Below are 72,089 nucleotides of genomic sequence, written 5' to 3' on the forward strand. Positions count from 1 at the left end.
CCACATGGGCAGTACTTGACTCGTCGCAAACTTGTGACGGATATGTCCGTCACAAAAAAGACTTGCTGAAGCCTTACTTAGTTACTTCTTGTTACTCATCAACTTTAATACTCAAATCAACAACTAAACATTGTTAACTATAGTGTTCAAACTCTCATTAGGCATGCAATAATCACACGGCAACAAGTATATTATTCAACTACTCCCTCCGATCCAGACAGATGGTAACACTTACCTAAAATGGATGAACCACACTAATGGTAACATACCCTATTTGGCATGAAGAAGGACTAAATTACCCTTATATCTACTACCTATTTACAACTTTATCATCCACTCACCCACTCACCAACTACTTATTTAATCCACCTAAAATCATGTGGCCCCAATCAAACTTTCCCACTTTATCCCTCATTTTTCCACCTTTTCTTAAATAACCACTTTTTCCATATGTTACCATTTGTTTGGATCGGAGGGAGTACTATTTTCATCGCTCGCTCATTTATTTATCTTTTTTATTTTTTATGAGATTTTTTTTATTTTTTTGTTATTAGTAAATCAATCGTTCTCACCAGTCCCATTATATCATTACTATCGTAAAACAAGTAAAATTATTTTGAATGTCTGTTTATGAATTAAACTACACTGCACTCTTTAATTTTTCGTATTTTGAAAAGTATTTTTTAGACAAGAATATATGGTTAAATTTCTCCCCTACACTACCACGTGTCATCATGCTATATACTAGTAATCATTAATTGCACTTATTATAAAAAAAGAGGCCCAATTATGTCAAGATTCAACTGTTGACTACTCTGTGTCTTAATTGGCTAATGATTTGCTTACTTTAACACTCTTCCCATCGCAAAACAAAAGGACAGTCTTACCCTCAAACTCCCATGTAAACTGCAAGAGACAGCCTATATAACATTGAGGTTAATGAGGTGGGCAGTTTTGTCATATACATCAAACCAAATTATTTAATTTTTGGCTCCATCCATTTGATGTAACAGGAAGCCTCAACTTGTACATACTATACTACTCCATTATAAGGGGCTTCACAACTTCTTACAATTCAAAACCAATCTCCACATACAAATCTAATGGAACTTCAAACAAGTATAAGGATACAAATACTCATCTTTTTCCTCTTCCTTACTATTCATGTTTCGACTTGTCGGCTCATCCCCAGGAAACTCGGTGCAGAAGTGCACCCAAATTCTCAAGTTTCATGGCAACTCCTAACAAATGCTCCCAAGAAAAACAGTAGGGATGAACGAGAAAGCCGGGTTTCAAATCATGTTGTCCCTGGAGGTCCAAATCCACTCCATAACTGATGATCTTTGGATTTAGCAGTATATTAAGCTAGAAATTCTACTACTCTTATCCTAGAAATGTATAGTCACATTCTTATTTTAGACAAGATATACTGCTTGTATAAACAAGCTTGTTAAGTCATGCCCTTTTTGAAATTGAACTCCTCCACACCTCTCAGAAAGAAGTTTGAATAGAAAAACATTTTGTTTTACGGTGTTCCAAGATGCTCTTTACTCGTTCATCTGTTTACCTTTTTTTATCCTTTGTAAGAGGTATTTTAATCAAAGGTAAACAAATGATTGAGACGAAGAGAGTACCATTTACTAACATATGGATCTGCCAATGTATGCCAGGAGCAAGTGCTTGCCGGATAGTCAGGCACGGCTATCTTGAGAAATACTTCACAACCTTTTCCATATAATAAAGTGTTGAGATGATGTGTTGTGTCAGTGTTGACTTGTCGAAGTGATATAGTACAAGATTTGCCATCACAAATCAGCTCGTTTTCCTTAAGACAAAGGCATTCGTCTTAATATTAAAACGGGTCAAATATCATCCCACATGGGCATATAGGACAAATCTTTTGGTTTTCCCTATGCATTCTGCTTTTGTCTTATTCATCCCACATGTACATATTTGACCCATCTTAAACTTATGAAGGATATCCCCGTCTTAAATGAAGTTTGAAGCACACCAACATTATTATATATTGATTTCAGCTATTGTTGAATAATAATCATAAAGCCACTATAAAGGGACTGAGCTCTTCAATTGAACAATCTTTATTACTGTATTATCTTTGGATTTATAGGTAAGTTCTAAAAAGGCATGACTTTTACCTTCTGATTGCAGAGTCTCAACTCTCAAGATTGGCATGCTTCAGATTTACATATCTAAGCATTAAGATGTCACCTTTATAAAGAAGCTACATTGTTTAAACCAATTTAAAAGGCTTTGGAATATGACTCTAACCTACACATTTTTCTTCCATGTACACCAGATCAGCATGTACAGGTTATTATTCCTCGAGATGCATTCGGTCAAGGTCGTCTATGTTGAGATAGATCAACTACCTTTCCTGATTTGGGATTGAAGTAGGCTATATATTGTTTGCTCGAACAAGGAGAACCAACCTACAATCAGACATCAGACCCTTCCATCAGAATGGTCAAAGCTGACTAATAAGAAGATCATAAGAATTACGTGTGAATATTTAATAACTAAGACAAGTCAGTTATTAAACAATAAGGTTTGAAACTGACCTAAAGTACAGAGGAACTGAAATGTGTTGCGCTATTTTATTTTGCCGTGTTGAAAGTCTTGTACTACAAATACACAAAAAAAAAAAAAAAAAAAAAAAAAAAAAACTTTGCAGCTCAAAGACATGATTTCGAAGACAGATTAATATTAAGCATAAATAATCTGATAAGGCATAGTATAAATATTATGCAAAAATAGAAGTTAAATATTACCAGAAAAAGTATGTATCAACTTTGATTGAACGCACATATGTAGTTGCTTTGTGTTCTACATCAGTTCAGTGCCCACCGGGTTGATCAGAAAATGGAAACAAAGACTTTTCTGGCTGAGTGGCTGCAACTTTGATTCCCATATCTGTTTTTCACATTTGGTTGCAAAAATTTGATAGGAGAAAAAGTTTCATTAAGAAAATGCAATAGCTTGAGACGATAAGAAATTTTCTTGACTAAAATATTGCAAGTGTTCTCAAAAATTTCTGTGAGAATGAGAAATCAGTACAGAGATTAAGAATATATCCTCACATGTTTGTACTCTGAGCTCCCCAAGAATATCTGCTGAGCTTCAACTGCAATATAGAAGACAGCCATCAGCTGTGTTATTGTCAGATTGTACTTCTCAGAAAAATGGAGAAAGCTAACCAGAACGGAATCGTATTAGTACTCCGTGAGTGTACTCTTCATTTCTGGGATTAAAATTGCGACCTGAGAAAAACACTTCAACGTGATCAAGAAGTATTAAGCGCTTTGCGAATTTGTTATTGAGTCGAGCAGTGTACTATGTCCTTTACACTCATCATTTTGTCTGAAGTAAAATTTTGGGCAATGGTCTTACTCTACCGACAGACAGTGACTGCTCAATTTAACAATCTGCACTGTTTTGATCCATAGTTCCCTTAGCCACTTACCACGACCTACAAGCGACAGCAAAAGATGGCCTAATACTCCACTTTATTGTTTGATATGTGACTAGTTAATAGCAACACAACCAACATGCACCCACAGGATGCTCCACGACAATTTTCAACTGATTCCCCGCAGTGACTCGGGAAAGTGTTAAATTCTACCTTTAGAGCATATGAGAGCCAAGGTGCGACTTTGTCAGAAACTCAGCATATGGTGAGGTTATGACTAGTTGACTACAATACAACAGGTACCATAAGACTACTTTTGTGCCTCATAGGTGCCCGAGTAAAGCGTCCTGTTCTGATGCAAATTGCTATTGCCACATGAACGACGAAAAATGGCTAAGTAAACCAAATTATTGTTTTGACATATCTAGACCAATCATAGACCTCACAACAAACATGCATGCCTATCACGATAACTTTCAAGTGATTTTGCCAAGGTGATTTAAGAAGTTATATCAGTGTGAATTTAAGCGTTCCTTCACCACCTTGGATGACCATCTTAAATTGAATTGGGGCTATCACCAGCAATTCATAAATGAGCTTAAGACTACTTTTATGCTACATGTGTACCCCTTTTAATCGTACAACCGTATTTTGATCTACAGTGCCCCTATTCCCTACCATGTGGAATGTCGAAGTTGGCTTCTAGCATTACTTATATGACAAAATGATGGCTTAATCAATCATTCATCCTTAGGATTCTCCATGACATTTTCCGAGTTGTTCTGCCTTGGTGACTCGATAACTTGTCTAAAGCGTGAACTATGTTAAAAACTTCAATTAAAGTAGACCATTCTGGGAGGGTACACTTTTAGAACTTTACGCATTGGGACAGGTATAATCTTGGAAACATGCATCTGCAGTGGTTAGCGCGCAAGTATGGATAGAGATCTAGCTTGGAGGGATCAGATGTGATGGATTCTGTATCCACTCATTCTTCCATAATGAATTAATGACAACCTACAGATGATGATTCAAGATTCCTAACTGCATTTTCAAGGTTTCTAGTTCAAAGTCGCCACTAAACCTTACAAACTTTATCCCAATGGTTAGAGGGTTAGAGCCTAGAGGGAGGTATTGTGGATGCAGGTTCAAATCTCCCTCCTCTTTGTATTGTACTGCTTTTGTGGCTCTTTTGACACAAAAAATAAATATAAAAATACCTTACAAACTTACATGACCCCGCCATACAATAGTTCCCAATTTTTTGTTTTTCTAATTAGTCATTCACTCATTCCAGAGAAAGCATCCTAGGGCTTGGGTGCCAATATTTAAGAGACTGAAACATACCTTGGGTCGACTGGACAATTAAGGACGGAAACTGAAGGACCAAGTCTGCCAGAGAAGCCAAAACATCCTCAGCAGGTCCCTCTACTGCGCTCTCGAGAAATTTAATCAGGAGCACAAACTCAACCCCATAATTAAATTCCTGTTACCATGGTCAAGAAGTTATTTTTCTTTAGCCTCAAAAGCTGTATGCTAACACGCAATTTGACAATTTAATTCTTCAATTCACGCAAGTAAATCGGAAAACCAGCAAGAAAAACAATAAAGTTAATGTCAAGCTCAAATACATTGAGCCTCTGAGCTTATCTACTTCTACAGTTAATTCATTGTAAGGAGACATTAAATCAAACCTCCCCTTTCCGAAATATGGCAAGGATATCATCTTGTACTTCATCTTCAAAATCAACATACAGTAAGTCCTGCACAGTTGTAACAATCCCCAATCCCATGAATGTTACAAAATGTTATTGCTTCTTTTGAGTACAAACAAATCAGAAGATACAGAACACTGAAGCACTTATGATAGAGAAAATGGAGCTTTGAATTTTTACATTGCAGGGCATACATGACAATGAGGCGTAACATGCTCTTTGAGAATATTCAAATAGAAAGGACTCTCATAGAACTTTGCAAGATCTTCCTTCCTGTGAAAACGCATGCACATGGCGTGTGTGTAATTTTCAGGATTTTCTTCTGTTGTTCGTCCTACAAGAATAATACCATATAAGATATTGATTTGCAAATCAGAAGGTTTGTATACAGACTAATTTAAAAACAGTGTATAACCATATACTAAGATGGTTAAACATCTTCAAGTATTGCTGCCAAATATCAAACATCAACAGAAAGCTACTAACTATGACAAATTGACAACAAGGAGAACACTGAGACAACAACAACATTACCCCAGTGCCTCAATGGCTCCCGCAAATTGCGGGGTAAGGGGGGGTCGGATGTACGCAGCCTTACCCTTGTGTTAGCAACACAAAGAGGCTGTTTCCGAATGATCCAAGATGAAAATTGCGTCGAGAACTGCATTGAAGGACCGCTACTTCACAAAAGAAAGAAGAGAAGCCACTTTAGTGAGCCATTTTGATTTATTCCATTATAATCCATAACCAAAGAGTAATGAGTCTTTGGCTCCATTGGAAATATGAAAATAAGAACAGTGATAACGTCATAAAAACGAAAGTACTTGTCATAAGATGTTTATTTATTTACCTACGGATATTGCAACAATGCCACGCATATGATATTGAGATGTATAAAGGTAATCCAACATATCTTTCTCTTCCTGCTCAGATAAATCCTTGTTTGCTTTCAATAGACATATATGTTCCACCACTTTCCTGCATTACAACCAAGGAGGCCGTAGCACGATATGAAACCTAATTTGTCACGAATTAGGATAGCAAGGTTTAGGCTCACAAAATTGGATATAATCATTCAACAAAAAAATACTCCCTTTGTTTTTAAACAGATATTATCGCATTTGGAGAAACTCATTTCTCTCTTTAAAATATGAGCAAATATAGGAACTTTCTCTACAGATTTAGTGACCAAAGAAATTGGTATAGCGCATCAAAGACTCTTGCCTAAAACGAGGCCAAATAAAGAGATAATGTTGCCTTATATCCAACTAATTTCAGAAATGAGGGTTTTGAGGACATTTGAAACAAAGAAAGAACCTTTTATTGTCAAAAGTGTAGGTTGAGTTTTCAGATGCGGAAGCGAAGCGGATAACTCCACTATTACTTGTTCTTTTTCTTCTTCCCTTAGCATTAAACACCATTTCTTTGGCTGCAGTCAGTCTTCATAAATCAGCGCATAGGTATTATGCATTTTCAGCAATGCTAATAAAGCTGATATTTTGCATTTTGGAAGGGGAAAAAAAAGAAAAAGAAAAAAAAAAAAAAAAAAGGATAAAAAGAAACATACAGTTATCATGATTGGGGAAGATGACGCAGGGGATACCATGAATTCCTAGATGCATCACTGATACACTCATTCTCTCTATATCTCTCTATTCAACAATTCTTGTGTTTGTTCTTTATTGTATGTGTGGCGCCTTTTAACCCGTAATCTTCTCCTCACTTTCTCTTGGAGACTCCAGTCAGACGGTATTTGACTGTGTAGGAGGCGCAGCAAATACAACAATCGCAAATACTCCCTCCAATACACACCAAACTATCCAATTTTTTTTTTTTTTTTTTGGGGGAGAAATAGTAGTCTAGACTCTAGAGGTAACAATCGGATCACTCAGATCGGTTACGGGTCGGGTCAAAGCAGGTCGGGTTATATCAGGTTCGCGTTGTGCCTAGGGGTGTTCACTGGTCCAGAACTGGACTGGACTGGACCGCCACGATCTGCGGACCGGACAACCCTATTTCCCAAACTCGGAGATCGGACCGGTTAGGTGGGAACCCGAACCGAATCGGACCAGAACCCTTTAGGTCCGGTTTTTTTCGGGTTTAGACCGGACCGGTTCCATTTTTAAAGGTAATTTAAGGTGATTTTTTTTGCTTGGACCGGAACAGAGAGGGGTCACAATATTTATGTAGACCAGGAGACCGAACCAGATTGTATTCGGTCCTGATCGGACCGGCCGGTCCGGGTCGGTCTGGTTTATCGGTCTGGTCTACTTTATGTGCAGCCCTAGTTGTACCGGGTCAGTAACGGTCCAGGTCGGTTACGGTTCATGTCGGGTCATTTTCTTGTCAGGTCATCAGCGGGTGTCAAGTCAGGTCGAGTCATTAGCGGGTCAGTATCGGGTCAGCTTATCGGCATATATTTTCTCATATTTATTTAGTTTTAGATGAGTAATTTGATGTGTTAAACAACATGTGAGTGCACTAGTTGAAGTTTTAAATGAAAATGATTAGGATGAACACAAATTCTCGTTATAGACAGGAGATATTCATTTATAATTATGAACGGGTCAAATATTCACTCACTTTAAGTATAAAACAAGTTGCATGGTAGGGCCCAAAAATCTCACAAGTTTAAGCATATTTAACCCGTTTTCACTTTAGAGACTATAGTGAGACTGATGGTAGGATGAATGTCAATTTTGTACTCCCTCCTATTCACTATATTCTCCCCCTTTCATTTTTGCACAAGAAATAAGAAAGTGAATTTGGACCACACAAAACACACTACCCCACATACAATTTAATTTGGACCACACAAATCAACCCAAAAAAGGAAATAGGGAAGAAAACCCGAATAATCCGAATAAGGAAATAGAGAATAATATAGCGAATAGGAGGGGAGTATTATTTAGAGAAAATTGTTAATTACAGCCTTTTAAAAACCACTTTTTGAAAATTATAGCCTTATATAATTTTTTTTGTAAATTACAGCCATAATATCACTTCTGATCAGAAATTACATCCAAAACATTAACTCCGGCGGAAAATTGACGCAAATTTGAATTTTTGTGACTTAAGTTCATTTTTTAAGACCAAAATACCCTTACCTTGTGTCCATCCCCTTCACGAGATTACACAACTTCATCTTCTTTCTAATTCTCTATTTCTTCAACAATACCACTTAATTTAATTCACCCATTTTATTTAAATTCTACCCTAATCAATTTAATTTAATTGAATTCTAATTCTATTATTTCCATTTTCTGGGTAGTGTTTGGATACTTCTAATCTAATAAATTCTGGAAAAAATTGATTTGTGCAACAATTTGCTAAAAATACCCAAAACAAGTAATCGAGAAGAGAGATTAGAAAAAGTTATCAAAGAGAGAAGATGATGGAGCTGCTCTAAACAAATGACGGAGGAGAACTAGGCTTATGTCTTTGATGAAGAATTTCAGAAAAACGAGGGGTTAGGTTGTCATTTCAGATTGTATGTTCTCATCTCCCAAACACTAGATTTGACCCAAATATGTATTTGCAAATAAAATGTCTATTCCCAAACATACCATAAATTAATGGGTATTCTTCATAATCAATTTTCCCCCAAAAAATGGTTCTTCATGTTTGGTAATAATGGTGAGGAAGACGAGAGGGTTTTGGGTTAAATGGGAGCTAAATGATAGGTAAAGTGAAAAGATTTGGGTAAGTAGGCAAACAAATATACAAGGGTATATCAGTCACTTTTTGACAAAATTCACCGGAAACGTCATCGTGGTGCAATTTTCAAAGAAAAGTGATATTATGGCTGTAATTTAAAAAAAAAATTATATAAGACTGTAATTTTCAAAAAGTGGTTTTTATAAGGCTGTAATCAACAATATCTCTATTATTTACACCATTATTAAGCTAATTTATTATCGGGTCATTTATCGGGTCAGATCCGGGTTGGAAAAAATAAGAATGTTATCGGTTATCGGGTCGGTTTTTGGACGGGTCTTTCATGTCAGGTCAACTTTTGCCAGCTCTAGTAAATACACTCCTAAATTACCCATTTTTTTTAATTTTTTTTGGTCATGAGGGAAGTCGCTACCTTCGGTGCGCACTAGTAAATACTACAAATACTAACAATATTTTATTATTATTATTCCTTTTTCATACTTTATTCCACTACAAACACTAACAATATTCAATAGGTTTTCTTAATATTTGTGCAAAATGTGAATGGGTATTTTGGTGTGAATTGGAGCCTTGGAGGTGGTACTACAATTTATCGTAAAACGTTTTTTTTAGATCTTAGAGATGGAATTAATTCACCTTATTAATATCGCCGATAACAAAATCAACAATATATCGAGGTAGATCAGTATCGACCCACAATTTCCGACCGACTTGCAACGAGCTTAGATGGATCAACTCATGTGCTACTCTATTTAAGTTTCTGCAAACAAAACACCATAAAACTAACTCAAAACCATCACAAATAGAATAAATATCGTCCAACAATGGATGAAAGTTACTCCGTCCATTCGCCCTTGTCTTCAAAGCTTCAATCAAGGTCTTGCAATCGCTCTCAACAACACCTTCGAGTGTTCGCGCCTCCTCGCTTCTTTAATATCTTCTAACACCACTTCAACCTCCGCTATTCTCACCTCCGTAATTCCCCGCCTATGCCCCCTCCCCCCCCCCACAAAGCCACAATACTACACCCTCACTGTTACGACAAACCACCCCAAAACCTACTCTTCGTCCCTCTTTCACCCCCAAGTCAACATTAAGCTTAGGAGCCCCCCACCTTTAGCTTATTCCACTTCCTTTTGTTCTCGACGGTCGCTTCTACTTCCCCTACGACACCGTCCCCCTCACATAACTCCATTCGTAGGTCTTCAACCCTCTTCTTCACCTTCTCCACATCGACCCTAACGCTCAATAACTATAAAAGAAGCCTGAATCATAGACATCTTGTGATCCTGTAAAAGCATCTTTGAAAAAACAAGAAGAATACTGGCCTGGTGTGACGATCCGCACACTTGAACCCTTGGATTTATTTTATGCTTATGTAATTTCATTTCCCTTATACATTTGTAGTAAGTATTTTCTTAGTAGTTTTAGAATAGGTTTCCATAAATAGGTATATCGCTATTCTGAACTAAACTTGTAAATTCAATGTCTCCTGCTACCAGGATGTAATAATCAAATTTCCCTCTTTAGGGAGTACTAGTAAATGAAAATCTACTTCCTACCTTGTGCCTTCGTATTGCTTGTTGTTGCTTTGTTGTGAATGACTCTTTGCCTTCACTTTACTAACAAGCCGTGTTTGTGGGATCGACACTAGGATCCCGACTCACACCCCCGAGACCGATTACGAGTGCCTAGTGTCTGACAAACACTAGAGCCTAACGCTCTCGTTGCATCCTGTCGAGTGTTGCCGAGACCCGAGTAATGTGTTAGTGAGCGATCCATCACTAGTTCAAAGATCCTTGTCGCTTGCATCTTGCCTTGAGACGGGCAAGGGTGCGCGCCACGGTCCGGCAAAAGTAGCGGACCGTGACACCTCGTACCATCAGGGGGCCGCGTCGATGTGCTGAATCGACGTCCTGGTTTGCGGGTCAGTCGACCCAAGAGAGAAGGCCTCATACCATCAGGGGGCCGCGTCGATGTGCTGAATCGACGTCCTGGTTTGCGGGTCAGTCGACCTAAGAGAGAAGGCCTCGTACCATCAGGGGGCCGCGCCGAAATGCTGATTCGGCGTCCTGGAGATCTCACATTCCCTTGAATGCAGGTGCCGAAGTGACGAGAGACAAGGTGAAGGTCCGTTGGGGCCAGTACTTGAAGGAATCCCGGGAGAGGTCTTTTCAAGCAACGGCAAAGTGGACTTTCCCGAGAGACAAGGAGCACGTGGTGGACTTGGAGAACATGATGTTCGGCAGCTTCTATGTCAAGGAACTCCAGCCTATCCTTGAGGGGACGAAGGGGCCAGTCATTGTTTGGGACGAAGCGCACATTCAAGCCGAGTTGTACAAGCCAATCCCCAACACTTTGCATGGGATGATCGAGCTCACCGAGGATGTCTCACCGAAGCACCATTCAAGATTTTTTGTGTTGCCGAGGGCGGCAACAGATTAGGTGGGGGAGAGTGTGACGATCCGCACACTTGAACCCTTAGATTTATTTTATGCTTATGTAATTTCATTTCCCTTATACATTTGTAGTAAGTATTTTCTTAGTAGTTTTAGAATAGGTTTCCATAAATAGGTATATCGCTATTCTGAACTAAACTTGTAAATTCAATGTCTCCTGCTACCAGGATGTAATAATCAAATTTCCCTCTTTAGGGAGTACTAGTGAATGAAAATCTACTTCCTACCTTGTGCCTTCGTATTGCTTGTTGTTGCTTTGTTGTGAATGACTCTTTGCCTTCACTTTACTAACAAGCCGTGTTTGTGGGATCGACACTAGGATCCCGACTCACACCCCGAGACCCGAGTATCGTGCTAGTGGGCGATCCCTCACTAGTACGAAGATCCTTGTCGCTTGCATCTTGCCTTGAGACGGGTAAGGGTGCGCGCCACGGTCCGGCAAAAGTAGCGGACCGTGACACCTGGGCAGGTGCCTTCTCATTTGGAATAGATTCTTTGCATTATCCAAATCCTTAAAAGTTTTAGAGGCAATTCTTCCTTCAGCCTGAAAAATTATATTTCTAGGATCATGATGTAGCTTGGTCAAGTTTGCTACACTAAACGTCTAAACTCATGAACTTTTCATCTCCCCCCACATATTAAAATATTTAAAGCTATTTTTCTTTTTATCACAGTCATCCCACAAACTGATAATATATGGAGTATGATCATGTAAGCCCTCGGGTAAGAAGTAACAGTACTAGTAGGACTAGAGAGGATCCAAGAGTCATTGGTCAGAACCCTATCAATTCTACTAAAAACCCTATCATCACCATCCTGCTTATTATTGTTCCAAGTATAATAGACACTAGTAAATAGTAACAAACAGATCATACAAGCCACAATGATCCACACAATCCTGAAACTATATAATTCCAGCCATTTTAAAATTACTCATTTTTGTCCAATTAGATCAGTTATGTTTTGTTAGGTCATTTTCAGACTGGATGGTTTCAGGTCCGGTAATTGCGGGTCGGGTCAGTTCCGGTTCAACATAGCTTGGGTCTTCTTCAAGTGAGTCGGGTCAATTCGGATCTCAGATCACAGTGAAGGGTTGTAATTAGGATCGGATTAATCGGATCACGTCTAGGCGTCTAGCTAAGGCCTTGTTCTTTTGGACTTCTATTTGCCCCTTTAAGTTCAGTTCAGTTCCTATAAGTTCAGTTTAGTTTAGCTCATATAAGTTCAGTTCCTATAATTCCAGTTCTGTTCCTATAAGTTCAGTTCAACTCCTAAGCTCAGTTTAGACAAGTCAATACAACTTATAATAACTACAAATTCATACCCGTTTTCTAATATTGACAAATTGGAAAAAAATAGTACACTTTTCATTTAAATCAATGAAAAAAAATCCAATATTAAAATTATCCAATACATATTATAAAAAAAAAAAAAATTACCCTTATAATTTGTTTATGCTAAACTGCCTACTCGTTACTTATTCATAAGTCCATCTATCTCATTAATATTTTTACCCTTATTTCACCTATACCTCGTTAATCTCAACAGATTGAGACATGTTTAAAACAAAGCGTAAGGAAGCTATGTACAAGGTATGAAATAACATAGTAAAAGACATTTGGCGAGACAATGGATTCGACGATGTCAGTGAAAATGAAGATGTGAAAGTGACGAGGAGGATGATAATATGGAAATAGATGATTAGAAAAAAAATATAATATGTAATTTATTTTTTATTGTAATGTATTGTAGTACTTGTATAAAAGAAATAACTTTATATAAAACGCAAAATTTTTATAAGTTTAGTCCGATCTCTATAAGTTCAACTTATATAAGTTCAGTTCAATTCTTATAAGTTCAGTTTAACTTTTATAAGTTCACTTCAGTTCAGTTAACTTAGATGGAAAAATAGAGTGAGGTGGAGGTAGGATTCAGGCCGCACGTGGTATACAGCAGTAAATAAATGTTGACTTAAGATGAGTCGGATTGTGTTGCACAATGCACACTTGCAGTCTTGCACTGTAATCAACTTATTAATTATTCAACCTCGTTTGGCATTTATGCTTCCTTTCTCCCTTTTTTATTTTTTCATCTTCATCTTCTTCTGAGAATGGTTTCCAAGAAGGATCAACCTCAACCTGAGTGGCTTCCAGCAGGCTGGAAGCTCCATGTCAAGCTCAAAAATCACCGCAAATACAAGGTAACTAACATACATACATGCTACCCCTCAACTTGATTTATTGACCTAATTAATACTATCTCATCTTCCCAAATTAAATTAGGGTTCATCAACTCAATTATAATTTCTTCCTTATTATTTTGCAATCTGCAATCTGAAATCTGATATCTTCAATCTGCATGTTGCATTTAAGTGTTTTCAAGAGGGGCATTGTAGCTAATTCTGCTTTTTTTTTTTGTGTGTTTGTAGTGGTATGTCCATCCAGATACACATCAGAAATTTTATTCCAAACCTGCTGTTCTTCGTTATCTAAAACACGGAACCGTCGATAATAATAATAATAATAATAATAATAATTCACAGGATCAACAAATGGAAGTAAGTGAGGACACCCTCAATCCTCATCTTAGCTCTTCTTTTTGCCCTTTTTCACTTACTAATGGCTTCTGTTCATCTGCATTTAGCCTGTCGTAGCTAACGAGTTACCTGGTGGCTGGACCGTACAACTGAGAACTCGTAATAAGGGTCGCAGGAAAGGAACCCCTTATAAGGTAGTAACAATCAAAACCTCTACTTCATACTTTATCTTACTCATCTTTTGTTTACATACAAGTATTTACGACACTGAAAACGTAATGCATGTGATGGAAGCCAGATACTGGGTTTGTTCATCTGTCGGATTCATACCACTTTAAAATTGTGTTTTAATTGCTGCATAGTTCTTCTCAGTTGGGACAGTTCAATATATATGTGCTTCCTCTTTCCTTGGGTGTTTGGTAGAATAAGAAATAAGACATGCAGTGAGGAAAACACAAAAATATGTAGGGACTTTGTTGTGCTATATGCATCATTAACTACTTTTAGCATTTTGGAGTTTGGGCTTGTCAACTGCTTCTGCTTGCCGGAGATTCCATTTTGGAACAAACCCTTTGGAAATATGTATTACTCGCTCTGTCCTGGTCATTTGTTGTCCTTTTCCATTTTTGGGTGTCTCAGTCAATTGTTGTCCTTTCTATTTTAAGAATGAATTTGATGAGTAACTTGGTCATTCACACTCAATTTATTCCACTTGTCATTTAGTAATTGGCTCCTTCCCCTTTCCTTGGTCTTTGTGCCAAAATCAAAGGACAACAAATGACCGGGACGGAGGGAGTATGTACTATTATCTTGTTATTACTTGTGTTGAAAGATGAGTAACAGATATGAGTTCTATATTTCTAACTAAATGTGCTTTGCGGAGTATGAACTTCAACCCCCCTTGCCTGACTATGTTGAATTCTCAAGTGATGTTTAGATTGATTTAGCATTTGGAACAGCGGTAGCAATATTAGAATCAGTTGACTTTTCTTCTGTAGTTTGTGAATCACAAGTCACATTTACCTTTGATGTTCCAAGAATTAGTATTACTGTGTCTCAACAGAAAGTTAAGGGGATATGCATTTTGTACCCGTGCTATTTTTTGGCTTCCTGAATTGTAGAGATCTAAGTTCCGGGTTTGTGTGAATTATGGTTTTTGCAGTGTTACATTGATCCATCAAGTGGAAGTAAATTCTTCTCCATGCCAGAGGTATTCCGGTATCTTCAAAGTACACAGAACAATACAGGATCATCTGGGCAAAATGAAAGACGGTTCACCAGGCATTCTTCCAGCAATGTTTGTTTCATATTGTTTTATTATCTTAAGTTATTGCAGATTTCTATTTAAGCAAAACAGTAATTTTTCAACTGTTTGTGATTCTGTGATTGAACACATTCTTGAAGACAACAAATGACCCTTAAAATTGTGTTTTAATTGCTGCACAGTATGACAAATAATCTTATCGTGACTTTAGATTTAGACCCCCTGTTAAGAAATTTGAATGTCTAATAATAGGCCTAGGTGTTTAGTGTCATGCACAGTATGCCTCCTACTGTTGATGTTTAATTGATTTATGTTTGTCCTCAAACACAATTTTAAAGGCCTAGATGCTAGAAATAATCTTATTGTGATTTTAGATCCCCCGGTTAATAATTGTGAATCTCAATTAACAGGCCTAGATGCCTAAAAATTAGTGTCATGCAAAATATACCAGAATGCATTGATGCTAAGTTGATGTGTGTTTGTCCTTAAACTGGCTAACATATATTATTTAATAATGGGTTTTTTGTCAAAAGGTACCTAATATTTAGGGTAGTTTGCGCCAAGGTACTTAACATTTTTTTTTGCCCAAAAGTACCAGATATTTATGGTGGTTGTGTCGGGAAGTACCAAACGCACTTTTCCGTTAAAATCAAGTCAATTTCTGTTAGTTGACTAACGGAAAACTTTTATTCTCCTAATTTATTTTTGACTCCATTGTCTAACTGTAAATCTTCACAAAATTACCTTCTTCACATCATACAATCTCAACCATCTACACTATTCTTTTTTATTATTATTTACTCAACTTTACATCAACCCAATACCCAATATATCAAAGTAATTGCGAATGGCGCAAACGAGGACGCAGTGCGAGCAAAGGTTGTTGAGGTTGTCGGTGGTGGTGTTGGTGAAGGCATAAAGGGTAGTGATTGTGGTGGTAGAGTTGAAGAGGGCTTAATGTTGGTAATTGTATGACGTTTTGGAGTCATTCTGAGGTCGTAAGAAGGTCTGGACAGTAGCAGTTCATGCTCTGTTTTCTATCATTTCGGGCATAGGTTTATTGATGTGGTGTGCGAAATATAGAGCGCATAGGTTACCGAAACTTGGGAAAGGCTTAGTTTATCGATGGGCAGTCTATTGGTGGAGTTTGGGGCTGTCTCTTTACCGCGAGTAGGAGGTGAGGCGGGTTGAGGTGTGCGTAGTTGGCCGTGTTTGGTGGTAGTATACTAGTATGTAGGATGTGAACTTGGTGATGAAAACATTAGTGATGAACTGATGATTGCTATGAAGATTGTGGGAGGAGAGAGAGTAATGAAAAGGGATATTAATGAGGTGAGGGTTTAAGTTGATGATTAGTAGCAATAATAAGTTTTTAACAACAAAAAAAATTGTTTTCCGTTAAATTGAGATAGAAAAGTTAAAACTTTTTTGACGGAAATTTTTAATTGGTACTTACTTACAAACGAAACATAAATATTTGGTACCTTTGGGGAAAAAAATGTTAGGTACCTTGACGCAAGCTACCCTAAATGTTAGGTACCTTTTGACAAAAAACCCTTTAATATAAGAAGAGCGAATTCTGAAGTCTGAACGCTAATTTAACTGATAAAGTTGACAATATGTCGCATATTTATATACAAATGTCTAAGAAATAATGCAAATGCGTCAAGTATGGAGAAGCTGTTATCTATTATGTGAGACTGTTCTTATGAGTGCTAATTTTCGTTGTAGAGGCCACTTGATCAGGTAAAGGCTCAGAAGTTCAGTGTGGAAGGAAACATGTCACATATGTCAAAAACACGTGCAAGTAGGAGAATTTTTTCTGCAAAAAACGAGGTTCGGGTTGTTCACATTCTTGTTGCCTTATGTTTGTCCTAAAATTGAGTAACGTTGATTACTTTATAAAAGAAAAGTATATTCTAAATCACAAATTTAATTTATAAAGATAAACTTCAAGTTTGTACATAAATGCTCAGGAGTTAAGTGTAGATTGGACCTGCCCGTTATATATTTTCATTCTTTTGTGTAAACTTTAGATATGAACATTTTGTTTATCATCTATTTATTTTAAACTTTACTAACACTCTTATATAAAAAAAAATCCTCCCAACTCTAATAAACTCTATAGGATTCTTGCTGCGGTAGACTGTTGATTCATCCATTGTATTCAGTTTTCGATTCTTTAAGTTAAAGTGTTTGTCATTGTTATTCTATCAAGTTTAGGATTTAAGACAACAATGAAACATGATTTCAGTGCCATTAATATAGGTCATCATATCTTATTACTAGATTTGGCAAGGGTCAGTTGGGCAGAGTCTGGCTCAGTTTTGGTGTCTATAATCTGGTGGGATCAAGTTGGAGGGCATCATTTCGTGTTTTGGGCATTTTGGGTACCAGTCGTTGTGGTTGGGTCATCTCATTAGGTCATTTCGTGTATGAGTCACTTAACGTAAGGTCATTTTTGGGTTAATGATTAAGTGGGATTATCGGTAAATTTGACTGAAAAAAGTGTTTTGCTGAATTATCTACTCCTCCTCCACCCAATTCTATAAATTTAGTTTTGGCAAAGTTTAAGGAAAATTATTATTATATTGAATAGCTTTTTCAATCTTGCCCTCAATATTATGAACTTCCGACATTACTCACCCTTAGGCCTTCACCCACAGCACCAACCTTCTTGTCGCGCCATCACCACCTTCTCCATCACCAGCGCGACCTTTCTAGCTTACAAAGTTATTTTCCGTCCATATTTTTCCGACAGGTGCACTTGTTTGATAATTTTTTCGAGATCCTTTTTACTATTTTTTTTTTGGTAAGTCTTTATAAATTATCTTCACAAACGAGGAAGGTTGGCGAGTTCCAGTGGAGGATGAAGAGAGCGACGGTTTGCTGTTGTGATATGCAACGTGGGTGGACTTGGTGGTCATGATGGCGGGTAAGCCTATGGCAAGTGTTCTGTGCAGTAAGTAGGCCAGGCAGTGTGTAGGGTGGGTGGGCGTGATGGTGGGTGGGCCTATGGCCAATAATCTGTGCAGTAGCGTGTGGGCCAGGGCCGCCAGGCAGTGAGTTGTGTGTGTGTGTGTGTGTGTGTGTGTTATGGCCTGTGGTAAGCCAGTGGTGTGGTATGGGCATTGTGGGAGGTATGACGTCGTTATGTGTGTGGTCTTAAGAGAGGAGCAATCTGGTGATCATTGATGGTGTGGGCATGATGAGGATTGGCTGTGGTTGGCATCGACATGATGGTCGAAGTGGAGGAGTGGTGGTGGTTAGTGTGGAATTGTGTATGTTGAGAGAAGTGGTGGTGGATGGCGTGGAGAGGAGTGATGATAGATTGTGTGCACGTGGTGGTGGTAGTGAAGAAGAGAGTTGGTGGATGTGGAGATGGGTGGTGGTGGATGGAGGTGAATGTGGTGGTGGTAGTGTAGAGGAGTGGTGGTGGTGGACATAATGGTGGTTGTGGAGAGGAATGGCTGCTGGGTGGGTAGGAAGAGCGAGGGTGGGAAAGGGCCAAGGGGCTAAGGGTAAGGGTATACATGTAACTTTATGTCTTAAAACTTACCAACAAATGATTTGTATAAAATTGAATGAAACAAAAATGGAATACGTACTGATGTGTCGTTCAGTGGAGATGAGGGAGTATTTAAGAGGGAGCGTTTGACAATTGATCCTTCAATTTGATGTTGATAATTGTAAATTCGTGTTATTCCAAATTAGTTGAAATTTAAGAGGCAGCCTTCCCCTTCTATTAGCAACACAAAGAGGCTGTTTCCGAATGACCCAAGTTGAAATTGCGTCGAGAACTGCATCGTAGCTCCGCTACTTCACTAGCACAAAAGAAAGAAGCGCATCCACTTCACTGAGCCATTTTGATTTATTCCATTATAAATCCATAACCCAAGAGTAATGAGTCTTTGGCTCCATTGGAAATATGGATAGAAAGCAAAAGTTGTGAAATAAAGGGAAGAGAGAATTAGAGAGAGAAGTTAGCGAGAATAGAAGAGAGACAAAACTATATTCTTATTCCATTATGAGGGGTATATATACACATATAATGATAGAGTTTCCATAAGATAATATATTCTATAATCTTATAAGATATGGACAATCATATAATAATAATATTTCATAACACTCCCCCTTGGATGTCCATTACTGAAGAACATGCCTCGTTAAAAACCTTACTAGAAAAACCATATGGGAAAAATGCTAGAAAGGAAAAGAGTACAATAATCTTCAAACACATGTGATAAGCTGTCTCGTTAAAACCTTTCCATGGAAAACCCAGTGGGACAAAACCATGGATAAGGAAAAAGAGTACAACGCGTGTCAACTCCCCCTGATGGTTACATAACTTGATAAATCTTCAAATGAACCATGCTTTGACGTAACTTCTCGATCGTTGAATAAAATCCATCGTAGTTGATAAATTTGATATCTTCAAATCCTTGATAATTTCAATCTTCATATTTCTTTAATTCTCACATTCTGGGTGTAGTCATTTGTGATGACTCTTGGATCATCATTTCAAATAATATTTCCACAATGGTGATAGGGAACTTTTTGATAGATGACCTAACATTATATGTTAAGAATAACGCATCTTAATAATCATAGCATCAACGCGCTTATTGTGCTACCTCGTTAAAAACCTTGCTAGGAAAAACCCATTGGGACAAAAAACCTAGTCGAAGGGAAAAAGAGTGTAGCCATCATTCCTTAATTCCTTATCTTAAGGAGAATCAATCCGATAATTATTGAATAAATCATCCAATACTTTTGAGCAATTTTCTTTGCTAAATCACATATGTGTGAATTGACATTCTTATTGTAGACTTTGACTACATTATTTTCCAATGGTTATGGTACTTCTGGACCATAAATTAATTTCACATGTTTAGCAAGAAATTCATTTAAATCTGAATTCTCATATGCTCAAACTTCAGGTTGAGACAATAATAATTTCCTTCAAGTAACTCTACAAGAGTTTGAATTTTCCATTTTGGAAATAATCACGATAGCCTTTCAATCGTGTCTTAGAGGTTCATATATAATTCCGAGTTCTCAAAACTCAGTCAATCAAACATCATCATTGATGATCGTTTATAAAAGGCTCCTAGTTATTTCGCTTATATTACGAAATTGCAATAAATTTACATATTCAAATAATATATTTAACTTTTATTTAAATATCGACCAAACAAGCTCGTAAGTTCAGAATTTTGCATATAGTATTAGAGTATACTTGATATTCTTGTGAGTGTGAATTCTCACTGTAGAAGCCTGTGTTGTGCAGGTAAAGGCTGAGGACTCCGGTGTAGAGGCAAATGTATCACAGATATCAAAGACACCTACAACTAGGAGACTTTCTTCAGGGAAAGCAGAGGTTGCTGCTGTTTGCAATCTTTTTGTCTCCTGTTTGTCCTCAAACTGACCAACATTGTAATACTGAATCACAAATTTTACCTGTAAGGTTAAAAATACCTTATACTATGCATAAAAAGTTGATGTGTCAAGATTGGAGGAGCTGATCAAGTTAAGGCTTTGGACTATGGAGTCTAATGTAGAGGCAAATATGTTGCGCATTCCGAAAATACTTGGAGATTTCTTCAGGGAAAAAAGAGGCTGGCATTGTTTGCATTGTTTTTGACTCATGTCCTCAGACCAACATTGGTTATTCAGTAAAAGAAAAGTGAATTATAAATGATAAATGATAAATATAAGTGGTAAGCTAAAATAAACAACACTATTTATGCTAATGCTTATGAAAAAATGGCAAGTTTGTCTTTATTGGAGAAGCCATTGTCTATTATGTGATTCTTATTCGTGTTAATTGTTATTGTAGAGGCCAGTTGATAAGGTAAAGCCTAAGGAGACTGTTGTGGAGCCAATTGTGTCGCAAATTTCAAAACAACCTGCTAGTAGGAGACTTCCTTCAAGGAAAAAAGAGGTTGGTGTTGGTTGTGAAGGTTTTACCTTATCTCCTCGCAAACTGTTATCTTTTGTTCCTTGTTCTCTAACATACAAAGCGTTGCTTTTGTGATTTTTTTTCTAGGTTGTAATTGAGAATACAGTGGATAAGGATTTGCCATCTGGTTGGATTAAGGAGATGAGAAAGAGAGTCCGTGGAACTCAAGTAGTCAGGACAGACCCGGTACTAAAGTTTCCCCCTCCCATATAGTACTACCTCCTTCCCATTATTATTGTACCTTTTGACAATGGTGGTATATAATATCAACTTTGACCATTAAATTCTCCAAATACATGTTCTGGTACAATTTAAATCTGTCACGTTTTGATTTGTCAAAACAATAGCATATATCAGCGCACATTTTCCTTGTCAGTTGCTGATATTTTCTGCTTAGATATTGGTTAGTCATCTCCAGTCTTTTCGCATTTTAATGAATGCTCTCTGTTCTACTGATGGAAACAATTGTTGAATTACACAGTTCTATTTCCACCCTGCTAGTGGACTGGTCCTCCGCTCTAAAGTGGAGGTGCTACGATATCTGGAGACTGGAGAGATTAGTCGGCATGCATATTGGAGAAGAACTTCAAGAAATGATGTTAATAAAGAAGAGTTTGCAATAGTAAAAACCTCTGTAAGTCTCCTTTATAAAATTATCATTATGAAATTTTTTCACTGTTTTCTGCTCTGCTTTTATGCCGTGCTTCTCAAGAGACTCCTATATTTCTTAGATAGTACCCCATAACTGGGAACTTGATGCTGATTAATTTTCCGCAAGTAATTCAAGTCCTTGCATTTGGCGTTGTGCTAAGTTATTTACGTCATGCGACACACTGTCCATTTTGTGAGCCAACAGTGGAAGTGGTTTGCAGTCTTAGGTTTGAGTTATTAACATCATGTGATACTTCTCATAATGTAACTCACCATAGGAAGTAGTTTGCAGCCATAGCTAACATGAACCATATTGACTCATGAACCATTGCAAGGATTCATGGAATTAGAAAAAAAGTTAGTAAACAAATGGAAAGAGAGGGAAAAGAGAAGGAAAGAAAGAGGAGTCCATAGATGATATGAGATACAGGAAACAGAAAAGGGAAGGAAGAACAGATTGATACTTACCTGAAAGCTACAACAGGGTTCATCATCATCTATTCATCATTATCTTTATCCTAATTACTTCTTTCTGAAGGTGTCCACTTGACCTGTAACTGAAGTTTTGGGTTTCCGAAGTGGAAGTTGTGAAATTTCAGGTGCTAAGCTGTGGTTCACCTAAATACGAAGCTTATTTGATTATCAGTATGTGCCTTGGTCTTCTTGTAGTAATTGGCCCAGAGATTAATCAGTTGAATACTGCAAATCTTCAGTTGTCTTTTAGTTACTTCTATGTGCAACAGTTTCGGTGCAGAATGAGATTGAGATACTTCCCCTTGTACCGTGTCATTTATATCTTATCAATTTTTTATATATTCATTTTTTAATTATTTCTTTGTTTTTTCCCTGACATTTGAATATTTTATGCTTTTGCACCATAGCCGACAGCTTCAGTCAAAACAGAGATGGCAATGGATAACACTCCCAAAAAAGACCTTTTAGCTGGTGAAAAAACCTCCAAAAGCACTCCATTATTAATTCGAGAATCTATAGCTATCAAGCAAGATGCTGTCAGAAGAATTACTAGATCGTCCACTAGAGTGAGACCTACTTCTTTGGGTGAACCTGGTGTCATGCTGCAAGAAGTCAGAGACGATGATGATAAGTCGAGGAATTCCTCTTTGACGGCTATAGAGCTGCCTTCTACCTCTACAGTGAGTATTTCGACTGCGAGAAACACTGTAGCTGTTCCAATGAATGGTTGCAGTAATAAGAAAGCCGAAAGTGCCAAGAGGAAAACAAAGAACCCAAACACGGTCAGTGAGCCTTCTCGTTCCTCCAAACGACTTGCTGGAATCGATGCTCAACCTGTGTCTCACTCGATACCAGTCAAGCAGGCTCTTCGTGCCACAAGTAAGAAATGCACCAGAGTCGAATCGATTCCTAGTTTGGTCTGTGCATCAAATAATTTACAAGATAAGCGTAAGCCACCTGATGCTGAAACCCAAAATACCCTTGATTTTTCCACTGAAGAACCAGGGAACAACTCTGATAGCTTAATGCAAAATGTCCCTCCTGTCTTTCCTGAAAATGAAGTGATTGATGTACCACCTATTACTATTGTACCCTCATCAGAAAAGGATACAGTGGTATTGGACCCGAGGGACCAACCAATTCTTGTAAAGCAACCAGATGCGCTTCTGGGGAGCAAGGAGAAGTCAGTCCCAAAGTGCCCAGTCGGCCCGGTTACAGAGGAGAAGCCAGGTAGCATAGCATCCCGGGATACTGACCCATCTGGGTCCGCATTCAGCTTCCCGCCACCCTTGTGGTCAGATCCGTGTCTGGAGTTTGCGTATAAAACACTTACAGGTGCTATACCACTTGACGACAACCTGGCTATCGAGGATTATATCCAGCATCAACTTCGAGCTTCTAAACATCACGACGAGTTTCAGAGTCTTCCCGATATCGACATGCCGGGCTTCCTCCAGAATGATGCAACAAAACCGGCACCCCTATTGTCAGAAGGTGTTAGATTGCAGAAGGGTAACGGCTTGGCACCCCGGAAAACTAGTAGGTGAAGAAATTAGTAAAATGTGTTAGGAAAATTTACTCCCAGCCCTCTATAGGCTTTTGTTGTAATATTTGTAAGATATGTGTGTGTCTTAGCCAAAGGTTTCGTTTAGGCCGCAAGTATATTTAACGTCTTTTAACTTTCACTTTACGCGGCTTTTGGTGGATGTGATATTGGAAGGGCTGTACACTTGACACTTCTACTCTATGTGGATAGTTTTATGCATTTATCTTTGTTTGTGTTGAAGATTTCCTCTCGTTGGTACACAGTAATTGCCTAAAAAAAAAACTTTTGCTCTTTTGAATCACGATTTATTAGTAGAAGCCACAAAAAGTGGGCGGGATTGGATGTTCGATAACAAAGCTTCCCAATATATACCCTCATAGCCTCACCCCTCGCTCATATTTCTAGATAATGGATTTCCATATCCTGGGCATTCGAAACTCATTATTATACACAGAATGCTAAGGGTTTGGTTTGGGGGATTTTGATTGTTTATTTTATATGTTATTTATACTCCTATTGCGGTGCATTTCATGTCGTGTTTTGAGCTTATAAATGTGAAATGCATTGTGTTTTGTAGAATATTGTTTCTCTCGCCTTGCTATGCAATTTTGTAGGTTATAAGCTGCTTTGGAGCTGAATGGAATGGACTGTTTATGTGCAAAGAGGCAAGAACAAGAGGATAAGAATTGAGCTAAGTGTTGTGATGAGAAGAACTGGACCGGGTAGCATTCACTCGATCTACCCCCACCCCCCCACACACACACACCACCCACGATCGAGTGAAGCTTAATTACGGGATTAAGCCAATTTTTAGGAAATAAATTATGCAATGTATAAATACTATTAACATCGTATTAGCTTAAACAGTTACGAAGTATCATTCATTCAAAAGACGTTTACATTACGTACAACCCTAGATAGTTTTCTCTCTTTCGTACTCTCGCAATCGGTTCTTTCATTTCTTCGTTTGGTATTCAATCTTTCTTTGTTATTCATCATTGTTATTCATATGTTTTCTATTATATTGTTTGTTTATCGTTATACTTATGATTAGCTAGTTTTTTCTTTAGGGAGAAGGGAATCAACGAATGAATATTGGACAGTAATCTGTTAATTGTTAGAAAAATTGTTGTTTGATTATTTGTATAAATCTAGTTTGTTGGTTATTGGCTAGGATTAACTGATTAGTATTGTAAATTAGTATTATTGCCGACCGGATTAATGCTAAGAAAGACTTACGATAGTTAGGTAGACGACTTAGTTATAGCGACTGCATGCTAAGCACCTTACTAAAAGTCACATACGTATTGACCGGACATGTGCCTTTAGGTAGTCGTTCTATGTAGTTAATTGACCCTAATTCATCTAATTGATATTCATTGTGAACCGAATTTTCTAGTTTCGTTTAATATATTTGATATCGTCTTAACTGCATACAATCAACCCAATTGACTTCTGACATAATAACCTTTAATCCATTCATAGGTAACTTGGTGATAATCAGTTTTTCTTTGTGGGTTCGACCCTTTCTTTCCACTAGCTATTTTAGTTTGATATTGGTGATACGACTAAGCCCTCGGCCAATTGTATTAGGTTTGATTCATTTAACTTATTTCTATACGATACACACCTTGTTTGTATGAACCAATATGATGAGTTCAATGAAGTAGCAAATTAACCATTAATTTACAAATCATAATTGATATGATGTAAGACATTATAATCACTTACATAAAGATCATAATTATATAAATTGTTCAATTGTCACGAAAGTTGGCTAGGAAATTGCAGTCATGTGAAGCGCAAGTAATGTAGCATATAATCCACCTTGGATGTTGATAAGATCTTCATGATTTCCATTCTCTGCTATGATCCCATTTTTAACAACTGCGATAATATTAGCATTCTTAATGGTTGATAACCTATGAGCAACAATGATTGTCGTCCGGTTCAACATGACTTTATCCAATGATTCCTGCACAATCTTCTCCGACTCGGCATCAAGTGCACTGGTTGCTTCATCAAGTAGTAGTATTTTCGGATTCATTAGAATGGCCCGAGCAATAGCAACTCGTTGTTTCTGTCCTCCTGATAGTTGTACGCCTCGCTCACCAACAATCGTGTCATAACCCTACAAAATTTTACAATTCATCAAGTTGAGCTAAAGAATAAGCAAGAAAATCGGAAAATAAAATTATTTTGCAACATAAGATATTATTACTTGCTGCAAGCTACTTATGAAATTGTGAGCATTAGCCAGTTTCGCAGCAACAATGATCTCAGCCTCTGTAACATTTGTTCCCTTTCCGAAGGCAATATTAGCACCAATTGTATCATTAAATAGAATGGGTTCTTGGCTTACAAGTCCCATCTGTCGCCTTAACCATTTCAGCTGGAAATTTCGGATGTCAGTACCGTCTAGAGTAATACAACCCGATTCTGGATCATAAAATCTTTGTAGCAAGGATACAGCAGTTGATTTTCCACTTCCACTTTCTCCAATAAGAGCTACTGTCTGGTAACAATTACAAAGTAATTAATTAGAAATAAGTTAATGAATAGACCGGATAATCGAATGATATGAATCCTTAAAACATTACCTTCCCGGGATTAATGGTCAAGCATAAGTCTCGGAAAATCAGAACACGTGGTCTAGTCGGATATTTAAATTTAACATGTCGAAATTCAATTTCACCGTCTACTTGTTCCAAGGTTGTTCCTGATTTATCACTTGGGTCTATCTTAGACTGTCTATCAAGGATTGCGAATATAGATGCAACCGCACTCTTAGCTTTACCAATATCCGGAAGAAATGAGGTTGTTTGTGATAATCCAAGTGCTGCCATGGATAGTGCAAAGAACACCTGCGATATCATACACGACATTAAGAATAGCTAGATAATTTCTTGAAAAGGCAATCAAGCTATGAGAAGAGATTGCCTACTCGAAAAACTTCAGAAAAAGTTGCTTTCCCGCGGCCAACAAGTTGTGCTCCTACATAAAAACTGACTGCATACACACAAAATAGCAGAGAAGACGACAATCCAAAACCAAACCCACTAACTAATCCTCGCTTTATCCCCGCTTCCATAGGGGCTCTACATTTAATCTCATATAACTGTATTATCTTTTCCTCAGCAGAGAATGATGCAACTGTTCTGATACTCTCCACCGCATCCTTAGCAACTTGACTAGCTTCTTCGTACTTTCTCTGCAATATTCGATATATAATTCATATATAGAAGTAATGATTTCAAACGTAAATATTTTGTTACGAGAGATTATGAGACAACAACCTTTGTGTCATCACTGAAACCCTCAACAAACTTGAGTTGAAAATAGCCACTGCATCCTAAGAGGGGGATCATTGCGAGGATAATAATCGTCAAAAGTCCATTTGCAAGGAAACCAATTACCAAGCCAGCAATTGTGGTAGCAATATTCTGAACGAGTAATCCAAGTGTATCACCAACCAAACCACGTACATTTGCTGCATCAGTTGAAAGTCTAGCTCCGATAATACCACTTGAGTTTTCCGGCTCATCAAACCAACCAATCTCCATATTAACTACCTTCTCAAAGCACATTGTTCTAATCCGTCTTATCAGCTTACATCCCGCTACAGCAAAGAAATAAGATCGGGATGGACTTGATATTAGCGATGCCACTCCCAGAACTACATACATAAGTGCCCAGAATCTTGATTCTTTTCTCAACTCATCGGCTGACTTGAAAAACATTTTGATAACACTAGAGAAAAGTATACCAAACATTGGAAAACTTATACCATTCACTATACCAGCTAACGATCCAATTATTACTGCCGGTATTTCAGGTTTGCTAAGACAGGCAAGTCGCTTAAATGAAACTGCTGGTAGTTGTTTCGAAGGTGATACACTGACAGTCTCAGCTTCTGGTAAACCACTTTCAGGATTGTGTTTAGATGCTTGACTAATTCGATTAACCATGCTAGATGACCGTTGACCGGGTGATGATAAGGCTAATTGTCCCTGATTTGATAATTCTGGATGACCTTCTCTGGCTTGCTCCGAGACTTCTCCCTTTTGTTGTAGACGTACAAGTTGAGCGAATGCTCCTTCCTCAGCGATTAGCTCAGAGTAAGGACCTAAGATATAGAAAGAAACCAATTACTTTGCGAGGGAGCAGAAAAAGCAGATAGGGAGGTGAGACTGATGATCTCAACCAAAACCTTAAGGTGATGGTTGAGGCCCAACTATTATAAATATTCCTATTACGCTCCCTCACTCAAATGCCCGTCGGGCTTGAAGAGTGGTTAGTTGTGCACCGGCTCCCCCGTACCGTGTGCTGGGGTCACACTGGCTCTGATACCATGATAGATGAACCATCTCAACCAAAACCTTAAGGTGATGGTTGAAGCCCAACTATTATAAATATTCCTATTAACTGAGAGTACAAGCTAGGCTACCTTTTTCAACCACCTTTCCTTGGTGAATAACTGCAATGACATCAACATTTCGCACGGTGCTCAAACGATGGGCAACTACTATAGTAGTACGATCACCCATTAGGTTGTCCAATGCTTCTTGGACAATCCTCTCAGATTCTACATCAAGTGCACTTGTAGCTTCATCCAATAATAAGATACGCGGATCTTTCAAAATCGCCCTGGCTAATGCCACTCTCTGCTTCTGTCCCCCGGACAACTGAGTTCCATGATCACCAACTAATGTATCTAGCCCCTGTGAAAATCACAAAAACCTCTAGTTAAGATCGACTCCGACTTACCACTTGCTAGTTGTTTGTTGGATTTATAAATGTGTTTGATGGGGGTGAACAACGACTCGCTCTACATCAAAATAGTTTGTTTTGTAAATCGAACCTGGGGTAATTTATCAATAAATTTTGCAGCATTTGCAAGCTCTACAGCCGTTCTTATCTCCTCATCTGTAGCTCCATCCTTCCCATATGCAATGTTATCTTTAATCGAAGAACCAAACAACACCGGTTCTTGACTCACTAACCCGATCTTTTCCCGAATCCATTTTACCTGAAACTCTTTGATGTTGATGCCATCTATTAGAACCTCACCAGACTGTGGATCGTAAAATCTCTCGACTAAGCTTATTACCGTTGATTTTCCACTACCACTTTCCCCGACCAAGGCGACACTGGTTCCCCTATCCACGGAAAGAGAAAATCCAGAAAATATGTGTTCATCAGGTCTGGTTGGATAACTAAAATATACATCTTTTAATTCAATATCTCCGCGAATGTCATCCAGTACTTTTCCACATAGATCATAAGGATCAATTTCAGGTTTCCTATTAATGGTCTCGAACAACTTGTATGCCGCTACTTGTCCTGCCGTGAACGCACTCAAGCTCGGTGATGCCTGGCCTAGTGACCTACATCAAAACCAAAAATCATGTGCACGTCAACATAATTAATAGTTAGTAATCAGTACCAAAATATTAACTTTTTTCTACAATAGGTATTAGGTAGTAAGTCGCCAGAAAATCTCATCTTTCCTACTCGAAAAATTCCAAAAAGCCAACATTCAAAGTACAAATTTCCGCTCACCCACTTCCAAAATCCTTCTTTTAGATGAATACACCTAAAGTAGGAAAAAAAACTAGAGTAAGAAGGCGACTTGTACTTATCGTAGAAAAAAAGTTAATACTCCCTCCCAGTCACTATAATGTTCCCTTTTTCCTGAAACGGATTATTCAACTAATGTTCCCCTTTCTATTTTTAGAAACTTTTACTCTTATTTTATTCATTCTTCTCTCCTATCACCAACCCCACACAACTCTTTTACTCCTATTTTATTACTTTCCTTTATGTTTTGGCCCCACAATTCTTTATTTAACTACTAATAATTCATCCCTCTCTCCTATCACCAACCCCACACAACTCTTTTACTCCTATTTTAATACTTTTTCTTAAGTATTGTGCCCATATCAAATGAGAATAATATAGTGACTGGGAGGGAGTATTTTGGTACTGATTACTAAATTATTGATTATGAAAAAAAGGAGTAAAGTTGGTAGCTTTTAACAATGTACCCTTAGTATAATTAAAACAAACTGTATATGATATACTCACAAGGAAGCAGTCAATTCCGCAACTATAATACTAATGACAGTGCCCCCAGTGTAAGATCCTTGAAGAACCATCCTCGAACCATACCATATCGCTAAAGCATAGCTGGAATACATAACAAACATAACGATACCAAACCCAGTTCCCGCAGCCATTCCTTCAAGAACACCTGATTTGTAAGCGCCACCAATCGCTTCATAATAGTTCCTAGTTGCTTGTTCTTCCCCAGTAAAAGACGCCACCTAAAAAAACAGGAGATGATTTATCGTCAGAATTAATATAGACAGAATCTATACGAGTCAACAGAAAAGTGCAGAAACGACAGGGAAAGTGATCAGCTCACAGTTCTAATGGAACCAATTGTCTGGTCTGCCACGGTTGCTGCCTTATTGTAAGAATTTTGACCCTTGGTTGCCACTTCCGATACAAAGATGGTCATAAGTGCACCAGCAAGTATAATTACAGGTAACACCGACAACATGACAGCAGTAAGACGCCATCCTCTGATGAATGCAATAGCAAATCCGCTAACAAATGTTGATATTAGTTGTATAAATTGCCCTACCTAATAAACACAACAAAAACACGCATCATCTTCAACAAAAACACACATGTTGATATTAGTTGTATAAGTTCATTTTGTCATATATTATTACCTTCTCCCCCATAGCATCTTGTAAAATAATAGTATCCCCGGACATCCTCGCAACAACCTCCCCCGTGTTAACTTGTTTATCAAAGAAAGCAATTTCTTGTCTGAGTATGGCTTTCAGGTACAAATTTCTTATCCGTGCTGCCTGTCTTTCTCCAGTTACCATCCAACAAGTGACCTCTGCATCAAAGATATAATGTTAGAAACCAACTAATACGGAATACTATTTAACATGAGATATCAGTTTAATTAAATGCATGCTTACGGAGAAATGCAGCTACGCCAGCTCCAATGGCCAAGTATATATATTTAAGAGACACCTCGGAAACAAGAAGCATGATGTGCTTGTTGTTTTGATTTTGACCAAAAACATCAACCAGGTTGCCTAAAAGCACAGCCATCAAAGGCATGGTTAACCCATTTCCAATCGCGCCAATAGACCCAATAATCATCAAGGCCTTATCAGTAGAGTCTGCAAAGGAGAAAAGCTTGTAAAACGCGACTTTCTTGCTCGTAACATTATTCTCTCCTTTTTTCGACTTTTCTTCATTTGGTTTTACTTCCGAAGTTGCTGCATTTTCTGCTACATTCAGCTTGGCCATGGAGAAGAATACTATCTAGATAATTAAGTAGAGTTACCTGCCATAAATTAAAGTAAGCACCAAATACTTGTCATCAACTATATCAATATTAATCTTTATGTTAGTCCTAGAATAAGGTTATTTCCATTTAAATGGAGTAAAGGGTAAGAGAAGGACCTTAATTTAGGATAATTTTTCAGTTAAGGACCTCAACTTACATACTTTACAGTTAAGGACTTCCTTTTAACTCTGTTAAGGCAATTAGTTAATTAATTACACGATTTAAACAGTAGATTTTTGATTTTTTTTATGTAATTTCTTAATATCCCAGTCATTAGTTTTTTTTTTGGGAAATTCCCACTTGCATCATCTCTGCATGAAATTTGCCTAATCCCACTGTCAGACTCTACTTTCTAGGAAACCCCACTGTACTTCTTCAATTTATTAGTTATTCTCACTTATACCCCCAAGATGTACTAGTCTCACCACTTGCACTTTACTTTTAAGGAAAGTCCACACTCCAACATCATAACACTAAGCACCAACAATTAAGACGTTAAGTGAATTCTCGTTTGTCATTATGAAGTGGGGAAGAAGTGTTAAGTACCCTCATGTAAGATGTTAAGGGTTATGTAAACAATATGATACCTTAATTGAAATATTTGTTCTCTCTAACAAAAATAGTTTTTCCCTCCAAATTCATTTTTATATGACTCCACTTCATCTTCCACATTCATCTTTTATCATTTTACCACATTTCATCCTCAATATTCATCATTTACTATACTTATTACTTAAGGGGTATATGAGAATAACTAGGAAGTTGGAGGGTACAAGTGGGCTTTCTTGAAAAGTAGGGGTACAAGTGAGATTAGCCCATACCAAAGGGGTACAAGTGGGAATTTCCCTTTTTTTTTTTTGGTCTAAACCATCCGATAATTCGAACCACATTGGGCCGACTAATCCGGATTTCGGGGCGTGTCCAAGAATTACGGTATTTAAACCCCTCCCAATCGCAGTTGTGGGGATCGATCCGCAGATCTCCCTACCAGCGCAGCCCCATGCTACCACTGCGCCAACCAACGATTGGTTAATATCCCAGTCATTAGTGAGACACTAGTGTTTACACTCAAGTTCAAAATGTGTTATAACACGTAACAATATTATATGTCAATAGCTACAAAGTACAAACTATATTTATTTAAAATTTTACCAGAAAAAAAAAACAAAAAAAAAAAACACTTACTATTTATTGAAATTACTTTACAAAAAAAAATATTTATTGAAATTAATATCGGTAAAAGAACAATTATTTTTCATTAGGTTTACTTATAAAATATTCGTTGCCATTTATAATTGTCTTCCACATCCCATATGCACAAAAATTACGGAGGAAAATGATATGTAGAGAAAAATGAAAGTAAAAAGAGGCTCTAGGATTAAAAGTGGGTAAGAGGACACGTGAGTAGAGAAATCTTTAGTTTATTTATTGACTTTGTGCCAAAATAAATAGATAACAAATGACAGAGATATGGGGAATAGGCTCCAACCCACACCAATCTACTCATTTGACTTTTTATTGTCTAGGAAACAACATTTTTATCACGTTTTTCTTCATTTATAATTTTATATATTATTATTTTTCCGTTTGGAAATTATAACTTTCCGAATCCTCTTTTTATAGCAAAAGTAAATATGTCAATTTTATATACTCCCTCCTATTCATTTATTTTGTCCCTCTTTCCTTATCGAAGCTAGTCGGATTTTTGTCCCTCTTTCCTTTTTTGGTAACTTTTGTGTGGTCCAAATTTAATTGCATGTGGGGTAGAGTGGAATAGAGTGTTTTGTTATGGTCCAAAATCATTTTCTTATTTCTTGTGCAAAATAAAAGGGGACAAAATGAATGAATAGGAGGGAGTATAATTTTTAAAATATGAATAATATATATAAGGTCAATATTTAGAAAGTTTGACTTTAAAAATCGGATGTGTAGTTTGTTGTGAATTAGAGATAGTATGTACAAATATGAAAAGGGAAAGATATCTTGAATTTGCAATTTTAAGAAATGTGAAAGATCATCCAAGTAAGTTCAAAATGTATTATAACTTGTAAAAGAATTATATGTCAATAGCTGCTACAAACTATATTTGTTTAAAACTAAATTTACTTTAGGAAAAAAACTATTTATTGAAACCACTATAGGAGAGAAAAAAACACTATTTACTAAAATAAATATCGATAGATGAACAATTATTTTTCATCATTTTTACTTATAAAATACGCGTGTTCATAATTGTCTTCTATATCCAATATACACGAAAATTACGAAGGAGAATGTAGAGGCGGCAATCATTGACACGACCCGAAAACCTGACACGAACCCGACACGAAATTAGCGGGTTAGGGTCAAAGACGTTTTGCCCCATTTAAGTAATTGGATTGACATGACACGACACGAAACTTAAAAGGGCCGGGTTAGGGTTGATGTCTTTTGACACGAACCCGACACGAATAACCCATTTATTTAAAATTGTGATAATATATTTGGCTTGAGTCAATAATTCAACAAAACAACTTAAGAATTAACATTTTCATTCATCATGTTTGGAATATTAGTATTATAAATTATAAATTGTAGTTTATTGTATTAGTTTATTGGGTTAAACGGGTTAAGTGGGTTAAAAATGACCTGCTTAAAGATAAATGGATTAAACAGGTCGGGTTGGGTTATATAAAAATTAAATGGGTCGGGTTAGGGTTGAGTCAAATGACCCGTTTATTTAATTGGGTCGGGTTAAAATTAGGGTAATGATAACCCGTTTAATATTGACACAAACACGAACACAACACTAACTAATCTATTTGTCTGATATAGGAGAATGATATCTCAAGAAAATGAGAGTAAAAAATGGATGTCATAACACTACAAGACTACTATAAACAAGGGAAATGTGAAAGATATCTTGTAATGAGTATTTACAATTTTAGGAAATAGGAGATTATTAAAAAGGGGAGAGAGTACTATTTTTTGTTAACAAAATATGAAAATATTTTTTAAATGGGTTATTCTAAAATATGCCATAAGGGCATATCTTAATAACCTCAATTAATATGGTAAGTGATGGGGCATATTCTGCACCGCTGACCAAGTCAACATATTGAGCAAGGTCAAAGATATCCACAGCAAGTCAACGACTTGGACGATTTAGCCGATCGACCCATCGGCTATGTCCTGGGTCTCGGCATGGCAACCAGACCCGGCCGGGCACATATCCGCGTACTCATATCCAAGGACCCTCGGCCGGCCTGCCATAGGTCCATCGGCCGAGGGTAGAACGGTCTTTCCACCTGCTAGCCACTTGGCCACTTGGCCACTACGTGACAAAAGGTGAAAGTCTATAAATACTCCTCAACCCTCATTGAGGAAAGGATCCACAATTTAACCTAAGAATCACTATTCATCTGGTATTATCTTCCTTATCTCTCTACAATATACATTTAGCCAAGCAACAACAACTTATCTCTTAAGTTTACTGACTTGAGCGTCGGAGTGAGTTCGCTCGGTCCAAAGCCGAGCCCTCAGTTTGTTCATCGTTTCAGGAGACCGAGAGGAGGATTCAAGCAAGGACATCGTTCTACAAGCTACGAGTGGTAACAAATATCTGCTCTGGAATTACACCCGGAACAATTGGCGCCGTCTGTGGGGAAAGACACTAGAAGCTAGTCACATTCATTCCCCAACAAAAAAAAAAACAACACAAAAAACCCACCCAAGAAGCTAAGAAGATGTCGAAACAGCAAGAGGCATTCGTGATCGATTTAAACCGAACTCTACCAAGATGATACCGTCCACAAACTGAGTTGTGCAACCCTCCGCCGGCCAAGTAATTCAACCGAGTACGGGATGCCAATAATACCAGACACACACCGCCTGCCCGACCAGGTCACCATCATGGGACATGTGGTTGATGCAAAGAAATCGAAGATGCTCCTGGACCTAATTGGGAGTACGCCGGCTCACACGGTCACGCCGACAAGAGCGGCGGAAACCGTCCAGGAGACCGGGGCCCAAAATGTGACTCCGAGAAACTTGAACGGAGCACTAGGAGAAGCTGACCCTGCCAAGACGCCGGAGGAGGCCAGAGTGCTAGTGGTGGACCTGAGCCCTCCCCGTACTCACGGGAGGACAGCGTCGCCGCAGCACCGACGAGGCCTGCCTCAGAGAAGCCAGAGAAGTCCGACTCAGCAGAGTCGGAGAAGAAGCCTGAGTCGGAGAAGGAGTCCTTCCCGCTACGAGGAGAGGAGCCGGACTAGGAATGCGAGGAGCCGATCGCCGCGTGTCATTCGACATGTGGTCAGACAGCCCCTCAGTGCCTATGTCCTTGAAACCGCCGTGCCAACTAAGCTGAAGTTGCCGGCGTTCACATACAAAAGGGATAGCGACCCCACCGACCATGCCGAGGCCTTTGAGTCGTACATGTCGGTGTGGGAACAACCCGATGAAGTCTGGTGCCGAGTCTTCCCAACGACCTTGCATGGGATGGCTCAAAGTTGGTACAAGGGGTTGCCCGACGGCTCGGTATATTGCTACACCGACCTAAGGGACGCCTTTTTAGCCCAGTACTCTTGCAACAAGAGGAGGGCCGTGGAGACGTCGGACCTCCTAACTATCAAACAGGAGGAGGGCGAGTCTCTACGAAGCTATGTGAAGAGGTTTGACGGCAAGGTCCAGCAGATTCGGGAGATTAATCCCGAGCTGGCGGCCTTCGCACTGATGAAAGGCCTCCCAAGGGGAGACTTAAAAAATGAGCTCATCAAGTACGGAGGCCTGGGCTTGGACGCCGCCAGGAAGATGGCCGACCAAGCCATCAAGGTAGAGGACTATCACAAAACTTGGGTAGACCACAGCGAGGCTGGGCACTCAGAGAAGAAGAGCCACCGGGAGGACAACCCGGATGAAAGACGCCGTGACAATAATGGGTCACGGTCTGATAAGTCTGCCAGGAAACAGAACTCGACGGACGCCGGGGGGAGTTCGGGACTATACTACCGAAAGCGGTACAATGATCACACCCCCCTGGTCGTATCGGCCGCCGAAGTCTTCGCCCTGAGCAAAAACGAGGGTCAGAAGTGGGAAAGGCCCCCTAGACCGAGAAGTGACGGTGACACGAGCCAGTACTGTGAGTACCACGGCCACACCGGCCACTTAACTAACGACTGCCGACATCTGAAAAATGCCATTGAAGAGCTGATCCGGAAAGGGAGTCTCGGCAAATACGTTGCCGGAGGCCAAAAAACAGATGCCGGCGGGTCGAATAGCAAATCCGCCTTGGGACGGATAGGAGTAATCCATGTTGTCATCGGGGGCAACGAGAACGGTGGGTCCGCTCATGGGCACAAACGACACCTGAATGAACTATATCAGGCCATCAACTTTGTGCCCAACACAGCAACCCCCGCTTCCAACATCCCCGATATGACCATTGGGAAGAAGGACTACGAGGGAGTCATCGCTCCTCACAGCGACCCACTTACAGTCCACCTGGACATAGCCAACCACTTGGTGAAGAGGTGCCTGATTGACACAGGCGCCTACACAAACATTATGTACAGAGAATGCTTTCTCAGCCTCGGTCTGAAGGTTGAAGACTTGAGCCCCTGCACCAGCCCGTTGTACAGCTTTTCTGGGGCCGGCCTAGTACCCCTGGGGTCAATCAGGCTGCCGGTGATGTTCGGCGAGGGAACTGCGGCCAGAAACGTTATGTCTGAGTTCGTGGTCATCGACGGTTCGTCCGCCTACAACGTCCTCATAGGCCGAGTCACTCTGAGCGAGGCCGACGCAGTAATGTCCATCCGGGCCCTGACATTGATGTATGTCTCGGACCGAGGGGAAGCCCATAAACTCGTCTCAAAGAACGAGAGGGATGAGGTAGTTAATGTCCAAGTATCTGCCAGAGGGTGCAACATGCAATCCTTCAAAGTGGCGAAGGAGTCAGAGAAGGGGAAGAGCCCATCCTTGCAACAGGGGGGCGAACGCATGGATAACTCCGTCGGCATGGTCGAAGGAGCCGAGACTGAAGAGGTGGAAGTTGACCCAGGGCGCACCGTAACTATCGGTGTCAACCTGGAACCAGGATTCAGGGCCGCTCTCCTACACCTGCTGAGGAAGAACAAAGACGTCTTCGCCTACTCAGCGGCCGAGATGCCAGGCGTGAGCCGGGAGGTAATTATTCACAAGCTAATAGTACTCCCCACCGCTCGCCCTGTCAAGCAAAGGATGAGGAACTCCTCAGCCGAGAAAGATGAGGCCATCAAAGCCGAGGTAGATAAATTACTAGCGGCGGGCTTTATCATGCCTTGTACTTATCCTGAGTGGTTAGCCAATGTTGTGATGGTGAGGAAGTCATCGGGGGCATGGAGGATGTGCGTAGATTTTACCAATCTTAATAAAGCGTGCCCCAAGGATTGTTATCCCTTGCCTCGAATAGATAGTTTAATTGACGCCACGGCAGGCTACACCATGCTGAGCCTGCTGGACGCCTTCTCGGGGTATCACCAGGTATTCATGGCCGAGGAAGACATGCCTAAATGCGCATTCATCACCGCTAACGGCACATACATGTACAAAATGATGCCGTTTGGTTTGAAGAACGCCGGTGCAACGTACACAAGACTGGTGGACAAAGTGTTCCAAAATAAAAAAGGGCGAAACATTGAGGCTTACGTCGACGATGCTATTGTAAAAAGCAAGTCTGACAGCGAGCACCTGGCCGATTTACACGAGACATTTTGTTCACTAAGGAAATACAAGATGAAGCTCAACCCAATGAAATGCAACTTCGGTGTCCGGGCAGGTAAGTTCCTCGGCGTACTTGTCGGCGCCTGGGGAATTGATGCCAATCCGGACAAAGTCCGAGCAATCCTAGACTGCCGGAGCCAAGGAATCGAAAAGAGGTTATGATGTTGACCGGGAGGATGGCGGCTCTAGCCCGTTTCATCTCGCGGTCAGCCGACAAGAGCACCCCATTCTTCAAAGTATTGAAGGGGAATAAAGACTTGGGGGGGAGGAACGAGCACGCCTTTCAAACAATCGAAAGCTCAACTTCGGACTCTCCCAACCCTGTCCAGGCCGACATCGGGAGACGCTATACTGTACATAAGAAGTTACCTCGGCCACGGCCAAGTCGATCGTGATCATCGGGAAGAAGACAAACAAAGAACACCCAATCTACTTTGTCACCATACGTTGTTGCCCGCCGAGAAATTACCCACTAATTGAAAAAGCGACTTTCGCCGTCGTCGTTGCCGCAAGGAAGTTAAAACCCTACTTCGACGCACATCCCGTGACGGTCCTAACCGACCAGCCATTGGAGAAAGCTTTGGAAAAATTCGAGCAATCCGGTAGGCTCATCAAATGGGCGGTGGAACTCTCGGCTTCGGCATTCAAGTACAAACCAAGACCTTCGATAAAGGGGCAAACACTTGCGTGATTTCTGGCCGAATGCACATATCAAGAAGAACCAAACCCGGTGTGTGGGAGGTTTACACCGACGGCTCCTCCACGACGAACAGAGCTCGAGCCGGCATCCTTATCATCAGCCCAAACGGGACGAGTTTGAGTATGCCTTGAAATTTACCTTCTCGGCCTCGAACAACGAATCCGAATACGAGGCGGTGATAACCGGAGTCGAGCTAGCTAGGGTGCGGAGCGAGAACACATTGTGTTGAAGACGGACTCGCTATTGGTTACTAACCAAATCGAGGAGGAGAGTTTGAGGCTCGGGACGACGGGATGGTAAGGTACCTAGAAAGGGTGAAAGCTGACATAGCAAAATTGAAATCTTTCCAAATCCAATGCGTTCCCAGATCTGAGAACAACCGGGCCGACGCTCTCTCAAAACTTGCCAGCTCAACCATCAAGAATGTCACCAACGTCTTTGGTAGATATCGAATGCGAAGAGCATCACCGAGACCGTCGGCATGGTGGGCAACATAGAGACCGAGACAACATGGATGACTCCGATAATGAAATACAAACTTACAAGTGAGTTGCCGGAGGACCGCAATCTCTCGGCCAAGATAAAAAGGATCGCCGCCAGGTACCTGGTGTTCGAAGGGGAACTGTACAGAAGGTCCGTAATAAGACCACTCTTGAAATGTGTCGGTCAGACGACGCAGCCGAGCATCGACAGAGATTCACGAAGGCATCTGTGGACACCACATGGGGGCAAGAACACTAGCCCACAAGGCTCTCCGAGCCGGCTACTTCTGGCCCACCATGCTTCAAGATTCCAGGGCAAAGACCAAGAAGTGCACGAGCTGTCAGATGCATGCCCCGGTGATACACGCTCCTTCCCGGGACCTATAACCGGTGCTTAGCCCCCTTCCTTTCGCACAGTGGGGGGTGGATATGCTAGGGCCGTTTCCAACGGCCTCCGGAGGAAGGAAGTTCTTGATCGTCGCCGTTGATTACTTCACCAAATGGGTTGAAGCTGTAGCAGTACCGGCGAAGACCACAGCGGCCGTCAGAAAGGTAATCTGGGAAAATGTTATAACTCGTTTTGGATTGCCCCAAGTCATGGTATTTGACCACGGCCGAGAGTTTTGGAGTGACCTGATAATGAACTGGTTAGAAGAGCTTGGCATCAAGTTTGCATACTCCTCCGTCTGCCACCCACAGAGCAACGGGCAGGCGGAGGCAGCCAATAAAACAATCCTCAACGGTTTGAAGAAGACATTTGAAGACCTTAAGGGAAGATGGGCCGATGAACTACCCGGCGTTCTGTGGTCCCTTCGGACCACGGAGAAAGAAGCAACGGGGTACACTCCCTTCCACTTAGTCTACGGGTCCGAAGCAGTCCTACCAATTGAAGCGACGGTGCCAACATTCAGAACGGCTACCTTTAACCCGGTTGAAAATGAGGAAGGCCTGAAAGCCTCCCTAGACCTGGTCGAAGAAAGCCGAGATACAGCACGCCTCAACTTGACAGTATACCAAAACCGGATGAGAAGAGCCTACAACCGAAGAGTCCACAAAAGGGACTTAAAAGTAGGAGATCTAGTCCTAAGAAAGTCAGCCGCCACCAACAAAGGAAATATTCATGGTAAATTGACGGCCAACTGGGAGGGTCCCTACAAAGTGGTTGAAGAGATGAGGCCGGGTACATACCGGCTGACAGACATGGAGGGTGTGCCCTTGATGAGCCACTGGAACACTGACAACCTAAGGAAATACTTTGTATAGCGGCGGAGGTGTCCAAAACTATTGTTGGCACCCCAACACGTGTTTATATCTAATGAAGAATCATCCAAGTTTTCCATCAAAGTGTTTATCCCCTCCGTGGTCATATCGAGGTGGGCGCCACGGTTGCCACCGGGCAGTCACCCCAAGAAAAAGAAACGCTATCGAGCCGTAACCCCGATTACCTCGGCGAAAGCCGAGAGCGACGGGGACACAACGACCGATACGCTAGAAGAAACGTATACTCAGTACAGTTGAGACGCAAATCTAGCCGCCTCGGCCAACCAAAGGCCCGACAGAGGAAGCGATCAATATGTCTACAGATACGAACGCTATCGAGCCGTAACCCCGATTACCTCGGCCAAAGCCGAGAGCGACGGGGACACAACGACCGATACGCTAGAAGAAACGTATACTCGATGCGGTTGAGACGCATTCTAGCCGCCTCGGTCAACCGAAGGCCTGGCAGAAGAAGCGATCAATATGTCTACAGATACGAACGCTGTCGCGCCGTAACCTCGATTACCCCGGCCAAAACCGGGAGCGACGGGGATATAACGGTCGATACGCTAACATGTCCACAACGGCGGTTGGGAAGCGCAAATCGGACGCCTCGGCCAAGACCGAGAGTGAAAGAGGAAGCGACAAAATGCCGACATGTTTAAAAAGACGTTAAACGCAGTTGAGATATGCATTCTAACTGCCTCGGCCATGCCGACGGTAAAAACGAAGGCACTCAATTAATAACGCAAGAAGATAAGTGAAGGATTGTGATCAAAGCCCCGGCCAAGCCGAGGGCCAAAAAGACAAACTTTATTAAAAATGATGACAAGAAGAATACAGACGACGGCCGTCCCCATAGGGATAAGCCTAAACACAACCTACCAAGAGTTTTACAACAAAACAAGGAAAAGAAAAGCAAAAGATTACAAGCATATCATTTGAAGCGCCAAAAGATGGCAGGGAGGAAAGGCTCAATAGTTGGCCCCCGAACAGCTAAAGCTATCCGAGATGCCGGGTGAGTCTGGTGATGACCGCCCGTCTCCCTATGCCTGTTGCTGCCCTCCATCGGTAGCAGCAGCATCTTCGGTGGCCGGCTCAGGAGAAGGCTCGACATTTTCAAGTGCCTTTAGCCTCTCAGCCTCCTCGTGGGCCTCCTTCACCTTTGCATCATAGGCCGCCTTGGCCTCAGCTATCTGAGCCGCCTTCGCCGCCTCCGCCTTCTCCGCAGCCGCTGCTACCGCAGCATCAGCCATCTCATCCAGAAGCTGGTCAAATTTATCCCACGGGAAGGAGCCGTCGGGGAAGAGCTTCTTGATTGCCTCCCTGGTCGCCTCCTCGGCCTGGTCCCGGAATTGGGCGCACATTTTAGGGATAAGCTCATTCTGAAGCATCTCAATATCCTTCTCCTTTTGAGCAAGGATAGCCCTTGTGTCCCTGTGCGCCTCCGACTGGGCATGGAACATATCCTTCCACTCTTCCCTTTTGGCAACCACGGCGTCATGAGCGCCTTTATACCTGTCCCGCTCCTCCATCAACTTGGCGGTGGCGGCATCAGCAGCCTCAACTTTGGCCCTCTCGGCCACTAGCAGCTTCTCAGCTTCCTCCACACGCTTCTTGGCAGCAAGGAGATCCAGCTTGGCCTTCCCGGCTTCCCCCTTTGCAGCGGAGAGATCAAGTCTAAGCCGTTCGATCAATGGCCCAGTTTGGGCCATGGCCTTTTCTTGCTCCATGATGTGGGAGCCGGCTAGTTGAGTCCACTTCGCCAGCCTCTTATATATTTTCGCACCCTCTGCCACAAGCTCGGTGGGGGAATCTTCTGAACTGAGGAGTCAACGGTGACATTTCTATCACCCGCCTTCTCAACAGCCTTCTCAGGCGCTTCCCTAATTGCCGTTCAGTGAGAACGGCGACTGCCGACGACGGATCTACAAAAAATTTACACAGAGCATCCATGTCAACATGCATTGACACGTCAGAAAGTCTGTCATCGGGAATGTCCAACGAACCAGCTAAGTCCGAACCACAAGTTAGATCCGTACCAGTCTGGACCCTCTTGAATGGAGGGCCGGCTGAGTCATTCTTCTCCTCGGCAACGGTGGAAGCAGACGGTGGCTCTTTTCTCTTCTTTGGAGGAGAGGGGCCCCTCGCAACGGTCACCACCTCCTCAGAGATATCGACGACCTCCACATGCTCCTCCTGAACCGCTGGGGTCGAAGAGGGAGTTGGCACACGCACGCGCCGCCAACCTCGGGCCGCCTTCTTTGTTCTCTTCGCACGCCCGAGAACCCGTGCTTGGGCCGCCGCCGGATCCAGTGCCTTCAGCTGCTTCTCCATGAGTTCGTTGGGAGCCAGTCACGATCACGCGCGTCAGCCGTAGGATGCCGTTGAACGACCTTCCCGTCCTTATCAAGCCCTAACCTCTTCAAGGTCCTCTCGCATGATCCCGGCCAAACCGGTCTGCAAGAAATCAAACAAAAGTTACATAAAAGAAGTAAAACAAAGCTCTAAAACAGGAACATAACAGACAATGATGGGCCTCACACCGACCCCACTCACCCTGGTTGAGGGCCGGTATGAGGCCGACGCGGCAACGCAGCTCATCTTGAAGAATAATCTGAGTCGGGGGCAGCCATCCCTTCTCAAAGATCGAACACCGTGACGCCCGCTTCTCATCCGCAGTAAGAGGGACCATCGAAGCGTCCATCTTAACCTTACCCCGGGAGATACATTCCTCATATTCTCCCCGGTTCTCACACCGCAAGTAAACAAGGCTCTGGAAAGACCGAGGCAACGGGTAGTCCTCCGGGACTTGGACATACACCCATCGCCGTTGCCAGTCCTTGCAAGAAGTAAGTTTGGACACGGAGGCGTAGCCTGGCTCCGTCTGCACGCTGTACCACCCCACTTTACCGGAGATTGACGGCCGAAGATGATGAAGTCGGCGGAATAAGTTAACTGTTGGGGTCTCCCCCCTAAAGAGACAGAGCCACACAAAGCCGACTATCGTCCTCATGGCCAGCGGATGCAGTTGGGCCACAGCGACGTTCATAGCTTTGATGATGGCCATGACGTATTCATTCAAAGGGAACCGGAGCCCATACTCCAGGTGCCTGATATATATGCCGATATGACCCGGGGGAGGGCAACAGACCGCCTGACCCTCCTCGGGGATAACAATTTTGTACCCCTCACCGAAGGAGAAATGACCCCCGAAGAGAGTTCCACCGGAGCAACTGGCGAATTTATTGGTCCAGGCACGGTCAAGGCCAGTCATGCAGGCCTCGCCGTGATCCAGGATATGCGGCCTCTCACCATCAGAAGGAGTCCTCTCATCACCACCATCGTCATCATCAACATCCTCATCCTCCCATTCCTCCAAAATCTGTGGATTAACTTCGGGAGAAGGAGACTTTGGACCCCCAAACCTTAACGGGATGGCGTCTAGTACCCCCTCTTCATCAAGACGCAACGGGGAACCCCCCGGCGCAGGGCTACTGGGTCCGGCGTCAGCAGAAGACATGGTAGCAATAATTAACAAAATAAGAGAAATTCGTTTGTTTACCTTGAAGAAGAGCACTAGCCGAGGTGACAACTCTGAAAATCGGAAGAAAAACAAGCCCTTGAAAGTTTAGAGAGAAGAAAATTTTGGAGAGAATGAAATTGGTGGCCAATTTCAGGGGCTAACTGCCCTATTTATAAGGAAAAGCCCATGAAGAAGGACCAATCAGGGAACAGCCCATGAAGCGTCAGCCAATCAGCAAACAGACACGTGTCAGACATGCAACCACGGAATGTCAATCGTTGTAACAGTTGAACGTCAATCAATGCAACAGTGACCAAGCGTCTTCAACACGCCCATTCATATCTCCTTGCCTATTCATCTTCCTCAACGAATTCCTAAGTATCTGTTCTCCGCCAGCCACATGATCAACCAAGCTAGGTAGCACCGGCCGGGGGCAATCAAAAACAAACGGCACTCTCAACCCTGGTCTCGGCCAGCGTCACTTTCTTTTCCACATTGGATGCCCTTTACACATCCATGTGGAGGGGGGATATGGTACGGCCTAAGCAGAACCAGGCCGAGGTAGAAGAAGCCGGAGCAGTAGAAGAAGCCGATGCAGGAAAATTTTTGCAAAATTACTTGCGCAGAATATACGCTCAACATACATCGGAGCCCATACCACGGCATAGACTACGCTGGGGGCAAATTGATGGGGCATATTCTGCACCGCTGACCAAGTCAACATATTGAGCAAGGTCAAAGATATCCACACCAAGTCAACGATTTGGACAAATTTAGCCGATGAGCCCCCATCGGCTCTGTCACTGGGTCTCGGATGGCAACCACCGGCCGGGGCACATATCCGCGTACTCATATCCAAGGACCCTCGGCCGGCCTGCCATAGGTCCATCGGCCGAGGGTAGAACGGTCTTTCCACCTGCTAGCCACTTGGCCACTTGGCCACTACGTGACAAAAGGTGAAAGTCTATAAATACTCCTCAACCCTCATTGAGGAAAGGATCCACAATTTAACCTAAGAATCACTATTCATCTGGTATTATCTTCCTTATCTCTCTACAATATACATTTAGCCAAGCAACAACAACTTATCTCTTAAGTTTACTGACTTGAGCGTCGGAGTGAGTTCGCTCGGTCCAAAGCCGAGCCCTCAGTTTGTTCATCGTTTCAGGAGACCGAGAGGAGGATTCAAGCAAGGACATCGTTCTACAAGCTACGAGTGGTAACAAATATCTGCTCTGGAATTACACCCGGAACAGTAAGATTAACATGTTATCATGAGATATTTAAGTATAAACTCATTGTTACAATAATTAGTGAGAATATAATATTAATCTTATCATATTAAGATTATTAACATGTGCTCTTAAGGTACATTTTAGAAAAACCCTTTTTAAATTGAGGATAATCTATTGAAAGAACAATTGTGCCCTTTACCAAAATCCACACTTGACATTTGAGTCATTTAACTTACTTTTTTTTGTTTAAGGGGAGTTAATTATAAATGTACGATTTTGATATTGACAATATTTGAATCCATGTATTAAATATAGGGGTGTTAATGAGCCGAGTCGAGTGCTCAAGAATTAAAACTCGAGCTCGAGCCGATCTCGAGCTTACCAGAGTTTGAAAAAAATGTGCTCGTTATAAAGCTTGCGAGTTTTAACGCGAGCTCGAGCCTAAATCAAGTCTATATAAAACTTTTTTTTAATTTTTTTTCCTTCGATATTTTAAATAAGAAGGCTCGAAGGTTTATGTAAAATTATTTTGCAAAGAAGCGAGACATTTGATATGTGTGATACAAAAATATAATCATGATAAAATATTTTTATAAAATATGTGCAATATCTTATATAATCACACAAGTTCGAGCCACTCGCGAGCTTTTCGAGTCGAGCCAATCATTGCTCGACTTGACTCGTTAAGCTCTCGAGCCGAGCCCAAACCCGAGTCGAGCTGTGACTGAGATTTGACCGGGCCGATTTCTAGCAGCTCGCGAACTGTCCTGTCTCATTAACACACCTAAATAAGCACCATAGCTTATTATTTTATTAAGTAAATTAGTTGATCTTTGCAAGATTTGACCTATTATTTAAATAGAGAAACCTAGTACAAACGCGCGACATCATGTCATATCATAAATACTCCCTTCGAGCAATATTAAAGGTAACACTCACTATACGGACGATTTAAATCAAAGTTAATATTCCTTATTTGGCTCACAACTTACAAAATTGTCTTTATACCTATTTGATATTTACACAAAATTAGGGATGACAATTATGGCATAAACCGAACCGAACCCGAATCGAACCGACGGAAAATATTCGATCCAAACCCACCTTTTAAAAACCCATCCCCGATCCACTGTTTAAAAACTCATATCCATATCCACTATTGAAAAACCCGAACCAAATCCAAACCCGATCCATTCATACCCGAACCCGATCCAATTGGATATTTTTGAAAATTTAGGCTTTATTAACCTTGAAATTTAAATTTTCTTATATAAGATTAAATTTTTATGTAGTCAAATCAAGTTTCGGATTGGGTTTTGGATTATGTAGTGGATCGGGTATGGATTTGGAGCGGGTATGGGTTTGAAAAAAATATAATGGATCGGGTATGGATTTTAAAATTTTGGATATGGATCGGGTATGGATATAGATCTGTGATCCAATAAGTAAGTGGATCGGGTTTGGATCTTGCAAAATCCGATCCAACCCGACCCACTGCCATCCCTACACAAAATATCATGACGTGGCTCATTTACTAACTCACAATTAAACGTCAATTACATGATCCACCTACTCCCTCCGATCCAGACAGATGTAAACACTTCCTTAAAACGGACGAACCAGACCAATGTAAACATACCATATTTGGCATGGAAAATGACAAGCTTACCCTTACATCCACTACCTATTTACAACTTTACCATCCAATCACTCACTCACTCACCAACTACTTATTTAATCCACCTAAACTCATGTGACCCCAATTAATATTTCCTACTTTACCCTTACATTTCCACATTTTCTTAAATAACCACTTTTTGCTTATGTTGATCGGAGGGAGTATTATTTTTCCTCTCTACCCCTCCTTTTTTTCACCTATTCTTAAATTCTCTATTTTTTTTTTCTATGGTACTTTTGGCGGGTGAGAGGGAGTATTATGGAGTAGTATAACAAAATAGAAAATGGATTTCACATGTCATCCCTACTACCTTACTTTTATTTGGTCACAAGTACTCCTTCATTCCGGTCATTTAATTATCTTTGATTTTAGCACAAAAATCAAGAAAAAGTGGTACACCTTAAAAAAACAAAAAAGTTCAGAGATATACGAGAAAATGTCCAAATAATAATAATAATAATAATAATAATAATAATAATAATAATAATAATAATAATAATTCTAGCACCGGGAGTAGTGAAAGTAATAGTAACAACCAAAAATGGCAGTAGTGAAATTAATATTGTTAAATGCGGGAGTAGTGAAAGAAATGATAATGACGGCGGGAGTAGTGAAAACAACAATAATCACAACAAATGTAATAAAAGTAACAGTAATAACAACGAAAAAAGTATAAAAACTTAGCTAAGAATTCGATTTAAGAAAAATAATTTATTTGTTTAAATATGAGTTTTATAAAGTTAACGGAAATGAATATTTTTTCGTAAAAATAGCGTGAGTAGTCATAGAAACAACAGTAACCGGGGAGTAATGAATGTAATAATATTAACATGAGATGCCGTGAATGTGTCTCATAATTTGTTGATAAATTTTAGATTTCATTATAAATGATAAACGTATGAGTTAAGTAAGTCTAACGTAGTTTTATTTACTAAAAAATAAAATTTAACAATAAAAAGAAATAACCTAAATAAAATAAGATATATAAAAGTTTAAAACCATCTCACACAATAGTTTATTTGACGTGAATATCCAAATTGAGTGCCTAAATCTCATCCTTTTTATTGTTGGTGGATTGGTCCCTCCATACCATGTGAAAAGCATTATTAACGACATTATTAATCTTGTTTTATTATTTCATTGTAGTTTTCTTAGTTTTTGTCTTAGACGTCTTAAAAAATCCACAAGGTGGGCTTATGTATTCGTTTATTGATAAAGAAAAATACAAAAAACAATTCCAAGAAAAGGAAGGTGGGTCGTGATGTCTCTGTCGGGAGGCGAGGGGTGGAAGGAGGACACTTTAACCGTACCCACCAACAAAAACACAACCCTATTTCCTTGTCATCAAATCACTCACCAGCTATCACCAGAGTACCCCACGGCCCACGGCTGGATAATCATTTTCACGGTTTTGTGGTTATGTCCTTTAAACCAACCCCCCTATAGGCTTTGTTTGGTAAACAGCATATTGAGAGAAATTAGTAGATTTCGGCTTAATTAGTAGGTTGACCAATCAATCTATTATTTTCATGTATTTGGTAAACGACATATTCTGATAGCATATTGGTTGAAATCTACTGTTTTTGAATATGCTGATAATAGCAGCATATTGTATTAGCATATTCAATTTATACATAAAATCATTCTAATTATCTTATAATCTGCTAATTACCAAACACTCTTTCTTAATCTGCTAATTTAATTTGATAGTCAAACCTGTTACTAAAGATAACCGTCATCTGCTAACGTTATCTGCTATTATGAATCTACTTCTGCCGTTTGCTAAACAAGGCCATAATCTCCTTTATTTATTTTATAACTAAAAAATTATAAAAAGATTAAAGTGTTTTAGCATTTTTTTTCCCGCTCAATTACAATAACAAGGAGAGCGGGTCATCTTAGATTATTTCATTTTATAAAACTAGTTTGAATGCCCGTGCGTTGCAACGGGGTAATTAACTTATTTATAATGAAAAAAAAAACGTTATAAGCGTTTAATGTTTACATTATATGTCTAATGATTTGTTTACATATATTATTAAAATATCTCTTTAAAAAAAAAAGATTAATATATACGTGGGTTAACTCTTATTTATAATTATATAATCACCCTACCTTATATTAATCTTTCGATGTGGGAATTCTACTATTTATAAGTAATATATTCACAAAAATTGGATTTTTTTCTGATGTGGGACAATTCTAATATTTATACGTAATATATATTTATCAAACCTGCATTATTTTTCAATGTGGGACAAATAACATACTCAGAATTATACCATCTTTTTTGCACTTAGTTCGACATCCAACCAGATCTCGAATACCGAATACAGACAATTGCTACTCATTATATCTAATAGTTTTATTTAAATTTAATAATATGATCAAGTACTCTCCATTAATATTTGTACGTTGTTTTTCTTCAAAAAAAAAATTAAAATAATTGAGATACGGAAATTTCCCGTAGTACCCCTTAGTTTTGTTATTTTTTTTTTTTGGTGAAATGTAAAAATATCATTAAGATCAAACAGCTATTACAAGCTACAATTTTGTTAGGTTTTCCATGTTACCCCTACTTTTAAAAATCTGCCTATGGTACCCTTGAGGTTCCATTTTTTTGCCCATGGTACCCTCTAATGTAAAGGCTGTTAAATGAACGTTAAGTTTGATGGCGTGACAATAAAATAACAATTAAAAAATAATACCCCCTTTATTGTTTTATTGGTACGGATATCTCTCTTTTAAATGCAAATTTAATTAACTATATCATTATAATATTGGAAATTTCTCATGTTAACCTTGAACTTTGATATATTACACATGCTACCATTGACGTTTGTTTTCTATTTTTTTATCATAATTAAATTATGTGCAAATGATAAGAACCTATACTCTAATGATAGAATATTTTTTAACACAATTCTAATTATATTATTTAAACATTGTATATTTACGGATTTACCACACCTACATTATTTTTCAATATGGGACATATAAATTCTATAGGTAGAAAATATAATGATATAAACTTTTAAGAGCTCTCCAAGACAATACTTAAGCGACTCAAAAGATTTTGGGTTGATGCCTAAGTTCCAAGGATGCTCATAGAATCACCCACCTTATGCTATATTTTGATGTGGGAAAATTCTATTTTTTATATGTAGTATATTTATCACACCTATATTATTTTTCAATGTGGGAGATATAACATACTATGAAATACACCATCTTTAATATGTGCAAATTATATGAAATCTATATATACTCTAATGATAGCATTTCTTACCATGAATCTAATAATATTATTTTCATAATTTTTTTACCGACATTATTTTGTCAAGTGAAATTTAAAAGTTTTTATATGAAAATTAGAAACATCACTTGAATATAAAATAAGAAATACATAGTATATATTATAATAACTAAAAGATTTTCCAAACATTAACTTAGGTTAGAAATCATTATTGTAAAAACAGTAATATAAACTCTTTTAAGGGTTATCTCTGACAATACTTAAGGGAATCAAAAGATTTTGAGTTATGACTTCTATTTATAATCATAAGATCACCATGCCTTACGGTAATCTTCCGATGTGGGACAATTTTAATATTTATACATAGTATATTCACCACACTTACGTTACTTTTCAATGTAGGACAAATAACATACTAACTACTAAGTACACCATTTTTTTTGTACCTACTTTGAGATCAACCCGATTTAATAATGAGAAAATACAATACAATATACACTCTAATGATAGCATTTTTTTTGTCACAATCTAATTATATAATTTTCATACGATATTTTTTTTCAAATGAAATATAAAGTTTTTATATCAAAATAATAAACATCACTTTAATACGGAGTATAATATAGAAAATGTATATATATGAGACATTTCTATTATTTATACATAATATATTCACAACACCTACATTATTTTTCAATGTGAGACATATAACATACTAAAAAGTCTATATCTTTTATATCAAAATTTTTTTGGATTAATACCTAAATTTCAAGGATGCCTCCTATTTATATTTATAGAATCACCCTACCGTATACTATTATTTCAATGTGAGATACATAATTTAATTATTTAGACGTAGTATGTTTATAATGCCTACATTATTTTTCAATGTGAAAGATATAACATACCAAGAAATACATGTCTCTTCTTAAAAAACCACTATTGTATACATATTATTTTTTTTTGAAGGTAAAAACCACTTAGTCTCGATCATTAGATATGGATCTCTACATCGTACATATAACGACTCATTAAAGCTCTATTACTGCATTCAGAAGACAACCATTAGTAAAATCTTTAGTTTTGTATTGTGTCAGGAGACTATCATTAGTAAAACCTTTTATTTTTTGATTTTCTTGTTCAACCTTTAGTTATTTTTTGATTTTCTTGTTCATTTTCTTAACTCTTTCCCGAGTAATTCCAACGATTTCCACTTTATTTTTATATCATATCGTAGATAACGATAGAAAATCTTAAGAGCTCTTTAAAACAATATATACGTGGGTTAACTCTAATGATAGCATTTTTTAACACAAACCTAATTATATTACTTTCATAATTTTTTTAACGATATTTTTTTTCCCAAATGAAATGTAAAAGTTTGATATAAAAATTGGAAATATCACTTGAATATAATTTAGGAAATATACATATTATAATAATTAAAAGATTTTATACTTTATTTTTTACATCAAAAATTATACTTTCCTAAATTGATTTTTGATGATGTGGACGCTCTCAGATCGCTCGAAAAAACTCTCTTTTATATATATATAGATAGATTATTCTCTACAAAAAGGTTGGGCCCACTTATAGAAATGTTTAGTAACCAATTTTTTTGCTGCAATCACTCAAGAATAATTACTACAAATACAATTCAATTTCAGAAACAGTGATTGCATATAGTGACGACATTATATGAATTAAATAAATTTTTACCCTTTATACACCAAGAATAACTTTTTACCCTAAAAAGTTATTAAAGGATGTAAAAACATTTGTTTATTTTTCTATTAGAAATAAAAAAGTGATAATATTACATTAATAGTTCGTAAATCGTCTTTTTATATGTGTGGTATACTGTTTTTACCTATTTTTGTTATAAGGTCAAAACGCGTTTTAATTACATTTTATATCTAGTATAATTGTATTGCGGGTAATGATAAATACAACCCTTAACATCAACCCTTAACATTAACAACTAAATTACACATTAACCCTATTAATTAATGTTCGTACCAAAAAACCCTATTAATTAATGCATATATTAAGAATTTCTTTCCTTTTTTAGTTTCTTAAATGGCCCTAAGGGTTATATTTATCATCCCATATCTACTAAATGCACCCCCTATCTACTAAATGAATAGGCATTCTCACAAATTTTCCCTCCAAAAAGCATATTTCTAAATAAGGTAGCTAATAACAATTATGTATACATTAACTAAGTAAGGAAGCTAATAATTATAATAACTTATTATTTCATTAAATTATTATCTTTTCATCAAATTGTATTTTTTTGACTAACTCTAATCTATAATATTTTAATTTAAATTTTTTAAAAAAATTGTATCAAACTATTAATTACTAAATATTTGATTGATGCTATTATTTGAGAATAATTTGACTCATACTAGGTATAATACAAAATTATAAACCATTTTAATTACTTTCGAGGCAAAAAATTAAGAAAATTTATATATTGCAATCATTAGCTTTGCGGCATAAAAAATGTTCTTTTTCAAAAATACATTTCAACATGCTACTTAATTCTCTTAATTAATTTTCAGTTTCAACTTTTTATTTCTCAAAGCAAAATGCATTGATGAGAAAATGAACAACTAATGAGATACCACTATTATATATGTAATTTAGTAGAAATAAAAAATAACTTTATAGGACGTGCATTTAATGCACGGGGTCTAACCTAATTTCTCTTGTATTATTAATGTCATAAATTAGTTGTATGTATTGATTTATCATTATTTTTAATAATTATAAATAGGTTAGGACAAAAATAACTTAACTCAAAGTGTGTTTTGATTATAGAAAATTTTCTTTTTCTACCTTTTACGAATATTATATTTAGTACATCGATTATAAATTATAACATTCAATAATTAAAAGGGTAAATCGATAACTTATACCTACTATAAGTCAGTTTTTCAAATCTTATACCTCGGATAATTTTTTTTCAAAACTTATACCGAAAATACTCATTTTCTTTATACTCAATACCAAATCTCAAAAATAGACTTGAATTGACGGTTTTGCCCTTATTATTTATGCTACCATCACTCTTTCCCAACACAATTGATGCTTACCACCCTCTCTCATCCACTACATATACCCACCGCCGCCACGACCGGTCCCCTCCTCTGTCGGCGCCACCACCGGTGTAAGGCTGCCTCCGTCATAAATGCTATCTCCGACCGACTCGCCCTCCTAATGGCACCCAATTAAATACCCACAGCCCCCAAATTCACGACCCCCACCCTACACTACTCTGCTGCCGTCGTCACAGTCCCCATCTAAACTACTCCATTGCCGTCACATCACCACCCTAAAACTCTTAACACCTCTACGACACTACCTACCAAATAAAAACACTTCTCCGCCACCGAAATGCCATTCCCTACCCTCAAAAACTCCGTTTTTGTTAGTCTGGGGGGAGGGATTAATGTAGTGGGGAAGAGTTTTATTGGAGTAGGGCAGTACGGGTGTGGTTAAGGTACAAATATTCGATTTAATATGGGGTAAATAAGTTGACATAGATGCCATCGCGGTGTAATTTGGGCATGGACGCCGGCGGAAGGTCTTTTATGGTGGTAGCCAGACATCGGAGTGGTGCCAGAGTGGTGCTGGCTGAGGGAGGAGCTAGGTGAGTGGTGGTGAATGGGAGTATGTGGTGGTTAATGTGTTAATGTGATGGACAAAAGTGGTTATGAATAAATAGTAAGGGTAAAATGGTCAATTCGTGAGATTCGGTATTGAGTATAAAAAAAATGAGGATTTTCGGTATAAGTTTTGAAAGAAAATTATTCGCGGTATAAGATTTGAAAAATCGAGTTATATTTGGTATAAGTTATCAATTTACCCTAATTAAAATTATGCAAATAATTTAACTAAGGACGTCTCTCTATTAAAAAATAAAATAAAAAATACCGTGCTTTAAGTTAGTGTACTTTTAAAGCATTGTCTTAGGATATGGAAACATACGCTTCTAAGCAATTTTTATACCACACACCCATATGTAAGATACTTGATACTCCCTCTAATTCCCCCACTCCCCACTCATTCTCAACTTCCTCTTTTTATTTTTATTTTATTTAAAACAAAAAATTAACTTCCACGTTTAAGAAAGTTACCATTGTCATATTCACGATATAACACTGTTATATTCATTTTAAGTTTAGTGAATATGACAATGTTTACTGAATATATGCTCTATAGTGCGATATTCACAATATAACAGTATCATATTCATTTTCAGTTTAGTGAATATGACAATGTAGTTTGATGAATATGTATTAAGTAGGGTGATATTCATCTCATGGATTATGTGATATGAATATGAATATGTCAATTACTTGATGTGAATATGTGAGGAAAAATAAAATAAATAACAAAATATATCAAATATGATCACTATTTGTAGAGAAATAAAAATTATAAATAATAAAAATATATTTTTTATTATTTTATTATTTATTAAAATTAAGATTTATTTATTATAATAAAAAATTAAGGGGAGAGGGTACCATTCACCATACTCCGGTGCATGGTATATAACTTACCGCTTCCAAGAGAACATGTATCCTTGGATTCAAGTTTATTTAATTTGAAATTTGTAATATTGATGTTAGACCATGTACAACAATCAAAACTTATATGTCTAAAGATGATATATTTACACTCATCATCTCACAATAACAAAAACTTTAAATCAAAAGATGATTTTTTGTCAAACTCATCCAAATATGATGAGTCTCACAAAAAGTCATCTTTAGATAAATAAAATTTGTTGTTGTGGGGTGGAATAGAAAAATATCAACTTTAGAAGTAGAACTTTTTGTTGTTATGGTCCTTGTGGATAGTTGTGGATGAAAATTGTTAGTATTTTTTTTTTTTTTTTTGATGATGTGAGGTAGGAGAGAATAAAGAGTGAGAAGAGGGATTTGAGTCCGGTTAAAATTTATTGTTGTTGTGTAAAGTTTTTGCGTAAAATATCATCTTATGATAAAATGAGGTGGATAGGGCAGTTCATAGACTATACATCTGAGGTAGTACCTCTTATTATTTATTTTCTGAGTTTTATTTTAAAGTTTTTGAGTTATGCTTTAGTATAAAGTTTTTGAGCACATTTACTAAAACATTACACTAAAAAAAATATAATATTGCTCAAAAATTATATTTATAAATGGTAATATGCTCAGAAAAAATGTGTATATGCTCAAAAACTACAAGGTCTGAGGTACTAGCTCAGATGCGTAATCCTTTTTCTCATTGTGAGGGCCCACAAAATGAATAAAAACTTATTGTTGTTGTGGATGCTCTTACGACAATTGTAAAAATACTAATAAAATTAAACTATATTCTCATCTTGTGATAAGAATTTTGTGCAGTCCTTGTATGAAAGATATTGTGCGTGTCTCTGGAAGAATTTAGGGGTCGTTTGGTTCACTACTTAAGAATGAATTAGATTGAAATGAGAAACCATAGGAGTATGGCCGTATGGGGTTCCAATTCCATACTTCCAAAACTTGTTTGGTTCATTAGAAAAATAAACATGAAGGAATAGAGTTTGAATCCATGGAGAGGAGGTGGGTATGGAATTCCAAGGGGTTAGAGTGGAATGAGAATCCATCGGGATTCTAACTCCATTCCAAAACACCCAAACCAAACACTAAAATGATTAGAATCCATTCCAAACCTCTCAACCAAACACTCTTTATAAGTTAAGGCAAGGGGGTGCGTGGGTTTAGTAGGAGTGGATGTCATATTGTCATGGACATCGAAATGTCAAATCTGAGAAGAAGAATTTCAGCTAACTTGTACACTTAAAAAGCTACTCCAACTTATTTACTTCGACAACACAAGTTCTTCTAATACTCCAATATATTTTTTCCACATACGACAAAAAGGTACTCCAACTTCACTTGTCCATAAATAACCTTCTTCAACTTTTCTAAGTTATGATGTTCCTGTTTACTCTAATTTGGGTACATTTGTGCTTACTCTTATCGGCCAAACTTAGAAAAGTTATGATGTTCCTGTTTATTATTTGAGTGGATAAAATAAAAATTCCACAGTAATACTCCCTCTACACCAGATCAATGGTTACATTTGCCTAATACGGCCGTACCATACCAATGGTAACATACTATAAATAAGTTGTATTTTACAATAATACCTTTATATTCTCCTTATATTTACACAATGACACTTGTGGCCCACTCACCAACCCAATAATTTAATCCCTTATATTCACTTTACTTTCCATCTTTGCCCCTATTTTTACCCCATTTTCTTAAATATCCCATTTTTTTACCATATTACCATTGGTGTGGTACGGAAGGAGTAATTACTTTCTTGCTAAGAAAATTAATTGACAACCAATGATTGCTGATTTGCTGGTAAAGTTCGGTGGGGGAGAACCGTAGAATTGTTGTCTTGGACTTTTAGAGCAATGAAATTGGAGGGAAAAGCAAAGCAAATTTACATAAAAAAAGTTGAAATAAACGAGTTGTAAGTGGGGTGAAAACAATGATTAAAAAATAAAAAAGGTAGTCTAAATAAGGAAAGAAGAGAAATGAGGTGAAAAAAAATAATTTGGCAAAAAGGGAAAACGGGGTGAAAATAGGAAAATGGAGGGGGTACTTTTTAATTTTTTCTTTTTCTTTGGTATAGTCCTTTTTATTGTAATAGACTTTTATTGGCTATAACTCCTGGCTATGAGTTTAGAACTTTTTCTTTTACATTAACCGTCTTTACGAGATCTTCAGTTTGACATAAAAAACATCATTTTCTAAACTCGTAACTAGGAGTTATGGTTAGTCAAAGTTTATTCGATAAAAAAAAAACGTTGGCTAACAACAACTTTCGGCTACGAATTCAGAAAATCCTAAAGTTTTTAATTTTTCTTTTTTCCAAATTCACAACCTTTATACAATAGTTGGTTTGAAAAACTAAAACCGTTTTCTGAACTCATACCCAAGAGTTATAGCCGGTCAAAGTTTTTTTTTTGCAAAAAAGGGCTACACTTTAGAAAACAAAAAAGTTAAAAAGTTGGGAAGTGATAAAATCTCGAAAATACCCAAGATGTGTGAGTCTAGTGGAATTCCAGGGTAACCTCAAAGCCTCTTAAGGAGGAATTGCGAGGTCCTGGGTTCGATTCCCTAGATGAACACTTTCCTGGGGACCTGACGCCCGGAGAGGGAATAATCCCCATGGGAAAGAACTCACACAGACAGCGCGCGCAGGCAGTGGGGTCTGATCCAGGGAGGATCCAACCTCCTCGTCATCAAAAAAAAAAAAAAAATCTCGAAAATAAAAGATTTTTAGAAAGAACTACAAAGTGTAGTAAATCCATAACTAACGGAAGAGAATAAGAGTTCCTTAAGAATAAAATTTTAAAGATGAAGTCCTTAATTGAAAAAATATTCATAGTAAAGGTCCTTGTCCTGTCTTTTATTTTTGGTAGTTTAGTCATTTACATACTAAATTTAGAAAGCGTACTAGTATTAATTTGAAATAAATTTTGGAGGATAAAAGCACAATAAACTAGGTTTAAATGATAAGCTAAATGCTCATAGTTACTGTTAATTGTTCCCATTTCACGTTTATAATTCCACCTAAAAATTATTTTGTGAAGATTATTTGGTAATGCAATAAAGTAAAAATATGATAAAAGAAACTGAAAATGTTAACTAGACATCCATAAATAGTTACTCACTTTGTCCCGGTCATTTATTTATCTTTGATTTTGACATAAAGATCAAGCATAGGGTAGGAGACCATTTGCGAGTGTTGTTAGTGAGCGAGTAGTGGGTAATAGATTATGTAGATGAACAAATTACCTTAAAAATGCTGACAATATGAAAAGATAAACGAATAAATGAGATATTTATATGTGAAATATGTAAACAAATAGTCTAGACGGGGTATAATAATAGATAATATAAACAGGAAAAAAAGTACTTAAGAATTGCTGTGTTGGCTAACAGTAAACGACTAAAACGTTAACATAACAGTAAGTCTCCCATAAATGAGAATTTGTGTTAAACCTAAAAACGGAGTATAGATTAAGATATGTAAAGTCCTTACTGTGGATGTAGGAGCTTCATATGACGACGCTATCTGGACTTCCTTACTTCACTTGGAAATGCATCTTTCTCGTTATTGGAAACAATGTCAGACTGAACAAGCATTCCATATTTACTCATATATATATATAAAACAATAAAACAATTGTGGTTAGATTTTCTAATGTAAACCGGACCCATTAAACCCTTGTTTGTGGTCCACGTTGCTTTAGCATTAGAATTTCACCCCCTATACACGGATGTTTAGCTTTTTTTTTTTTTTTTTTTTTTTTTGACAATAATGAACTTTATATATATGAAAACAACCAAACAAAGAGTTAAGATCAAGTATAACATCACCAAGAGCTGCTTATCGACCGGTGGACATATCTACGAAGGAAACTACGAATTGTGCCCAACGAGTGACGCAATTCGATTGGTACTGCTATTTGTGGAGGCGAGCAAGAAGATAATTTTTTTTGAAGTAACTTGGAATGAAACGGATGGTAGTGATGCAGATTGAGCTCGGTACATATTGAGAAGTAGACCTTTCGTCGATGCAGCAAAAACAGAGGAAGCCCGGACATGTTGAACAACGGGGATGCTTGAGATCGAATCCGAAGAAGATATCATAAACCGATCCCGAGGAGATGACCTACATACCAGAGTAAAATAAGTGACTGTAGACAAAGACAAAGGCGTAGTAATATCCAAAGGAAAGATGGAAATCTTGTTAGTGTTGTTCACAAAAGAAGGCCAAAGAACAGACAACTGAGAGTGAGAGCCAAAAAGATAGTCAGCCATATGTAAAATCAAACGGATTAACCCCGCAGCTTATCAAATATAATCGAATTGCGACTCATCCAAATGGCCTTTATTATACAAAGAAACCGAAGAAGGCACTGATCTACTGGATCCGTTGCCCTGTGAAAATATCCAATAAAATCAGCAAGCCATCGTTGCAAGCAAACAGAAGGATTAGCTACAGAATTAATACCCAGAGCCGAAGAAAGCCAAACATGTCTGGCAACAGTACAAGTTCGAAACAAATGATTTAAAGACTCAGCATGTGAGTGACAAAAAACACAGGAAGTACTTACCTGGATGCCTCTAGTAGATAGAATTTCTAAAGAGGGAAGGATACTGTGAACTATACGCCAAACAAGAAGCGGAAACTTAGGAGAGCAACGAAGACCCCAAAGAACTTTCCACGGAAAAGCCGAGTAAAAAGATGGAGAGCAGGAGAAGGATATTCGTGACAACAAGAAATCATACCCAGAGCGGACAGTGTAGACTCCATCTTCCGTGTATTTCCAATAAAGGAAATCGTCAATATCTATATGTGGAGGTTCCATGGCAAGAATAATATCGGCAGTAGGAGACTGAAATCAACGATAAACAGCTACTGGATTCCAGTCACCTGAAGGAGTGAGCAAACTAGAAAGCACAGGTGAGACGCCAGATGAAAAAGGTCGAACCAAGGGAGAAGTCCCATTAACCCAAGGACTTGTAAGAAGGTCCACGGAGGAACCATTACCGAGCTTCCAGGATAAACCAGGAGCAAAAGCAAAAGCTGTGCGACATAAGCCAGACCATAAAAAGGAAGGATGAGAGACCTTCGATCTGGACGCAGGAACCGGTAGGTCCTTCCTATACTTGGGCAGCATAAATTTTGCTAATAAACCAGATGGCTGATGATGAATACGCCAAAAATTCTTCATAAGGGAAGCCTGGCTTAACATCAAGACAGATTTCAGACCAAGGCCTCCATCTTCCCGAGGACGCTGCAAAGAGTCCCTAGAGAGCCAATGAATAGATCTATGACGAACATCTTTGCGCCACCAAAAAGCCGCAATCAAAGAGTCAAGTTTCTTACAAATTCCGACCGGGAAAGGAATTGAAGACATCCAAAAACGTATCGAACCTAATATAATAGAGTTGATGATGAGCAATTTGCAAGGCTGGCTGAGGTGCAGCGAAGACCAAGCAATAATTCGAGTTGCCATCTTGTCCAACAAGGGTTGAAAAACCAAAGACTTCTTTGAAGGAAGATCAACAGGGACCCCCAAATAATTCCCAAAACTATCAGAAGTTTTCATCTTCAGAATAGATGACATATGAGACTTAAAGTCAGCTGGTGCATTTGGACTGAACTTAATAAAAGACTTATCTAGATTTATCATCTGTCCCGAGGCAAGCTCAAAGCACCGAAACAAGTCCCGAAGAGTCTCAAAAGAAACCGGAGTAGCTTTACAGCAAATAAACGCATCATCAGCATAAAAGAGATGTGTGATCGGTGGTGCATACCGAGAAATCTTAAGACCAGGTAAGGTGGTAGCCTTCTCCGCAGCACGCAACTGGCAAGATAAAATCTCCATGCACATAATAAACAAATAAGGTGAAAGAGGATCACCTTGCCTCAGGCCACACGATGGTCTAAAAGAAGTAGAGGGTTCGCCATTGATGATAATATTATAAGTTACAGTTGAGATGCATTCCCAGATAATATTTTGCCAGAAAAGCGGGAACCCGAATTTCTTCATGATCGCAATAAGAAACGGCCAAGATACAAGGTCAAACGCTTTATGCATATCTAGCTTCAGAGCCGCATAAGAAACCGTTCCTTTCTTCGTTTTATTAAGATAATGCATGATCTCATGAGTAATAAGACATCCATCTGACATAAGCCGAGAAGGAACAAAAGCCTGCTGAGAATCCGAAACAATCGAAGAAATGACAAGCTTGAGACGATTAGCAAGACATTTGGAAGCAAGGCGATAAATAACATTGCAGAGACTGATAGGACGATATTGAGAGATCAGTTCCGGCTTATCGACCTTTGGGATAAGAATAATATGAGTATTATTCCACTCTTTCAACATCACCCCCGAATTAAGGAAACGAAGCAGAGCCATAGTAACCAAATGGCCAACCTGGGGCCAGAACGTCTGGAAAAATTTCGGAGTTATGCCATCTGGCCCAGGTGATTTGGATCCATCCATACCATTGAGAGCATGTATAATATCAGTCGCAGTGAAAGGAGTTGAAAGCACCAAACAGTCCGCCGAACTTAGCTGTGGCAGATCAAGTGACTCAAGCAATGGCTCAATAAAACCTCTCGGCGAGGCAGGATCTTGAGGAGGTGTAGAACACAGAAGATCCTGAAAGAAAGAAGTAATCTCCAACGAAATCAGTTCCGGCTCAAATAACCATTCTCCCGAGACAGATCGTAAAGCGAGGATACGTTGATTCGAAGACCGTTGTTTGACTCGGGAATATAAGAATCTCGATGGAAGACCATCCAAAATATCGCTTTTCAACTTTGCACGTTGCGGCCGACGCATCGTATCGAAGAAGTTGAAGCTGATCAGAGCGAACTTGCTGAAAATACGTTGCTGACTCAGCATCCACAATCCGAGTACTTGAGGATTGAATTCTTTGTTGAATCTCAGACCAATTAATACCATGGGATAGCCGATGATGAATCACCCATTGCATTATAGAAAAACGTACAGACGATAGACGACGTGATAAAACATACATAGGAGAGCCCGGAATAGAAAGCCGCCAGGCACATTCAACAATGTTTGCAATCTCTGGAGAACTGAAACACCAGTTATCAAGACGATAAGGGCGTCGGCCAGACTTTGAGATAGGGAGAAACTTGAGGATAATAGGTGCATGGTCCGAAATAAGAATGGGGAGATGCAAAATCGATGCAGCAGGGAAAAGGTGAAGCCAATCATTGTTAGCATATGCGCGGTCAAGCCGTTCCATAATCAGTTGATCATCAGAGCGATTATTGAACCAGGTAAAAGGGGGACCAAAGAAAGGGACATCAAGCAATGAATTATCCAATCTCCAGGTGGTAAAATCCTGTTGGCCGCGAATGACATTGGAGCCACCTAATTTATCAGAATGCAGTTCAACTTGATTAAAATCACCAATAATTAGAAAAGGTGACAGACCCGAAATTAAATCAGAAATTGCGTTCCATAAAGGTAGACGAAACTCAAAAGATGGTTCACCATATATAAACATCATATACATATCTTTCTTAGTACATACATGGGTAGCACCTAAAGATACAGTACACAATATAAAGTGAGGGTTAATAACTAAAGAGCTAAGTACAACAGAATCATCCCAACGCAAAAGAAGACCCCCACTATGTCCAACAGAGTCAATGCCGCAAAAATGAGGGAGTCCAAGGTGAGATGTCTTAGCAGCAGCAGATGATACCGATGTCATAGTTTCTTGCAGAAACAAAATCGACGGATGATATTGATGGATACACCAAAAAAGAAAAGGAATTGTAGGATCATCCGTCTCTCCTAATCCCCTACAATTCCAGGCAAAAGTTGTCATTTGGAAACGGGTGGCGAATTAAGGTCCGCCACCAGACCATCAGCTAGCAAGTCTTCAAATACTGTAACATGGCAAAAAGGAAACAGATAAGGGATGAGAAACTAAATGAAAAAGAAAGAGCTCATCTGGACGAAGACGCTTGTTTGGTTGATGCTCAACCGAGACATAATCAATGGAACTGAACAATCTCTTACCAGACGGCCTTAAACCATTAACAAAAAAATTAGAAAACTTAGGAAAACAAAACGAAAAAGGAGGAATAGAAGATGAGCCTAATATCAATTCAGGATCCATTGATGCTAGGTTCATATTACACTCCAAATCAAAACAGGAGACTCTGTTCGTCCGTTTAAAAGTCGCATGACTAGACGAACTAATACCGCAAGATACCTTTCTTTTATAAACTAGGGTAAGTGCCCTAGAAACAGGTTCCACAGGCTCCATAGCAACATCAGAAGAAGAAGCGAGTGTGTCACGAAAAAGGCATCCAATATCAATAACCTGGGTCGGGAGCGTGGGAGAACGAAGGCCCAACAAAGCAGTATCCTCCATATCATCTTCAGGAACATGCATATGGAAAGCTGGTGATGGCGGATGAGCAGGGGCCGACTGAGGTACAAAACGAGATGATGAAGGCGGATCAAAAGCCGTGCTTCCACGCAAAACAGGGAACGATTCCAACAGAACTTCCCGGGCATGATCCTCATGAACCTGGAACTCAGGCGGGGCCGAAGAAGACGGTCCTGCAATATCAGGCTCCTCGGAGTCCGAGGACGAGAAGGAAAAAACAGGGGAAGCACCCCCTGAATCCAACACAACCGTATCATTCTCATCAGTCAGATTGATATCCGAACTGAGATACCTATAACGTGGTGGGAGACCCATAATCTCCGTGGAGTAAAACGGAGAGCCAGCCGGACCATGAAGAACATCAAGACCCCGAGCAGAGAGCGCGTCCATTCGGGCTCGAATAGCACGAGCTCCAGCAGCTTTACTGGTAGGACAGAAAGAAATCCGATGGCCAACTTGGCCGCAAGTCTTACAGAACCTGAAAATGCCTTCGTAAGAGAAAGAAATCCACTGTTGTTCTCTTTCATTCAAGGCCAAGTAGCAACCTGGAATCAAGGGTTTGGAGAGGTCAATCCAAACCCTGACACGAACAAAATTCCGTGGAGGAAGAAGTGAAGGGTATGATTCCTCTTCATATACATCGCCCACATGGGACAACAAGAACGCAGCAACCGAAGTGTTCATCAAGTGAAACGGAAGATGTTTCACCCTGATCCAAATAGGAACAATATGGAACAAGAGGTTATCAGCTGTCGATGTGGACGAAATTGGACGGAAGATTAGCAAGCCACCGTCCAAGTTAACCGTCTGCCTATGTCGGAAGTAGTTGTAATCCAGATTGGACGAGAAAGAAAAGAAATAATACGGCTCAAAACGTCGAACAGAGACCGTACCATTCAATTTCCACTTAGCTGTAACAATCTCCAAGATACGAGCAATTGTCAGGTATCGCTGATCTTGAAACCTTGCCAAAAGAGTCCTTGACTCATCAATATCAGTGAAGTCTACGCAGAGATGAGGAGGAAGCTGCAAACAGGCGCCAGCTCGACAAGGAGCAGAGGAAGAAGCAGACGTAGACGCCATATATGGATATATAAACAGAAAACTATATGTGTGATATATTTTGAGTTATTCTATATGTTTTTTAATATCATAGAACTTAAACAGATGAAATAAAAAGGACCTGTAAACTGAGAAGAGAAGAAAGGAGAAAGCAGGTAGACAGAAATTTATAGGCTGGAAAAAAGCATGCGAGATGACACATGGAAGGCAAGATAACAGAAAAAGGACAGCTCAGATAGCAAGTAGGGTGTTAGGCAGGCGTTTTAGGGGAAAAAACAGGAAGTTTGGCGAGGTAGTGGGAGGGTTAGGCTGATAAGGCGGTGGATAGGGTTAGGGAAACAGATAAGAACAAGGACTCCATAGGAGAACTCCAGAGGGAGAAAATATCTTTACTTGGTCTCTTCTGATGTTTAGCTTTAAATTCATACAAAATACACAAATACTCCCTCACACCAATCATAAGTTTAAGATGAATGGAGTAATGACTCCTTCGCTTTCTTTCTCTCAAGTCTCAACTAAATAAATTTTCCTACTTTTTCTTTTTCACTTCATATTTTTAAAACTGTTAATGAAAATAACAAATTCAAGTAAAAGAACAAGGTGATGAGAATTTGTTGGTGATTTTGCTGTGTTGCTTTTCTCATTGATTACCGAGCAATCGAGCATTACATACGAGTACGAGGCTGCTGTGTTTAAGTGAAGTTACAAAGACCTTGTTAAAATAATGAGACTTTTTCAGATTCATTTAGGTTTATGCACTTAGTTAATACCATGAATATATCTAGATTATTTATACATAGTGTATGTACTATGTATCTAGATCATTCATGCATATGTATGTACTATGAATCTAGATGATTCATGCATACATCCTAGAATATGAAAGGGAACTTAGAATATGAAATGGTGCGTATCACCTATAAATACCATGTAATACTAAGGCATTGAAATAAAAATAAAAATAAAAATCAAATTTAATCAAATCAATTCTATTATCAATCAATATCTATCAAACTAAAACATTTCAATCACAAAGTATTTCTTTCTATCAAACATATTTCTCTCCACTTTCTCACATAAACTATCCCAAATCCCAACATTTGGCATCAGAGCCATTAAGGATCTTAAAGGGCCTCTTGAACTATGGCTTCAAGTTCAAGTGTTTCTCTCCCTGCAATCCCAAACTTTGCAGGAGAAAGTTACGATTATTGGAGTGTCAAATGAAACTATTTTTAAAGTCTTGTGATTTATGGGAGATTGTGGAAAAGGGTTTTGAAGTAAGAGTAGAAGGAAGTGAATATTCCGCTGCACAACTACAACTAAAAACTTATGAAATGAAAGATGCGAGGGCACTTTCATATATCCATAGTGCTGTTTTGGACAACATAACACCAAAAATCATCCGGGCATCATCAGCAAAAGAAGTCTGAAACACTCTTTTGGAGGAATTTCATGGATCAGAGAAAGTAAGGATTGTAAGACTCAATAAACTAAGAAGAGATTATGCAAATATAAAGATGAGAGACGACGAAAACATTAAAGAATATTCGTCAAGATTCATGGAACTTGTAAATCAGATGCAAATTTATGGAGAAAGTACTAGTGATGACACAATCGTTCCAAAGGTGCTAGTAACTCTCAGTAGTAAGTTCAATATTACTGCCTCTATGATTGAAGAATTTAAAGATATGAGTACACCCGACACTACCGAGTTGTTTGGTTCACTGTTGGCACACGAGGAAAAATTCGTCAAAAGCGATGAAAGGCCAACTGAAGGTGCTTTCCAAACTAAGCTGATGTGACCATTATTTGAGCACATTTAGTCCCCGAATTAGCCTCGTTCCTATGTTTTTTAGTGCATATTTGGGTCATTTACTATCTTTAGTCCTTTGTTTTGCATATTCTTTGAGGTTTTGTTTCCTTGGTAGGAGAGGAGTGCAAACCTTGCATTTTCATGGCAAAATAGAGCTAAATTGATCGAATCTAATGACCAAGCATCGAAGAGAAGACAAGACTAGAAGGCCTTTGTACATATTATAGTAGATGGGCAATGATGAAGAAATCCTTGCATCCCCGACTAAATCCCGGAGGATTATTGGAAGAAGAAAAGAAGAAAAGGAAGCTGTGACACAATCCGCCCGTCCAACCAAGAAGACGCCCGTCCAAGACGTGAGGAATCCGAGCGTCTTTGCAGAAGGGACGCCCGTCCAAACACTCCACAATCCGCTCGTCCAGCATACCAATCCGCTCGTTCAGCCACCAGGAAATCCGCCCGTCCCGACACGTTGGACGCTCGGATTCTCTTATAGGCCAACACGACCTTTTCTTCATGCTCCATGAAAGATGCGCATATTTATGAAAGACCGGAAAAAGGGAGACCGACATCTCTTTTGAGAGGAGCGATTCCTCAAGGACTTAATCGTCATTTAAGCCCTTAGTAAACCCTAATTTGTGTACCTAATCCCCACTATAAATACCCCATTAGTCTAATTAGATAATCATGTTCTTCTTATCAATCCTTAGTGTAGTTTATATCATTCTAATCTCTTCTTAATCTTGTAATCAACTTCTAATCAAGTCTTAATACAAATCTCATTTCCTTAATTTCTCTTTTGTTCATCTTTTATTTTGGGTAATTGAAGATTATTTGGGTTATTATTGGGAGATTGACAACCTTCCAATCAATCATCAAGTACTTCTATTATTCTTTGCTTTATTTTGGAATCATTAGTAGGTATAATCCTCTTAATCCCCTTTTAATTATTGTTAATCATCTTCATTTATTCATCATGTTTTGCTTTGTTAATGTGATTGACAACCTTGTTAACATGTTAAACTTGATAATGAGTGAGTAGTTTCCTTAACTAGGGTTAATGGGTAAGTAGAGGAAACCAACATGGGGAATGATTCATGCTTAATTTAATATGTTTTCATAGTTTATTTGCTTGCTTGTTGTGATCTCAACTTATGCACATGTTATGTTTGATGAAATGCGAGCCTATGAATCCTTGCATTTTTTACCCATCACCTACCTTTTCAATGAGACTTGTAAGACATAAACCAACTCGAGTCTCATTAGACCATGCATATAGTTGAGTAGGGAGGATTAAGTCGACTTGTAGGTGTTGTACAATCTAATCGATTCGGCTCCGGGACCCAAACCTTCCTAGGATTGTAAGATATAAACCAACTCGATCCATCACAACAATAATTGCTTGCTTATGATTTGAGAATATGTTTGTATGATCAATTCCCATGAATCCCCTATGACCCCATGACACCCTAGTGCTTTTTAATCAATTGTTTACATCTCTTTTTAATCATCTTGCTTGTTTACTTTTATTGCTATTTAGTTTAGTGATCTTCTCATCTCAACCCCAAATCGTGACACCCCTAGACACCGCTACTTGCAATCGAAAATCCTACATCAATACCCGTCCCTTGGGATCCGACCTTTACTTGCCTCTTTACTAATAGTAGAGTTGTTTGTGAAGTTATAAATATTGTTTTGGTCTAGGTGCTCCTAACGACAAGTAACCAAAAAGTAAAGCTCCAAGTGAGTTAAAGCTCGACCAAAAAATGGCGCCGTTGCCGGGGACGGTGTTAACTTGATTTGATTTTCTTAGATTGTTATTAGTTTTGTCTTTCTTTGCCTTAGGGAAGTAAAACTCCTCAAGGTTTGTTCTAATTGTTTTCAAGTTGTTCGATATTTTGCAAGATGGATATTATAGATTGTTTTGTTGAGGACTACTTAAGTATACCTTTCTTTAAAGACCCCATGCAAGCATTGGAAGCCTTGGAAGCAAGTGAGGCCAAAAATATGCATTGGGAATTAGAGGTAGATCTTTTTGAGGCCGCTCTAGCTAACAAAGAACTTACTCATGAGCAATCCGAATGAGTACATAACATCCTTGTGGAAGCATATCAACCTATAGAACATGAGCAATCAATTCTAGAAGACATCTTACAAGCCGAAGAGCAAGAAGAATTTGTCATGGAATTCGAGTATGACAAAAGTGATGAGCTTGAAGAACAAGTTGAGCATGCCATGAGAATGGAGTGTCTAATGGAAATGGAGCAAGTTCTCAATGAACCTTCAAAGGAGAAAAGTGAGGTACAAATTCCAACTTTAAAACCCCTTCCCCCAAATTTGAAATATGCTTACCTTGATGAATCTAAGACCAAACCCGTGATTGTTAATGACAAACTTGATGAAAACCAATTGGGAAAATTGCTTGATGTGTTGAAGCAACATGAAAAGGCTATAGGTTATAGTCTAGATGACCTTAAGGGGATAAGTCCCAACTTTTATATGCATATAATTCATCTAGAGGAGGACCATAGACCTACCATTCAATCTCAAAGGAGATTAAACCCCCACATGCAAGAAGTTGTCAAAGGAGAGGTTATGAAATTACTTGATGCGGGAATCATATATCCCATATCGGACTCTTTGTGGGTTAGCCCCGTTCAAGTGGTACCTAAGAAAAGAGGTACCACGGTAGTGACAAATGAAAAGAATGAGCTAATACCAACAAGGAAGATCACCGGTTGGCGTATGTGCATTGACTATCGAAAATTGAATTCCGCAACAAGAAAGGATCATTTCCCCTACCATTCATTGACCAAATGCTTGAGAGGTTAGCCTCTAACAAGTTCTTTTGCTACCTTAACGGGTATTCGGGATTCTTTCAAATCCCTATACATCCGGATGACCAACACAAGACCACCTTCACATGCCCTTATGGTACTTTCGCATATAGGAGGATGCCTTTTGGCTTGTGTAATGCCCCCGCCACTTTCCAAAGATGCATGATGAGTGTCTTCTCCGATTACCTAGAAACCATAATGGAAGTTTTTATGGATGATTTTAGTGTTTATGGAAAAGACTTTGACTCATGTTTGCATAATCTCTCTCTTGTATTGCAAAAGTGTGAAGATGTTAGTCTTGTTTTAAATTGGGAAAAGTGTCACTTCATGGTCAATGAAGGAATTGTTTTGGGTCATTTAATCTCGGAAAAGGGCATCGAGATCGATAAAGCTAAGGTTGAGGTGATAGAGAAACTCCCACCTCCCGTGAATGTTAGAGGGGTGAGAAGTTTTCTCGGTCACGCGGGTTTCTATCGCCGTTTCATAAAAGATTTCTCAAAAATAGCGAAACCCCTCACTCAACTCTTACTTAAAGATGCCCAATTCCATTTCACTGATGAGTGTGTTGAAGCCTTTAATAGAATCAAGGAAGCACTAATCTCGGCACCGATCATTCAACCTCCAAATTGGGAATTACCATTCGAGATTATGTGTGATGCTAGTAACTACGCCGTTGGAGCGGTTCTTGGCCAACGGGTAGGGAGAGCTCTACATGCTATCTACTATATAAGCAAGACTCTTGATCCCTCCCAAGTAAACTATGATACCACCAAGAAAGAGCTTCTTGCCATTGTCTATGCTTTGGACAAATTCCGTTCCTACTTACTTGGATCCAAGGTGATTGTCTTTTCGGATCACCATGCTCTTCGACATCTCTTAATAAAAAAGGAGGCAAAACCAAGGTTGTTGAGATGGATTTTGCTTCTTCAAGAATTCGACTTGGAAATAAGAGACAAGAAAGGAGCCGAAAATGTAGTGGCAGATCACTTGTCAAGGATCCGGTTTCACGATGAACAAGGAGAAACGCCGATCAATGACTCATTTCCCGACGATATCTTGATGGCCATTCAAACACAACTTGAAAGGCACACCACCCCATGGTTTGCCGATTATGCTAACTATATTGTTGGAAGAGTACTCCCTCCAAATTTGAACTACAACCAAAGGAAGAGGTTCTTATTCGAAGTAAAAAGGTACTTTTGGGATGACCCAAATCTTTACAAATAGTGTAGTGATGGGCTCTACCGAAGGTGCATCCCTCAATGGGAAGTTCAAGGAATCTTGGAAGGATGCCACTCGTCACCATACGGTGGACACCATGGAGCAAGGAGAACCATTGCAAAAATTCTTCAATCGGGCTTCTATTGGCCTACGATGTTCCAAGATACAAGGGAGTTCATCATTCATTGTGATGCTTGTCAAAGGACGGGGAATATCTCTTGGAGGAATGAAATGCCACAAAGAGGAATACTAGAGGTAGAGATCTTCGACGTTTGGGGGATAGACTACCAAGGGCCGTTTGTGACATCCAATGGGAACAAATATATCCTTGTGGCTGTAGACTACGTCTCAAAGTGGGTGGAGGCAATTGCCACCCCAAACGATGATGCAAAGACGGTCACCAAGCTCTTAAAGAAAATAATCTTCCCAAGGTTCGGAGTCCCTAGAGCAATCATAAGTGATGGAGGAACGCATTTTCAGGAAAAGAAGCTCGCATCCCTTTTGACCAAATATGGTGTTCAACATAGAACCGGCTTAGGATACCATCCTCAAACAAGCGGTCAAGTTGAAGTTTCAAATAGAGAGATCAAGCAAATTCTTGAGAAAGTTGTAAACAAGACTCGAAAGGATTGGAGCACAAAGCTTGATGACGCTCTTTGGGCTTATAGGACGGCCAATAAGACTCCCATAAGAGCCTCTCCTTATAAGCTTGTTTATGGAAAAGCATGCCACTTGCCAATCGAATTAGAGTACAAAGCTTTTTGGGCAATCAGAGCTCTTAACCTTGATCTCAAATTAAGTGGTCAAAGGAGGATGATACAAATTCAAGAGTTGGAGGAATTCCGACTACAATCTTATGAGAATGCGAAGATCTACAAGGAAAGGACAAAGTTGCTTCATGACAAGAGGATCAAGCAAAAAGCCTTGCACAAAGGAGATAAAGTCCTTCTATTCAATTCCCGATATCGACTCTTTCCCGGGAAGTTGAACTCTAGATGGATGGGTCCCTATGTGATCACCGAGGTTGGAAAGTATGGAGACTTTGAAATCAAAGCGGAAGATGGAAGCAAATTCAAGGTCAATGGCCAAATATTGAAGCCATATTATGAGGGAGCATTTATTGGAGAGGTCAAGGTCATCTACCTCGGGCCTCCTCATCCTTGAAGAAATCATCAAAGGGAGAGTTTGGTGGAGTCCTCCCTAAACCACCACTTGTAAATATACTAACCCTTCTAACTTGTATTTTTAACTTTATTGCATTCCTTTTATCATAAACATAATTCTTTCCATGAGAGTAAGTGAGGGAGGGTCACTAATTATTTTTGATGAAGGAAGGAACTAGTTTTCAAGTGTGGGGAAGTTTTTTAACGAAGTAAAGGAAAAACGAGGAGAATCCGCTCGTCCAGGGAGGCAGACGCTCGTCCAAAGGAGAATCCGAGCGGCCGTCGAAGAATCCGCTCGTCCAAAGGAGCTGACATGCAGATACTTTATCCTGTTCCATAATCCGAGCGTCTAGGGAGGCAATCCGCTCATCTTCTTTCAGACGCCCGTCTCCCAGAAATTCCGCTCGTCTTTTTGCTGCATGACTTTGGGTTACTTTCCTGTAAGGAAATCCGAGCGTCCCTCAAACAAGACGCTCATCCAACTTCAGCAAAGACGCTCGTCCTAGTCCTGAATCCGCTCGTCTTGGCTGTTTCAAATTTTGGAAAAATCGCTGTAAGGGAATCCGAGCGTCTTCCCAAGAATCCGCTCGTCCCAAATCGAGGGAATCCGAGCGTCCCAAGGCCGAATCCGCTCGTCTCCCTGCGGCCTTTATTTCCGGTTTTCACAATTTTATTTCTCCCCCACCACACAACTTGTGACACATCACCCTTCCTTCCACTTATATTATAAAAACCCACTTTCTTATGACTCCAAAACATATCCTAAACACTCTTTCATTCCACAAAAATAAAAAACCCCCAATTTCTAAGGTTTCACAAGCAAGATTCAATCCACAAAGAGCATCTCCATACTTCAACAAATCAAAAATTCCAACTCTACACTCAAAGAATGGGACCAAGAGGATCTCTATTTAGGGATAGAAGAAGACCAAGAGTGAGAGGAAGTTCTTCTACTTCTCATATCAACACTCTAAGGAGGGAACATGAAGAAATTGTGGATCTTACC

At 39.0% G+C, this 72,089-nt stretch overlaps 4 protein-coding genes across 5 annotated transcripts; 1 reads left to right on the top strand and 3 right to left on the bottom strand.

Moving 5' to 3' along the window:
* Nucleotides 1–2,180: 2,180 nt before the first annotated feature.
* LOC141653792 (stress-response A/B barrel domain-containing protein UP3) lies at nt 2,181–6,914 on the bottom strand. Its single transcript, XM_074461644.1, has 11 exons — nt 6,710–6,914; nt 6,460–6,571; nt 5,993–6,120; nt 5,337–5,476; nt 5,122–5,190; nt 4,775–4,913; nt 3,216–3,278; nt 3,099–3,142; nt 2,790–2,931; nt 2,580–2,642; nt 2,181–2,450 (listed from the first exon to the last, which is right to left on the bottom strand). Exons 1-9 carry the CDS (start codon nt 6,777–6,779, stop codon nt 2,845–2,847), a joined length of 852 nt encoding a protein of 283 aa, XP_074317745.1. The 5' UTR covers nt 6,780–6,914; the 3' UTR covers nt 2,181–2,450; nt 2,580–2,642; nt 2,790–2,844.
* A 6,382-nt stretch (nt 6,915–13,296) lies between these two features.
* Nucleotides 13,297–23,955, top strand: LOC141653793 (uncharacterized). Of its 2 annotated transcripts, XM_074461646.1 has the most exons (10): nt 13,297–13,479; nt 13,708–13,836; nt 13,923–14,009; nt 14,978–15,112; nt 16,811–16,915; nt 20,373–20,462; nt 20,922–21,026; nt 21,132–21,230; nt 21,526–21,678; nt 22,577–23,955. In XM_074461646.1, exons 1-10 carry the CDS (start codon nt 13,390–13,392, stop codon nt 23,714–23,716), a joined length of 2,133 nt encoding a protein of 710 aa, XP_074317747.1. In that variant the 5' UTR covers nt 13,297–13,389; the 3' UTR covers nt 23,717–23,955. The 2 variants fall into 2 exon arrangements, with proteins under 2 accessions (XP_074317747.1, XP_074317746.1); XM_074461645.1 differs by lacking the exon at nt 20,373–20,462 and having other exon boundaries at nt 13,299–13,479.
* Nucleotides 23,956–25,417: 1,462 nt separating this feature from the next.
* On the bottom strand, nt 25,418–31,084 carry LOC141653794 (ABC transporter B family member 11-like). Its single transcript, XM_074461647.1, has 11 exons — nt 30,717–31,084; nt 30,456–30,631; nt 30,143–30,364; nt 29,803–30,041; nt 28,577–29,102; nt 28,163–28,436; nt 27,012–27,841; nt 26,660–26,926; nt 26,316–26,579; nt 25,937–26,230; nt 25,418–25,846 (listed from the first exon to the last, which is right to left on the bottom strand). The coding sequence occupies exons 1-11, from the start codon at nt 31,051–31,053 to the stop codon at nt 25,493–25,495; spliced, it is 3,783 nt and encodes a 1,260-aa protein (XP_074317748.1). The 5' UTR covers nt 31,054–31,084; the 3' UTR covers nt 25,418–25,492.
* A 28,353-nt stretch (nt 31,085–59,437) lies between these two features.
* LOC141651903 (uncharacterized) lies at nt 59,438–62,300 on the bottom strand. The gene is made up of 2 exons (XM_074459595.1): nt 61,308–62,300; nt 59,438–61,210 (listed from the first exon to the last, which is right to left on the bottom strand). The coding sequence occupies exons 1-2, from the start codon at nt 62,298–62,300 to the stop codon at nt 59,438–59,440; spliced, it is 2,766 nt and encodes a 921-aa protein (XP_074315696.1).
* Between the last annotated feature and the right edge of the window lie 9,789 nt (nt 62,301–72,089).

The sequence above is a fragment of the Silene latifolia genome, chromosome 4 (genome assembly GCF_048544455.1).
Source record: "Silene latifolia isolate original U9 population chromosome 4, ASM4854445v1, whole genome shotgun sequence".
In the NCBI taxonomy this organism is placed as follows: domain Eukaryota; kingdom Viridiplantae; phylum Streptophyta; class Magnoliopsida; order Caryophyllales; family Caryophyllaceae; genus Silene; species Silene latifolia.

Coding starts and splice junctions, on each gene's coding strand:
- LOC141651903 (XM_074459595.1), bottom strand. CDS start 62,300: ATGACATCGGTATCATCTGCTGCTGCTAAGACATCTCACCTTGGACTC. Junction 61,211..61,307: donor TATTCCCGAGTCAAACAACG/GTCTTCGAATCA, acceptor TCTTTCTTTCAG/GATCTTCTGTGTTCTACACC.
- LOC141653794 (XM_074461647.1), bottom strand. CDS start 31,053: ATGGCCAAGCTGAATGTAGCAGAAAATGCAGCAACTTCGGAAGTAAAA. Junction 30,632..30,716: donor TGGCGTAGCTGCATTTCTCC/GTAAGCATGCAT, acceptor TCTTTGATGCAG/AGGTCACTTGTTGGATGGTA. Junction 29,103..29,802: donor GCGGAATTGACTGCTTCCTT/GTGAGTATATCA, acceptor GTTTTGATGTAG/GTCACTAGGCCAGGCATCAC.
- LOC141653793 (XM_074461646.1), top strand. CDS start 13,390: ATGGTTTCCAAGAAGGATCAACCTCAACCTGAGTGGCTTCCAGCAGGC. Junction 14,010..14,977: donor GGAAAGGAACCCCTTATAAG/GTAGTAACAATC, acceptor TGGTTTTTGCAG/TGTTACATTGATCCATCAAG. Junction 15,113..16,810: donor CCAGGCATTCTTCCAGCAAT/GTTTGTTTCATA, acceptor TTTTCGTTGTAG/AGGCCACTTGATCAGGTAAA.
- LOC141653792 (XM_074461644.1), bottom strand. CDS start 6,779: ATGAGTGTATCAGTGATGCATCTAGGAATTCATGGTATCCCCTGCGTC. Junction 5,191..5,336: donor ATGTTACGCCTCATTGTCAT/GTATGCCCTGCA, acceptor ACAACTGTGCAG/GACTTACTGTATGTTGATTT. Junction 4,914..5,121: donor CCATATTTCGGAAAGGGGAG/GTTTGATTTAAT, acceptor CCATGGTAACAG/GAATTTAATTATGGGGTTGA.